Genomic DNA, 72,089 nt, shown 5'->3' with positions numbered 1-72,089 from the left:
CCGGGTCTAAAGTAGTCTGCGTTTAATATGGCTTTTGTGTTGTTAACATGTTTAATGTTATGTATTTTCTTCTATTTGATCTCAAAAATCTCCTAAAACAGTCAGTGATCACTGTTGACCTCCCTCGGCTTTTATTACCGCTAATCATTTATTTAAGCTCAGTTTTTAAAACCTTAGGATGTAACTACAGCCCAGCCCATGCAGCAGTATATGAATGACGAACCTCGTATTGTGGATGGATTATCTCAGTTGTTCTCCTGGCTGAAGTTTGGTCCTTTTACAGCATCCTGCCATGCGATTACATTTGTTCCTGACCACCAAGAACACTCACGTTAACTTTTATCGAGTGGAAAAAAAGTTAGCTTGTTTATATTATGCTAAAATAGCTGTGTCACTAGCGGTCACGTAGCACATCATTATATACCAGCTAGCCCAACTTCAGTAACCCTACAAACGTCACTGCTGTTTAGTTTTCTGTCTTCATTTATGCTGGAAGTGATAGCAGAGCTGTACGCTTTAATTTGTTTCCAAAACCCCGCAGTCAGGACATGCTATATTGTATTTAGATAGAAGCTAGCGAGCTAACTCCCTGCTAACTTCTAACTCCGTTAAATGTCATAAATTCCGTTTTCATGGATGCCTGGATGTTAAACTCAATTGTTTTACCTGGTAGAGCAGAACGCTGATCATTTTATTAAAGATGAAAGACTTTAGACAGTTTTTCAACTCTCAGTAATGCCATAGTGATCCCATACGGTAAAAAAATATATTTTAAAATACATTTTGAAATATATTTCAAAATATACAAAAAATGGCCAAAAAATATATGTGCTAAAATACATTTTAAAATATATTTATATATTTAAAATGTATTTTAGCACATATATTTTTTGGCCATTTTTTGGGTAATAGGGTAATAAATCTCTTCTGAAGCAATATAGTTCATTTTGGGTGAAAAACAAAACATTCCTCTAAAATATATATACTGACATCAGCAATCAACATCATGATTGTAATTATTTCCTTTTTAGTACATCTACTGCTGTTTGCATGTGTCAAGCACTACGACTGTATCTATGCATATAAATTCACCATATATATCCAGCAAAAGTGTTTTGTTATAGTCAAAAGGAAAACAAACAAAGGCATTCAATCAGAGGTGAGAAATTAATTGGGAATATGAATTATAGGTGAACTATTCTTTACCTACTAGCAATCAAGCTTCTTTAACCAAGAAGCTTGAAATATTTGAATGTAAAATAAAATAAATAAATAAATAATAATAAAAATAACATGATGTAATTAAAATGCACAACTTACATTAAGGAAATCTGCATTTGTATCCACAGGCTAAAAGTAAAACAGTAAATGTGTTAGTGATAGTACAGGTATTTGTAAAAAAAAAAAAAAAAAAAAAAAGAGGCAGTAACTGTGACGCTTCTAGTGGGATGCTAAATGCAGAGATTTATATTTACAGTATAATACTGCATGTACGGGTAACTGTGTTGTGAACTGTAACTGAATATTAGAGAATCTCAGAGAAATTAAATGTATTTATTTTTTGAATTTATCAATCATAAAACCGTCTGTTTTGAAGGCCTGTTACGATAGCGACTTTTTGTTGGTCGGTATATTGCCCCATAAACAATTGCGACAAGTTATGTCATTGTCATTTTAAGACCATTTTATGTCTTTGAATGTATAATCATAATATAACACCATAATAATGCAAGATCTACACACTTTCAATTGACAAACCAACATCTAATTCTTAAAGTATTTAGATCATTGAAATTAGGAATCAAAATATTAGATACCTTAAAAACTTGAATAAATAGTAAATTTTCTAACAAATAGAAAACAATGTTATTTAATGTTATTGTTTTGTTATCATTATATTTTATTTTTGTAAATATAATGGCGGATAAATTACATCATCAACAATTATTGAGGTCATGTACATGTATTGTGTGTTAAGTCGATATATCGATTATTGTGATAGGCCTACTGTTTTGGTATCATAACGAGCTTGTCAAACATGCATGACCACTAAACAATGTCTAAGCAGTAGTATTGGTCTGAATGACAACAAACATAACTAGTGTTTTGGAAAATCTGTTAGAAAACAGTTATTTCAATAATTATGATTAGCATGTGACACAGACACCGCATAAAAAAACTACAACAACAAATACTTACTTTAGGAGGATGGGGGAGGGCAGCATGAGGTTGAGACTTTGACATCTGTAAAAAACAAATTCATGTATTACAAACAAGTCACTTAAAAATACATTAATGTGGCAGACTGTTCCCTGTTCAGATGCAGTGTATAAGTACAATCAGGGCTGTCACAACAATGGGGTGGGGCCAAGTGGCTGCAACCCTAGGTACAATGTGCAGGTATATATAATTAAGTGTGCCTATGCGAAGGCACACTTATTACTATTGCTCGGATTTATTATTAAGTGTGCCTATGCGAAGGCACACTTATTACTATTGCTCGGATTTATTATTATTATTATTATTATTATTCTTTTTCCGCCTGAAATTTTGGACCTTAACTCCCCCCACAGTTTTGAGACAAGGTTCACATATGATATATCATTGTGTGCGGCTGGAGCTGGAATGAGTTGCTATGACTTTTGGTGTTTATTACTTCTATAGTTTTTTAAATATGAATATTTTAATGCAAGTTTTTTCCCATTGAAATGAATGGAGAACAAGAAATCTTCATTTGTGGTGTGCTGGCTCACTCTAGTGGTATGTCGGGAGTAATGCGAGGCGGCCGCTGTGTCCCTGTGGACGCTTTTATTTTGTATAACTACCGGAAGTAGTTCCTATGTACTGACGCTAGCTGGGTAGCTAGCGCCGCGTCGCTTAAAAAGCAGCCGGGCTTGTCTTAAACTTAAGAGGCTGACACTCGCTAAACCACCCGATCGCTCGCCAAGCGACTGTTTCACACTGGACTTATTTTTCGTTTATATGGGCCGATGATGCTGGTCGATGAGGAAAAACTAACTGAGTTGTTTGGTGGTGGCTAACGCGGAGCTAGCTAGCCACCGGTATGTGTCTCTTTCCCCTCATATGTGGGGAAAGAAACATGTGAGGCGGCCGCCGATCAACCGGTTTTCAGGTGAGAATGTAGGTGTGTAAACGTCAAATATCTGCTCGTTTTGTCAAAACATCCCATATTAGCAACAGATTTCTCACGATGTTGCTGCTAGCCGGCTAGCCAGTTTGGCCGGCCGGCTAGCCGGCTAGCTAGCTCGGCTAGCTAGCGCCGCTTCGCTCAAAAGCACCCAGGCTTGGCTTTCAGTGAGGCGTCTCTAACTCCTTTCACCCCCGATCGCTCCGCAAACAGTCTTTGTCTTAGCTGGACTTATTTTTCGTTTATATGGGCCGATGATGCTGGTCGATGTGGAAAAAATAACTGAGTTGTTCATATACCGGTGGCTAGCTAGCTCCGCGTTAGCCACCGGTATATGTCTCTTCCCCTCGTATGCGGGGAAAGAAACACCGATCGACCGGTGGTGGCTAACGCGGAGCTCAATCGTGGATAAGGGGAACCCAATGCAGGAGAAGCAGGCGGCTGGTGAACTGAATTTCAGGTAAGACGTTATTAACTGCACTCTATTTGGGTCAGATATAAACCGAGTTTAGGTGTAGTTTATTTTCGTTGTGCTGACAGTTACAATAACTGTACTGCGTGCTAGCTAGCACCACGGAGTTTCTATACAGCTGTGCGCGCTAAGTTACTGATGTTGAACTTTATGACAGCCTCCCCTATTTTCAGGCGATAATGTAGGGGTGTAAACTTAAAATATCTGCTCGTTTTATCAAGAAGTCCCATATTTTATCAAGAAGTCCCATATCTCTCACGATGTTACTGCTAGCGCCGCATGGCAGCTAGTCGGCTAGCTGGCTAGGGCGGCTTGGCTGACACCCAGGCCGGGCTGACTGATACCCAGGCCGGCTCACGCTCTCGTTTCACCGCCGCATGGCAGCTAGCCGGCTAGCTGGCTAGCGCGGCTTGGCTGCCACCCAGGTCGGGCTGGCTGACACCCAGGCTGGGCTGGCTGACACCCAGGCCCGCTCACGCTGTCGTGTCACCCCTAGTCTTTCGTGATGACTCTTGGTTGGCTGCTGGACTTATTTTTCATTTATATGGGCTGGTGATTCAGTATGAGTGTCCGGTGAACTGAATGTCAGGTAAGACGTTATGTATATGTAAGGTAGTGACTGGAATAAGTCACAAGGTGTCGCTGTTGAGCTGTATATATGTTGTAAATTTTAGCAATTTTGACCATTTGTCCTCTGCAGGACACCGTAGTTCAGATTTCTCGTTCGCGTGGGCGCCATCTTGGTTCAGTGTTTACTGTGATGTGCAAAGGTAAGCACTGTCAGTGGCGAACTGCATTGGTTTTGTTTAAAAATAAGTGTTCCACTGTGTAAAATAGCGGTTTGTCATTTAAGCTGAGCATATATTTTGTTTATTGAGAGGTTCATGTATTGTCTGATGAGAGTATGAGACAAAGATATACTTTTCTTTCTTACTCTCATATAAAATATTTAGCTTTTATTAAATAGTTATCTGAATCTTACAACCAAAGTTTGTATAATAATACACAAGATTGGCTGTAGACCATTGTTAATCATTCAGAACACTGTGTAAAAATAACAAAAAACAAAAAGTGAATGAAAAGTGCATAAATATTTATTTTAGGTGTTTGATGTGTGTGGCAGGGCGTGGTCTGCAGTGCCGCTGCAGGGGAGGTGGACCCACCTCAGCGGCATCTGCAATCACGCCTCTCAGGTGTAAAGTCTGTGCTCTCTCTGCTTTTTTTTTTTTTTTTTTTTTTGTGTATGTGTCGGGCTGTGAGATGAAAAGCTACAGCCGGCTGTGTGGGTACAGCAACTATGTGTGAAAAGTGGTCCATAACGTAATGCTTCAAAGTGTGTTCATGCAAACATTGTTGGGTCTGCTTATGAACCTCTGCGCACAGCGTCTACAAATTGGGGCTGTACGAAGTCACCTCATCTTTACACAAAACTGTAAGCTGTCATCTGTGAGGCACGAGCGGTGTTTGGTTTTACCATAGTTCATGGTGGAGAATGGCTGCTCTGCTGAGTTTTGCTCTCTGTAGCTGTTTGAATGGCAAACTATACTGATTAGCGGCGGCATAGGCACACTTAAAATTTCTTCAGAAATTTTCGCTTTCTAGTTATTATTATTCTTTTTCCGCCTGAAATTTTGGACCGTAACTCATCCCACAGTTTTGACACAAGCTTCATATATGTTATATCATTTTGTGCGGCTGGATCAGGAATGAGTTGCTATGCCTTTTGGTGTTTATTACTTCTATAGTTTTTTAAATATGAATATTTTAATGCAAGTTTTTGCCCATTGGAATGAATGGGAACGAACGAAAGTGAAACTTAACTTACTTTGTGGTGTGTTTGCTCACTCACTTAATTTGTGGTGTGTTGGCTCACTCTAGTGGTATGTCCCCGTATTTGGATTACCATAATGACGACAATATCAACGGCGCGCACAGCGTCGGTGCTTTCAGGAACCATTGGAATTCTTAAGGTTGCACGAAGCATTGAATAGTTACGGTAACGGCAAGGGTGTATGCTTGGTGGAAAACTGCATATCCCACAATTCAAAGCACGCCTCTACCAGTCAAACAATGGCGGCTGCCACTTGGTTTAATATATTCCTCTTATTTGTGTTTCTAGGTCACAAAGTAAACTTTTAAGATATTTTCAGGTGAGAATGTGGGTGTGTAAACGTCAAATATCTGCTCGTTTTGTCAAAACATCCCATATTGGCAACAGATTTTTCACGATGTTGCGCCGCTTCACTCAAAAGCACCCAGGCTTGGCTTTCAGTGAGGCGTCTCTAACTCCTTTCATCCCCGATAGCTCCGCAAACAGTCTTTGTCTTAGCTGGACTTATTTTTCGTTTATATGGGCCGATGATGCTGGTCGATGAGGAAAAACTAACTGAGTTGTTTGGTGGTGGCTAACGCGGAGCTAGCTAGCCACCGGTATGTGTCTCTTTCCCCTCATATGTGGGGAAAGAAACATGCGAGGCGGCCGCCGATCGACCGGTTTTCAGGTGAGAATGTAGGTGTGTAAACGTCAAATATCTGCTCGTTTTGTCAAAACATCCCATATTAGCAACAGATTTCTCACGATGTTGCTGCTAGCCGGCTAGCTAGTTCGGCCAGCCGGCTAGCCGGCTAGCTAGCTCGGCTAGCTAGCGCCGCTTCGCTCAAAAGCACCCAGGCTTGGCTTTCAGTGAGGCGTCTCTAACTCCTTTCACTCCCGATCGCTCCGCAAACAGTCTTTGTATTAGCTGGACTTATTTTTCGTTTATATGGGCCGATGATGCTGGTCGATGTGGAAAAAATAACTGAGTTGTTCATATACCGGTGGCTAGCTAGCTCCGCGTTAGCCACCGGTATATGTCTCTTCCCCTCGTATGCGGGGAAAGAAACATGCGAGGCGGCCACCGATCGACCGGTGGTGGCTAACGCGGAGCTCAATCGTGGATAAGGGGAACCCAATGCAGGAGAAGCAGGCGGCTGGTGAACTGAATTTCAGGTAAGACGTTATTAACTTCACTCTATTTGGGTCAGATATAAACCGAGTTTAGGTGTAGTTTATTTTCGTTGTGCTGACAGTTACAATAACTGTACTGCGTGCTAGCTAGCACCACGGAGTTTCTATACAGCTGTGCGCGCTAAGTTACTGATGTTGAACTTTATGACAGCCTCCCCTATTTTCAGGCGATAATGTAGGGGTGTAAACTTCAAATATCTGCTCGTTTTATCAAGAATTCCCATATTTTATCAAGAAGTCCCATATCTCTCACGATGTTACTGCTAGCGCCGCATGGCAGCTAGTCGGCTAGCTGGCTAGGGCGGCTTGGCTGACACCCAGGCCGGGCTGACTGATACCCAGGCCGGCTCACGCTCTCGTTTCACCGCCGCATGGCAGCTAGCCGGCTAGCTGGCTAGCGCGGCTTGGCTGCCACCCAGGTCGGGCTGGCTGACACCCAGGCTGGGCTGGCTGACACCCAGGCCCGCTCACGCTCTCCTGTCACCCCTAGTCTTTCGTGATGACTCTTGGTTGACTGCTGGACTTATTTTTCATTTATATGGGCTGGTGATTCGGTATGAGTGTCCGGTGAACTGAATGTCAGGTAAGACGTTATGTATATTTAAGGTAGTGACTGGAATAAGTCACAAGGTGTCGCTGTTGAGCTGCATATATGTTGTAAATTTTAGCAATTTTGACCATTTGTCCTCTGCAGGACACCGTAGTTCAGATTTCTCGTTCGCGTGGGCGCCATCTTGGTTCAGTGTTTACTGTGATGTGCAAAGGTAAGCACTGTCAGTGGCGAACTGCATTGGTTTTGTTTAATTATATGTAACTTTAAAAAAAGTTACATATAATATATGTGAATAAAGCAAGAATCTGTTTAGGTTAGTCACTGTGCTGACTGATGCTTGCTAGGTTTATATGATTGCAAACTGCACAAAAACAACAACAGCAACAACATTAATGACAATGACAAACAAAATTACTTACATTTATGTAAATCTCACATTAGGAAGATCTGCATTCGATTTCATGGGCTGAAATAAATAGGCAGAAACATTACTGCTAAAAAAATAAAAAACAAAAACTCTAAAAAGCCTAAAAATGACTTAAAAAGCAAGGAAATGTGGAACATTGTAATTAGCGAACATTAATAAAGCATAACTGTTCTTTGTTTCTAACCTTGGTAAGTACTCTGTAGCCAGAAGGAGAGGTAGGATTTCTGTGAAAGCCAAATTAAATGTGAATAGGCTTTGATAGTTATTGAGAAGGCAGAATAATAAGAAAAGGCAAAAGTACGTCACAATATAATTAATTAAGTTACATATTTTGATTACCAAATTATGGAAGCGTGGAGCTGCCACCCAGGCAAAAGAAAAATAGAGCTGTATCACGTTATGACGTGAAATGTTTATTGTTCTAACATTATGCTTTTCATGTTTGTATAATATAATATCACGTTATTATAATATACGTAATTGTCACGTTCGCACAATATTGTACGGACGTGATAATTATGTACATTTTTCGTACAATGTTGTTCAAACATGTTGTTCAAACATGATAGTATATTGTTAGAACGATAAACTTTTCACGTTATAACGTGATATACTTATATTTCTCTTTTGCCTGGGTGGCAGCTCTACGCTTCCGTTCCAAATACACGAGAATAAAGTAATATTATATGGGAAAAGGCACCTGCTAGCTTGATGATGGAGGCTTCTTAGACTGGCCACCCGCCTTGGCTTCTTGTCGCCACTCCACGAAATAAAGGTCCGTTTCCTCCATGCCGGCTAATTATTCATCCTCATTAAAATCTCGTATATGTTCAGTTGGCAGAATTGAGAATTTTACATCTTCCAACCACTTAATTAACGCGAACATAATCGGCTTGTTTCTTCCCGTCTCCTGTATCCGGCCGTTCCTCTCGCTGTCAGATTTCGCGCCTCAGAGACGTCGTTATTTTTCAAAAAAAAAAAAAAAAGAAGAAAGAAAGAAAGAAACAGTAACAACTACTAAAGAGAGTTTTTGCACGTTCATTGCACATTTGTGGGAATGTTTAAATATTTAATTTTTATTAATTACTTTTCATTATATCTTTATTTTTTAAACCACCGTGGCAATGCGCATGCGCATACACTCCTGCACGCAAAGGGCTTTGGAGTTGACGTAATGTCGCAATGCATTGTGGGAGCGCAGCACCATCTTGGCAGGTCACGAATCAAAACAAGATTGCTACGAACCATTCTGAAACGTAGCTCAAAAGAAAATGACGGTATAGAGACAGATTCTGTCCAGATGCAAAGAGACGGTACTTGATTGTTGAAATGTGGACCCGTATGAAATATAGCCGTGGAGTAGAAACCCTGAAGACCAAACCGCTATTGACTTAGCATGATCTACTCTCATACCTTGTCTGTGGAGTCAGAGCATACACGGCGCACCAATTTCGCAATTATAAATCTCTGGAGGCGCACATCCAATTCACCAAGGACTGGGTACAAGATTTGGCTATTTTTAAGCCTCCACGTTGTGAGTACGCCGTCATTCAAGCAAAGGTAAGTCAGCTTGAGTACTGCGAGTAAAATGCGTTTGATTCCCCCCAGCATTCAAATTAGTGCTAGCAAAAATTCATTCGTGAGGGGGAAATTACAGTGAGAACATGTAGAGGCTCTGTTAGAGGGATAACATAGTGAGTTCAGTGCATTGATGTGACATTGTCCTGAAGGATTTAGTTATTCTTTATGGTTAAAGAAATTGCCCTAATTAATTCATATTTATTATAAATAATCCTAATTACACATCTTGCTTCCTTGTTTGTGTCCTGTGTCACTAAAAATACATTCTGTTTTAGTTTTATACATTGATTAATGACCTGCAGAATCTGCTTGTCATATTAGGTGTCCATAGTTGTCACTTAAAGTCGAACTTTATGTTTTCTCCCTCTTGAAAGTGATTACATCCTTGCATTACATACTTTAGGTTCATTTTTTGCTGATAGGTTTCTAAAAAGAAACATGCAGATTTAGAATATAACATGCAGCGTTCTATAGATGGATACATAAAAACACTTTATTTGTTACATTTATGATAAATGGATTTGAAAGTAAATAAAACACACTTGTCTTTAAATGAACTTTGTCTGTGTGTGTTTTAGGTCCTGCACTCTTAAAGACTGAAGCATTGCAGCCACAGGTCATTGTGAGCATCACAGGGAAGGTTGAAGCCGCCCACTGCAGCTGTATGGCTAGAGTCGTGGAGACTTGCAGCCATGTCACTGCTCTTCTGTTTAATGTAGAAGCAACAGTGAGGATCTGTGGCACAAGGACTGTTACAGATGAACCTGCATACTGGGTTTTGCTGGGTAATATGACCAAGATACAGCCAGAGGTTGGCCATAAGATAGACTTCTCCTCTTCAGCTGCCCAAAAAAAAGGTTCTTGATCAAAACATAAACAGACCATTCGTTGTGACAGGTAAAAGAAGCCATCCTCAAAAAAGAAAGGTTCCACCTGCTACTGTGGAGGAGTTGGATCAACTGATGGGACAATATTTTTCCAAGCATAGTTCTGTTCTGAATAACCCATAATGTTTTAATTTAGGGGGCCATGTAAATACTTTGCATTTACTGAATATGTACTTACTAAATACCACTGTTCAAAAGTTGAATAAAGAAACAAAGAAATGTTTGCCTATTTTTAATTAAAAGCACTTTGTCGAACATCACATCAGTTACAATGTAGAAAAAATGTTATGTATAGTTTACAAATGACAAAATGTTCACATAAAATCATGACAGCATTTGTATAATATCACCCACTACTAGCATTCTGTAATTTACTGTCTCTTTTGAAAACTTATCACTACATAAACAGCACAAGACTTAAAAGTATTTAACAAGAGCATTTTTCCCTGGTTTTACTACCACACTGGGGCACATGTTCACCAAAACGCAGCAAACCTTTGCCATCTTATCCAGGAAGGTCACCTTTTTACCCTCACATGGAAGAAGTAATCTGATTGGCATGGTGGTATGTAGCATGTAGTTTGAAGCAGGGATTTCGTAGTGCCCCATGTGTAGTGTTGGAACCCAGTCAGGATTTGTTTCATTCATTTCATAGGCTGGTTTGTTGCAATAATGCCAAATAATTAGCAACTCTATAAATAGAAGGTAGTTTTGCATGTTTGTTCTAAGTTTGTGCTATTGAAAATAAAATTAACAGGCTATAAATAATAATATGAACTTATTTAGAACTTACCTGAATGAAAATACTGGAGCACACCAACAGATATCTGTGGCTGGTAGAGAACTGAATATCAGCTCGTCTCGCAGCTGCTATCCAGGCTAGACGCCTTCTTTTGGTAACATCCAACACATAAGCTCCCTCATGATGTTTCCAGGTGAGGAAACAATGAAAAGAGAGCCTGTTTTCAAGCTTATTCCTTTGTCGGTAGTGCAATCTAACATTACAACCGACCACACAGCAAGCATTTGTTTGGCCTGCTAATATGGCGCCTTGACCAAAAATCCTGGCTACGCCCCATCCCGTAAGATCACGCTCCAGAGCCCTATTAACGTACGGATCTAGAAAGAAGACGCTGCATTTTTAACTCTGAGGGAGATGGAGAATGAGCCTATTTCCAAAACAGTGGAGTGTGTTCCTTTAAGTACTAAATTGTATATATTGTCAAAAACTAAAGTGTACATAGCAGTTGTTGTATCTTGTTTACTGTATCACTGACAGATAATTTCAAAGTCAATGAACGCTACATTATAGTGAGATATTGTGTAATGTGAAATACTGTAAGCAAATGAATAAACAACCTAATTCGTGATAGACCTTTGACTCTGTTTTGTTTGAATCCAACTGTTTCTTGAAGTTGTGCATAAAACATGTTACTTTTAGTATTGTTATCATTATCATCATTATTGCACTAAATATATTTTAAATAAAGGATACTTTGATATACATTCTACTGTAAGGTTGGAAATGTATTTTCTTCACCCTAAAATATGTTTTGAAATGTATTTTGGTTTGAAAGAAATATATTTTCAATTTCAAAAATATATTTTTTTGGAGCATCACAAATACAAAATATATTTACCATATATTTGAAATATATTTTGGCCAGGAAAAATGTATTTTTTTACCGTATGGGGTTGCCTGTGTCCTTGTCTTTTGGGAAAATACTTTACACAAGTAGTGGCTCAAAGAGGATTCTTTTTTTTCCTTTTTTTTTTTAACTGTGCTGCAATTGTTTACTGGATTATTTGTGCCATTAATTAGTGTCAACTAATTTTTATTCAATCTCCACACAGGATATGCTTGTGAAGATGGAATATGGGGGAGAGCAGAAGTGCGTTGAAGTTCCACAAAGTGATGAATGAAGGACAAGCATATTGTATTGAAGAAATAAGTGATGAGAATGCTGTTATTTGCATTTACCATGTCAGACCTTTTGATAAACACAATTCTAATGAAAGTGAGAACATGTATACTGTTACATCTTTCAGAAAATGTTTTGAAATTGTTGTGCACAGTTCAGAATAAATGTTTTTCAAAAACCATTGCATCTTTTTAGTAAATGTTTATTTCCAAAAGAAATTTCTAGAAGTTCAGAACCGTAAAATTCCTGCTTTTTAGAATGAATTAGAAGATAACTCTTACGTAGTTAAACTAAAATACTCTTTGAGAGTTAATATATAAACTCTTAACACCAAGTGTTAAATTATCAACTCCAGACAGATTTGGTGTTTAACACTAAATCAGAGTTAACGTACCAACTCTCCAAAAAGAGTTAAATTAACACTCTCTGGTGTGGACCCATATGGACACTTTAATAGTGTTGAAATCAAATCCGACAGTGTTAATTTGGACATGCTAGATTTGCTGTGTAGGAGCCATTCTTGGGTTAATACCTTATGTGGTCACTAGAGGTCACCTTTTTCTGTTTTGATTATGTAATGTAAAGGTATTTAAGGTAGACGCACGTAATCGGCGTCAGGTGTTTCATTAAGAAGGCAAACAGTTTGTGACCGTTGCGCTGTTATGCTAAGTCGATACAGAATAAAGACCAAAAAGGACAAGATACATACTGCTGGATTTATTGGACTGTGAACTTAATTCATGCATACCAGTGACATCGCGTCGCCCCCCGTTAACGACCACCTCAGTGGCTTCAAGCGTAGGCTTAGCCTCTACAAATCTAATTTTAAAAATGTCACAGACCACGTGAATACATCATCTGACTTATTGTAGTTGCAATGAATGGTGGACTGCTTTATGATCTGAGTATTTTGCAAAATTGTTATTTATATACTTATTTGTACAACACTGTTAACATAATACTTGTGTTTCCTTGTTTTGTCTAATTCAGATTGGCTGTGACATTTGCCCACGGTGGTACCACAGGGGCTGTGCAAAGAAGCCCCGCAAGAGCAAAGAAAACAAGTTTGTCTGTGAAGCATGCTGGTCAGACAGTTAGGTTCTCTGGCAATTTTTCTGAGGCTTTGAAATGTGTGTGTTTTGTATCGTTGTCTCCAATAATATTAATTAGTTGTTTATTTATGTTTGTGTTGCTGTGTGTGCTTCTGTATTGTTAACAACATTAAAATTCAGCTTTGATTTGAATTAGTTTGTAGGATTATTCAATTATTTTTTGTTTCCTAACATGTTAACATTATAGGTACTGTGGGAAAAGAATTAATATATATGTTGTTTCATGGTTTACTGGTGTTCAGCTTCCGCTATACCCCCTGTTTCTGGTATATTTGTTACTTTATTTCAATTGGTGGTTTCTTCTTTAATTGGATGTTATTGTTATTGTTTTTTGCTTTCGTTTCAATTAATAAGTGCTGTATTGGAATGACATTTTTTTAACTTTTGTTTTCTCTTTCGTATTACTTATTGTTCTTAATTTGTTTATGCAGATCTCCTCCCAGCTGTTTCCATTTGGCCATTATCGTTTTTTTGGTGTTATATTTGAAATTTGACATTTTATGCGCTGTCCAATAAAGGCTTTATTTAAATTTTCAGCAGAATGTATGGGCAGAAATCTGTGGCATCAGAAACTGAAATTGAATAAGTTAAATTTGAATTTGAATTGCTTAGATTGAATCTGAATTGTAACTTGAATAAATGCTTTTGAAAACTGAATTTGAATTAGTCTAATTTGAAATTGAATTTATGGTTTGAAAATGATCATCACTAAATTGAAATTGAATTTTATATTTTGAAAATGAATTAATTTGCTTTGAAACGACATTTTATCCTTTAAAAATTCAGCTCTCGAATAATTTCAGTTTCACTTCTCACCATTCAGTTTCAGTTCTACAATTCAGTTTTTTGGAACTTTCATCCGGTTCTTGTGTAATCGTGCGCAGAGTAATCGAACTTCGTTTTACTAGCGGACCGCAAGTGGCAATCTACGACATCTTGAGCTGGAGCTGGAGTAATTCTTCTGAAGACATTCGTGATGTCAAATGACCAGTTGAGAAACTCTCAGGTTGGTAATAAATGTATTACATGTATAAGAACAAGCGTCATGTTAACAAATAATACCCGTACAGTAACGTTTATGCGTGTTGTAGCTGTTAGCTAAAAACGCTAATTTAGCGTAGATTGCCCTGGGTTCAGCGTTGACAAACAAATATGAAAGACTCCTTTCAATAGAATCCCAAAGTTGTCATCTTGTAGCCCTCCAGAGTCCTCCACACTTGCAGAGGCCCCTACAGTAGGAAAATGTGCAAAAGAATGTCAAAACCATTGCTATTTGGGTTTTCTTATGTCTCACACAGCATCCCAAGTCTTTAGCTTACTTAAAACCCTTAGCTACAGTGTATATTTAGTCTAACACTCATCAGTGTCTGGATCATTACTGATCTCTTCGGTGTGATATGATATATAACTTTTCTGTTACATAGTGTATGATTAAATACACAGTACTCTTAACATACTTAACATACTCCTCAATTCTTAACATACTCAATTGTCAGGTCAGCAAGACACCTGCTAAATTTACTAACTTCTACCACTGTTCAGCCCAGTGTTCAGACTCACCAAGAGCCTCCCAGGTTTTGTGAAGCTAGACACAAACAACACATGCACAGATTACCAAATGACTTTTGAATCATTTGACATGTGTTTTACTGTTGTATTATATTAATTAGTTAGCATAAAATGATGTGATGCATCTTCTGAATATTGTGTCATTCTAGCAGACAGGAAACGAGTCAGGAGAGAGGGAGAGATGGCCGACCAAGTATCCACACAGAAATGACTAGGTTCCTTGTTGTATTTGTTCCTTTGTCAGACTTGTTGTTCCTTATACTTACTCATTTAAGTTCTCAATACCCATAACTTGTTCAGATGTACAATTGTATTGTTTTATATCAACTTACAACATGTCTTCACAGGTCTTTTCCTGCTCTTTATGGAAACAAAGCAAAGCGCCGATGCTTTCGAGGGCCTGCCAACCAATTCACACCAGTTAAAGAGATACAACTTAATTTTTATCTCTTACCCAAGCTTGTTCAGTCTACTCCAAAAGGCAGTGAAGAATTTGTCCATCTGCAAGCTGGTTTGGGACGTAGGTCTACACTGATACCTGACAGCTACAGTCATGATGAGGTAAGGTACTGCTCCACATTGACAGGAAAATATATTTGTTGTAAGTTAACGAGCAAAAAGTGTTTGTCTTTATTCAGAGTCAATTAATTTGGTGGCCGATGGTTTATTTCAAAGGTATGTTCAAGACTCAAAGATCTGTATCCAAAACTGGAAAGTGTTTCTGGGGGCTGGCTGATTTACAAAGGAGCAGGTAGAAAAAACCTCTTAATGGCCATTCCAACTTTTGAATTGATAGTTATAGAAGAATTTTGATGATATCATGACCATGAATGCACTGCAATGTGTACTGCCACATTTTAAATAGTACTGAGTCACTCACTTTTCTCGACAGGTGGATGGGGTTCTCGGAAACTAAATATGGTGCCTCCTGAGGACAGTGGATATACTGGGTCACTGCTAAAAAAATGCAAGTGCTGGGGGAATGACCGTCCTTTACATTGCTCCAATCCAGGAAGAGCTAGACACTCAGCCGCTGCCTCCTGACTCTAGCTCCTTTTCCAATATGCCAAAAGCGATGTGCCACTCATGTCAAACCAGCTACCCACTTCAACTCTTAGCAATGCATGTTGAAACATGTCAGCCTTCAGATACTAATGCAGAGTGGTGTGTACAGTCCCGTTGCATGGATGAGTCTGGGAGATCACATTACACGTAGCTTTGTCCTATAAAACTACGTAATGACTGAAACATGTTTTGAAAATGTTTTTATCAGTCAGGAGCTTCATGTTCAATGGATGTCACTACACTTGCTTGTGTTTCTGTAGGTAATTTATTAAGTTTGTACTTGCTATTCTCCTTTATCAGACTTGTAATGAAGACATAGAGGACACACCACATCCCATACCACATACAGAAGACGATCAACTTAACTCACATCTAAAGGTGAAGTTTTGTACCCCTTTAACCTTTATCTATTTGACTGTGCATGACAAAGACGGGAACATAAATATGATGCCTTACATTGAATGGGGAGAAAATTGAGTTTGATTAAAGTGTCCTACAATAGCCAAGTTGAAGAGGTTCATTATTAGAGGTTGGATTTATTCCTTATATCTAAAGTGGGTAGCCCATGTAAGCTGTATTTGTAATGAAAGTTGACAGATAAGCAACAATCAGATGTATGCAATCACATCACAATTCCATTCTTTTAAAGTTGCTGGTTTTTTCCCCTTTCTTTGCTTGTCTTGACAGGATGTGGAGGAAGATGTCATTATTTTGTCCTCAACTGCAAAGGTAATGTTGAGTGCAACGTGTTGAATGTCTGTCTTTGAGGCATTATTGATTCTATCGTTGATATTGTTTCCTGTTACAGATTGTGTGCCCTGTCTGCGGTGAGACATTTCCTCAGAATGAGGTGGAGGCACATGCAAGCGAGTGTTGTGAGAGGTAATGCAGTCTTTTAATATGGCTTCCAACGTATGTTTGAGAATTTTCCTACAAGCCTTTTGCTTTCCACCTATTAATTTATATTTTGATAGACAGCATTTTATGCTTTGTTAGTGATTGTGCCATGTATGTTATACTTTGGTTTTGATCCTTATAAAAAAAAATTTTTTTGCATTAGGTTTTGTCATTGTTGCCATAACATTTTTAATTGTTTAAGTCTTACAGAAGTTATTACAACACGGTTGAAGAAGTTCTCTTAAGTTTTAAAGGTATTGTTTTATTTGTTGCTTTTGTACAGTACATGTTTGAGGTCAAGTGATGTGGTTTTTACTCTGGCATTTTTTCATTACAGCAATGCAAACCTACCTTCACAACAAAGGATGGGCATTTCTAGGTTTGTACACATCAGTAGTCTTTCTTCAATGCTCTGTACAGTGGTTTTCAAACAATTTCTGCCAAGTACCCTTTGTGTAAAGGAATCCAGCTACCTAAAGGCTTAGCCTGCCTACTGCATTTTCTTCTTCTGTTAGGTCAAAGTCACATACTGCTAGTGGTGACACAATTCAGTTTGAAAACCTAAAAGACATTACAGATTACGCGTTACTGTAATCTGATTACTTTTTTCGAGTAACGAGTAAAGTAAGGGATTACTATTGCAAAATCGGTAATTAGATTACCGTTACTTTCCCGTAGGAACACTGCGTTACTAAAACCGTGATTTTTTGCGAGAATGTCTCACGACAGTGACGTAAGCGAGTGCGCCGTTAGTGACAACAGCTGTGTGCAGATCAACAATGGATCACATATCGAGTGCGGGAGAGAGTATGAGCATGCAGCGTTTAAAGCGTGGAAGTACTGACCTTACTTTGAGTTTGATTCCATAAAAAGTGACAAAAACATTAGCGTCCATCGTGCGTGGGAAGAAAACTTCTTTTTACAGCGAAAAAAACCCCTAAACTTCCAAGGAAGCACCAAGAGCGCAACGACGTAATGGGAAACTCACAGAGACACTGCCGTATCCTTCCACTGACCGCTGCACACCTGCACCAGGGTAAACCTCCGCCTACTGCAGTCCTGCTTTACAGGTGAAAATAGAGCAACAGGACCACTGAGTCTTTGACTTTATTTATGTTCTGCTGTGTTTTACTTGCATCTATTTGAAAGAGTGAGTGTAAACACAAAAAATTATTTTATTTTATGTGCTGGAATGTGCAGAAAATAGGTTTAAATGTTAAACTCATTTATTCAACTCAGAGAATGTTGCATATAATTAAATTTTTGCTTCATGCATAAAGTTAAAAGAAAAAGTAGAATTGGGCTAAAAGATCTATCGCTTTATCACCTCTTCAGGTTGTAAATCGTGTTTTTAAAAAGTAACTAAGTAACTAAGTAATTAATTACTTTTGAAAATAAGTAATCAGTAAAGTAACGGGATTACTTTTTTGGGGAAGTAATCAGTAATTAGTTACTGATTACTTTTTTCAAGTAACTTGACCAACACTGTTAACGAATACACATGAATACACACAACATGGTTTCCAGTATCATGTTTGTAATTGCGAGTTTTTCTCCATTAGCCTGGATGAAATCCTGCAGGCCATAAGTACTGCTGTGAATACAGAGGAAGAATTCCGTATCACTGTCTCAAGATCCAATATGGTGGAGCGGGGACTTGCAGAGTGGAAGAGGCAAAAAAAGGCATTGCCTACAAATCAGCTGAGGGTCACATTCATCGGAGAGGCAGGAATTGATACAGGGGCATTACGGAAAGAATTCCTCACAGGTACTCATATTTAAAATGTGATCCAAATTGATAGGAGTGAAAATGGCTACTTAACCGGACTAACTATTTGTGTTAAAAGAAATGGTTGCAGGCTTGGAGCAACGGCTATTTGAGGGTGACCAGACTGGGAAGGCTCCCAAATATTCATTGCTGGATCTCGATCTAGGAAACTTCCGGTAGGCCTTTCTCACATGCATTGGGGTCTGCAGTTGTGTGTACACACACAAGCATTGGAAATTACCTGATTGATGTTATTTATCTCTTCTCCTCTCACAGTAGTGCTGGTGAAATTTGGGCAGTTAGTCTGGCGCAAGGTGGGCCACCACCCTGCTGCCTCAAAGATTGGTGTTACCAGTACTTGTGCAGTGGAGAGCTGCAGATTGAGAACATTAGGAAAGAGGATGTCTGTGATGTTCATTATACTTCTGTTATCTCCCAGGTATGAAGTCTTAAAGGTTTCACTGCTCTACAGTGTTTTGAATTACATGTTTAGCACAGATTTTACCATCCCTTATGTTATTTGCAAATTATAGGACTCTGGAATTGGTCATGTTAATGTGTATGTTTGTGTCCTTTAAGGTTGATTCGGCCACAGAAGATAAAATGACAGAACTCACTGATGAAATTTTGAGTTGTGGCTATCATGGACCTGTTAATGTCGAAAAGAAAGAAGAAATTGTTCGGTAAAACTGTTTTACTGTTTCCCCCCCCCAAAAAAAGTTGTTTTTTTTTTCATTTAGCAGCATGCTACTTTTTCTTCCTTTCTGCATTTCAGTGCTGTTGTCAGAGGTGTGGACTCGAGTCACATGACTTGGACTCGAGTCAGACTCGAGTCATTAATTTTATGACTTTAGACTTGACTTGAAAAAATGTTCTAAGACTTGTGACTTGACTTGGACTTTTACACCAATGACCTGGGACTTGAATTGGACTTGAACCGGTTTACTTGAAAAGACTTGATATTTCACCCCAAATATAAAATTTAACATGCATATAGAGATTGAAAATGTGACGTCATTCAGGGGTAAACCGCAAAGGATTCTGGGAACTCGTGGCAAGAGGTACTAGCGCACGCAGGCTTTCAATTGAAATCAGTCACACAGCGATAAAAAGAAACACAAAAATGTCAAGAAGCCGTTGTATTATTAACTGCAATAGCCGGTCGCATGACAGCCACGGGAAGCCGACGGGTAAAGAGATCGGTTGTTATCGGATTACGTCGTTGAAGAGAAATTGTTCAAGCCATGTTTCCGAAGTAACAAAGACGCGACGGATGGCCTGGATTGCAGCCATTCAAAGACCAAATATAACGTCCCAGAACACTCCAGCTCAGGTTAGTCTGCTCCAAGCATTTACACGAAGGTCAGTGTTTTTTAGTAGTTAATACGTCATTTTCATAACATAATTTGTGATATAGGTTACAAGCAAGTCTGGCACTGAGCAGAAATTGTCGCGCTATGCTCCTTTATTTATTGTGCATAAATAGTGAATTGTCCTGACACAATATTGCGTTTCGCCTCTGTTATTATGGTACATTGACAAAAACATATACTTTTATTCACAGGATAAAACAGGTTTTTTGTATCACTAATTGCCCAGTACGATTACAGCATACAGTATTATTGTCACTGCTACATTTCTGTAACGCGTACCAGAAATTATTTCCACTACTAATTAATTACCGTTGAGCTCAAAGGTTATATTAATAAACGGTTAAGGAATGTGTATTTATGAAGACAATTTGTGAGACTGGTAAACTTATGATAGGTACGATGGTCTTTCGTTCTACACGGTGCATTTCAAGGTCCTGTACCCATCCGTCGGTAAACTGTACCTGGGCTTGTTGCAGTGACCGGAAGTTACTAAACTTCACGAGTGTATGCACTCACTCCAAGAACCGTATAATTATAAATATGCATATAAATATGCTACAATGAGATAGCTGACTTCATCTAACTAGCAAATGTTGTCCAGGCTACGTTGGTGATACAGTTTTTTTTAATGTGTATGATATTTTTGTCATTCGATTTTAAAGCCGGTCCTACAACCGCATCCAAGAATAACATGCAGCTTATCTCAGAACTGTCGGTGAAAATTATTCTTGGAGCTAGGTTTAATTGAGCTGCATTTTAAAGAGGTGCAATTTCACAATTTGTGTATATTTTCTAAGTTCACTATTTTGTCATGTGTTGAGAAAAACACAGATTTTAAAATTACATGGTCTAATATTTACATTTAGCATAACTGCAACATTATTTTTTCTTTTTTTTTTTTAAAGACTCGAAAGGACTTGAAATTCAAAGTTTCAGACTTGTGACTTGACTCGTTCTTTTACACCAGTGACTTGAGACTCGACTCTGACTTGCCTGACATTACTTGAGACTTGACTTGAGACTTGAGGATAAAGACTTGAGACTTACTTGAGACTTGCAAAACAATGACTTGGTCCCACCTCTGGCTGTTGTTCTTCACGCCACACTTCGGTTGGTGCCTCTCCTCTCCCAGCTACGTGATGGTCTCAACCTTTATGGTCTTACTGATCTACTGAAGCAGTACCCAAACATCTGCCAATCGCTGTTTGTACCAGGGGTGGAAGTTAAGGTGAGTAAATGTTGACTTTAGTAGGGATAACCCTTGTAATTGTGAATAGCAGTTCAAAGTGCTCTTTACCTTTACTTTATAGTATATACTTTAAGTCCTATAGTAGAGAATGTAATTAATGGTGGCACTGGAAAAAGAATATTCAAAATTGTCTTAAGTTGCTTAATATTCCTGAACCGTTTAGAGCAAAAACAAGGCATCAGGAACAATGAAAAAATCCCTTTTAACAAGGAGTATTTACATGTAACCTACAGAGTTATAAAGAGACTTGATCTATACAAAGTTATAAGATTAAATGAGAAGAACTAGCAAGCAGCATGAGACAGACGTTTAAGTCCCTGTCTTTATGTGTGACAAAAGAATACAATTACTTAGAATAAAGACAAAATAATAGGTCCTTGATCTTGATTCAGATAAAGTCACAATTTTCTTTGTCTTTCTTACCAGGCTGATGCTGACTTTGTTTTTGCAACATGCCATCCTGAGTTCAGCGAGAAGGGCTCCAACAAAGAACGGGTGGAAATGAGGATTATGAACCATCTACAGGAATTCTTGCAAGAGCTGGAATCACGTAAGTGCACATGTAGTTTACTGTCAATGTATTTTGTCTTTCTGTGTTAAACTTGGAATCATAATTTTATGTAAGGAATGGCTAAACTTTTAGAGAACGGCCAGTCTTGGTTTTCATGGAGTTTGCCGCTTTAGTGTTTTTAGATCTTTTTGTCCGACGTTTCTGGAGTACAAAAAGATATAAAAAAACAAAAGCAGCAAAATGTGTGAAAACAGTTCTTATTCTGTAAACCTTTGGCCACAGCTGTAGATTACACTATGAGTGCTTGTTCACTCTTTGTCAGTAATTAAATTTTTAAGTTGTGTTTGTGAAGTTACAGGTAAACAGTATCTAATATTTTATCTAAATGACTGCTTTGTCTTTTTTTTTTTTTAAAAAAGGTGAAGAGCCTGAGACCAGTGACCGTCCAGTCATCCTTTCCCCAAGTTCATTCTTACAGTGGCTCACAGGACAAGGCCACATTCCTGTCCTGCCAGATGAGAAGATGAACTTCAAAGTCTCTGTGCAGTTCAACCACTCATGCCATATTCAGTATGGCACTCATGAAGTTTGCTACCCAACCATTACAGCATGTAGTAATACAGTCAAGCTACCTGTTCAGCATATGCAAACTTATGAAGAGTTCAAGCATGTGATGACAAACGCGTTCCACTATGGTCAGGCATTTCTTCATATTTAGGAGCATGATCAGCCAGCCAGACATCTTGATTGTTCCATGAAATGTTAGTAAAACAAAGAAATCGACATGTGTTTGTGGCGGAGGCGTGGCCCCGGGCGCAGCTGCAGGGGAGGAGTGGAGCGGAAGGCTCATCAGGGCGGCGCTGCGAGGCCGGTAAGAACAGCTGATGTTGTTTATGGACTGATGATGGTTCCCCTCCCCTGTGTTATAGTGAGACGGAGAGGAGCGGGAGGGGGGAAAGAGAGACACACATCAGCTGGGATGCACAGCTGTCATTCTGTGCGATAGTATCAGTGTGTGAAAGTGTAAATAAATGTGGAACTTGGCGATAAAGACCTGTGTGTGCGTGTACCTGTGCCTAGTATATTCCACAAGTGGTGCCGAAACCCAGGAAAGTGCCGGTGGGGAAATGTCCGACCCACAGGCCGCGCCACCCGCCCAGCCTCTGCAATTCTTGGCGCAGATGCTGGCGGAGATGGCGACGATGAGCCGGGATCAGGCGGCCGACCAGCGTGCCCACCTGGCCGCGCTGCGGGAGCAGACGGACCGGCAGACGCAAGTTCTGGAGCGGCTGGTCGGGGCCGCTGCCACGCCGAAGCCCTCGCCACTGTCGGTGGCGGTGCCCCGGATGGGGGACGGGGACGACCCACAGGTTTTTTTGGAGACCTTCCGTGCCACGGCGGAGGCTTGCCAATGGCCGCGGGAGGAGTGGGCTCCGCGGCTGCTCCCCCTGCTGTCCGGGGAGGCACAAACAGCGGCCCTGAGTCTGCCTCCGGCGTCGAGGAGCAGCTTCGCGGACGTGAGCCGGGCGGTGGTGGACAGGCTAGGGCTCACCGCCGAAGACCACCGCCGGCGGTTCCGGGCCTGTCGGCTGGCTACAACGGACCGACCATTCGCCTGGGCCCGGCAGCTGCGCGACGCGGCGGTACGCTGGCTGCAACCGGGAACATCGGAGGGGGAGACGAAGCTGGTGGACAAGGTGGTGCTGGAGCAGTTCACGGAGGGATTGCCAGCGGAGACGGCGAGATGGGTCCGGTGCCACCGGCCCGCAAGCTTGGAGGTAGCGGTGACGCTGGCGGAGGACCACCTTGCCGCTGGAGCAGGGGAACCCGGGGACGCCGGACGGAGGCCGAACAAACAGGCCCCGGTGCCGGCCCCGAGGCGCCGTGTGCCGGCACCAGGGCAGGCAGAGCGGCTGCCGGCGCTGAGCCCCACTAACCCTTTCGCGGCGTTGGTGCCGTCCAGGGCAGCCGAGCCAAGTGGAGCCGCCCCCGAGCCACGGAGAGCAGCACAGACGCCGGGGCCGGAGTGTTGGAAGTGCGGGCAGCCGGGGCACCTGAGGAGGGATTGTCCGCTTATGGAAGTGGGGCAGGTGTTTCGTGTTGCTGGCGCCCCAGCACCCTCCCCCGGTCCAGGAGGGACATACAGTATTCCGGTAAGGACTCGAGGGGGTATACGCCAGGCGTTGGTGGACACGGGCTGCACGCAGACCCTCGTACACCAAAGCTTGGTTCGCCCCGGGGCATTGCTGGAGGCAGAATGGGTGGAGGTGAGGTGTGTGCATGGTGACGTTCACAGGTATCCCATAGTGCCGCTGTTATTAAAGTATAAGGGCAAAACGCATAGAGTAACGGCGGCGGTTAGCCCGCGCCTGTCGCACCCCCTGATTCTGGGTACCAATTGGCCGGGGTTTCATCAGCTACTGGGGCAGTACGCGGGGGTGCGATCACGACCGGAAGCGGGGTGTAGCGTGTGCGCGGCGTTCAGCGGTGACACGGGGTCGTCCGACACTGACTCCGGGGGGGAGGAGCCGGCGGGTCCCTCACGGGACGTCCCGCCGGCCCCGGAAGTGTCCCCCATGGGTGATTTCCCACTGGAGCAGTCTCGTGACGGCACCCTACGCTCAGCCTTTGACCAAGTGATGGCTATTGATGGTCACGTGGTGCGCCCTGAGGCCGCGCAGACCTACCCGCGTTTCGTCTTATTAAACGACCGATTATATCGAGTGAGTCGTGACACTCAGACAGAGGAAACACACACCCAGTTGTTGGTGCCGCAGGGCCGCCGGGAAACGCTTTTCCAGGCGGCCCACTATAACCCCATGGCAGGGCATATGGGCTATGAGAAAACTCTGGAGCGAATAACGGCCCGATTTTATTGGCCGGGCATCCGAGCGGATGTGCGCCGCTGGTGCGCGTCCTGCCCGGACTGCCAACTTGTTAACCAGCCGGCCATACCGAAGGCGCCGCTGCGCCCTCTCCCCCTCATTGAGGTCCCGTTTGAGCGCATCGGCATGGACCTCATCGGGCCGTTTCACCGGAGTGCACGCGGCTACCGCTTTGTGTTAGTCTTGGTGGATTACGCAACGCGGTACCCGGAAGCAGTTCCGCTGCGCACCATCTCTGCAAAGAGTGTGGCGCAGGCACTGTTTCAGGTCATCTCCCGAGTCGGAATCCCGAAAGAGATACTGACTGACCAGGGCACGTCGTTTATGTCTCGTACACTGCGGGAACTGTACGAATTACTGGGCATTAAATCTATTCGGACCAGCGTCTACCACCCTCAGACTGACGGGCTGGTGGAGCGGCTGAATAAGACTTTAAAGTCCATGATTCGGAAGTTCATTAACGAGGATGAACGCAATTGGGATCACTGGCTAGACCCTCTGTTATTCGCAGTGCGGGAGGTGCCCCAGGCCTCCACGGGATTTTCTCCCTTTGAACTGCTGTTCGGCAGGAGGCCACGTGGGGTGCTCGACCTGATTAAAGAAAGCTGGGAGGACGGTCCGAGCCCCGCCAAAAATGAGATTCAGTACGTGTTGGACCTGAGAGCAAAACTCCACACTTTGGGGAGGTTGTCACGGGAGAATTTGCTCCAGACTCAGCAGCGTCAGCAACGCCTGTATGACAGAGGGGCTAGGCTCAGGCAATTTTCACCGGGAGATAAAGTGCTTGTGTTACTCCCTACTTCCAGCTCGAAGTTGCTCGCCAAGTGGCAAGGACCCTTTGTGGTCACACGGCGAGTCGGGGACGTGGACTATGAGGTCGCTCGGTCGGACAGGGGAGGAGCCACGCAGATTTATCACCTCAATCTCCTCAAACTGTGGCGAGAGGTTGAAACCGCTTCTCTGGTGAGCTTGGTGAAGGAGAGAGATGAGTTGGGGCCTGAGGTGCCAAATTCTATCATTCCCGCCTCCCTCCCTTGTGATGACCATCTCACACAGGCCCAGAGGGCGGATGTTGTCGCGTTGCAACAGCGTTTTGCGGACGTGTTCTCCCCCCTGCCCGGCCGGACGTCCCTCATCGAGCACCATTTCGTGACGCAGCCTGGCGTGACGGTGCGTTCACGGCCCTACAGGCTCCCGGAGCACAAGCGAAAAATCGTGCAGAGGGAATTGGCGGAAATGCTGAGGATGGGAGTAATAGAAGAGTCGCACAGCGCCTGGTGTAGCCCCATCGTTCTGGTGGCGAAGAAGGATGGGTCTATACGGTTCTGTGTCGACTATCGCAGGGTGAACGAAGTGTCACGCTTTGATGCCTACCCCATGCCTCGGGTCGACGAGCTCCTGGACCGGTTAGGCACGGCCCGCTTTTTCACGACACTGGACTTAACCAAGGGCTATTGGCAGATTCCCTTGTCTGCCGAGGTCAGGGAGAAAACGGCCTTCTCCACTCCGTACGGTTTGTACCAGTTCGTGACACTTCCGTTTGGCCTGTTCGGGGCCCCGGCCACTTTCCAGCGTCTCATGGACCGGGTACTGCGTCCGCACGCAGCGTATGCTGCCGCCTACCTGGATGACGTGATCATCCACAGCGACACCTGGGCGGAGCATGTGCTGCGGGTGGCCGCGGTCCTGGAGTCCCTGAGGGGGGCGGGGCTCACGGCCAATCCGAAGAAGTGCGCGGTTGGACGGAGGGAGGTGCAGTATCTGGGGTACCACCTGGGGGGCGGGCAGGTGCGTCCACAGGTGGAGAAGACGGCGGCTATCGCATCCTGCCCGCGCCCCAGGACGAAAAAGGAGGTGAGACGGTTCTTGGGGTTGGCGGGTTACTATCGTCGCTTTGTGCCGAGGTTTGCGCAGCTAACCAGCCCCCTGACCGATCTCACTCGAAAAGGTGCCCCGGATCTGGTCCAGTGGACGGGGCCGTGCCAGGCGGCGTTTGTGCAGGTGAAAAAGGCTCTCTGTGGGGAGCCGCTGCTTCACACTCCTAACTTTTCCCTCCCTTTTGTTCTGCAGACTGACGCCTCGGACAGAGGGCTGGGAGCCGTTTTGTCCCAGCAGGTAAGGGGGGCCGACCGCCCTGTCCTATACATCAGCCGGAAGCTAGCAGAGCGCGAGCGCCGGTACAGCACCGTGGAGAAGGAGTGCCTGGCCATCCGGTGGGCGGTCGGCTCCCTGCGCTATTACCTCCTGGGACGCTCATTCACCCTCTGTTCGGACCACGCCCCGCTGCAGTGGCTCCACCGCATGAAGGATGCCAACGCCCGGATCACCCGGTGGTATCTGGCGTTGCAGCCCTTTAAGTTCAAGGTGATCCATAGGCCGGGGGCGCAGATGGCAGTGGCCGATTTCCTCTCTCGCTCGCGGGGGGGGGGGGGAGTTGGCTCGGCCGGACGGCTCCCCGGCCTCGAACGGGCGGTGGGGGTGTGTGGCGGAGGCGTGGCCCCGGGCGCAGCTGCAGGGGAGGAGTGGAGCGGAAGGCTCATCAGGGCGGCGCTGCGAGGCCGGTAAGAACAGCTGATGTTGTTTATGGACTGATGATGGTTCCCCTCCCCTGTGTTATAGTGAGACGGAGAGGAGCGGGAGGGGGGAAAGAGAGACACACATCAGCTGGGATGCACAGCTGTCATTCTGTGCGATAGTATCAGTGTGTGAAAGTGTAAATAAATGTGGAACTTGGCGATAAAGACCTGTGTGTGCGTGTACCTGTGCCTAGTATATTCCACAGTGTTGCTTGATGGTTTTTTTTTTATTATTGTTTTACAGTTTAAGCATTCTGTTTATTGCCATTGAAATTATTATAAAAAATGTTTTTGTCAATATAGTCCTTGCTGATCTCATTCCCTCCTCCATTTAACTGTGTCAGCTTGTGAGTATCGATTTGGGTTCATGAGTGTAACAGAAAGTAAGTTTGTAAAATAACGTGTTCTTATAATTTTACTCTCTGATGGGCCAAGCTGCAACTTTCATGGATTCATGTAGGTGAAGACCATGGTGTGGTCAGGTAAATGTCTCTTCCAAAACTACATGAAGGCACAAGAGGATCTATGGAAAGGCGTAGAGATTCAATATCTTCAGCATTCAGTGGACATTCCATTTCTGGCACCAAAACACCTGGGTTGTTATGATGGGATAGCCCTGCACTCTCCCAATCAATGCTCTCAATTTGGACTTCCTGAAATAAAGCAGCATATGTAAATGATTTTAAAAATCTACATATAGCACTCAATAAAACCAAAACATTGCCATTATTACTCAACTGCCAAATTTTCTTCATATCTCTGTGGCTCTCTGATGGGGTGCTGCAGCATCCCAAGTTCCCACAGCTGGTTTGGTGAAAGGCTATGCTCTGTCCTGATGGAATGATCATTCCAGCCAGCAGAAAACTTGGCCAAATCCCCCTTGAGTCTTGGGAGGAAGGTGTAATGGGCACAGAAGAGATGAAGACTATCTGAGATGTTAAGAAATCCATCTTCCTCCAAGCTGTGTAGCACATCATAATAAATGTGTGTCACCCCTGTCCAAACATCCCTCCATAGGCGCTCAATTCTACATTTGAAAAAAAAAAAAATACAGAAAAGGTCTGAAAGGTCAATCAAAAACTAACAAAGGACAGCCAAACAGCAATTCAGCTGGAGTCATTCATGATGAAATAACAATGTTATGCCATTTAGATCTTACAAGCATTACCTCTGGTTGTGCACGCTTTTTCCTCTTATGAAGCTTCCACATCCTGTGCCTCTCACAGTGAACATCATTTCAGCAATCTTGACATTTTCAACTCCTTGGTCAGCTCTCACTCTGTACCATATAAGATTTTGAAATAAGTATTGAAACAACAAAATACACAAAAAAATTATTCAAATACATGATTGACACACTTGCAAATTTATATACAGAACTGAAATCCTGATCATTTCATGGTTAAACATGGCAAACACAAATCATGAGACAAACTCCAGAATAAATTTTACGAAGAATTACTCACTTGTAAGGCCATCCAAATCTTCTCACTCCGTCCAGAAAAAAATCAAGTGCAGTGCTGGCTGTGTTGTTGCATGCAGCATTAAGGTACATAATCTAAAGTGGGGGAAAATTGATTAACACCACCACATTAAAAATTCATACATATATACAAAATGTTTATAGGAGGACATGTGACAAGAGTGTGCAAACTGTCATAATACACAATATGATCAAAATATGTGAGCTGTATAATTACATAAGCGGAGAGAGAAAAGATAACAAGATGTGAGAAAGTCTTTGTGGATTTAATAATATGTGCTGTATTTGGGTACGCAATTTACTTTCCTAGAGTAGCCATCTATGCCGCCAAATATCACTATGTTGTATTTGGTGAAAAAAAGACAAGCAAAGCATAAAGCATCTGATGGATAAAATTATTCAGAATTATGTTAGTCATTTAATTTTCTATGGCAAGGCAAGGCAAATTTATTTGTATAGCACAATTCAACAACAAGGTGATTCAAAGTGCTTTACAGAGACATTAGAAACAAATAAAAAGCATGATTTAAAATTGATTCAAACAAACAAACAAACTAATTAACAAACAAAAAAAACAGTATATAAAATCAAAACAGATAAAATCAGAACAATAGATAAAATCAGTAGTTAAATGCAGGTTTTGAAATTTAAGCTTAAGTGTGGATTTGGTGCTTTATTCAAATGCAGCTGAGAATAGGTGAGTCTTCAACCTGGATTTAAATAAACTGAGTGTTTCAGCTGATCTGAGGCTTTCTGGGAGTTTGTTCCAGATATAAGGAGCATAAAAGCTGAATGCAGCTTCTCCGTGTCTGGTTCTGACTCTGGGAACTGATAAAAGACCGGATCCAGATGACCTGAGGGATCTGGAAGGTTCATACTGGGTCAGGAGGTCACTGATGTATTATGGTCCTAAACCATTCAGAGCTTTATAGACCAGTATTAGAACTTTAAAGTCTATCCTCTGACGGACAGGCAGCCAGTGTAAAGACCTCAGAGCTGGACTGATGTGGTCCACTTTTTTGGTCTTAGTGAGGACTCGAGCAGCAGAGTTCTGAATGAGCTGTAGTTGTCTGACTGATTTTTTAGGTAGACCTGTAAAGATGCTGTTACAGTAATCAAGCCTACTAAAGATGAATGCATGGACTAGTTTTTCCAGGTCCTGTTGAGACATCAGATCTTTTATCCTTGAAATATTCTTGAGGTGATAGTAAGCTGACTTTGTTATTGTCTTAATGTGTTTTTCTAAGTTTAGGTCTGCATCCATCACTACACCCAAATTTCTCGCCTGGTCTGTGGTTTTTAGGTGTATAGATTGAAGTTCTCTGGTGACCTGTAATCGTTTTTCTTTGGCGCCAAAGACTATTACCTCAGTTTTGTTTTTGTTTAGCTGGAGAAAATTGTGGCACAGCCAGTCATTAATTTCCCCAATGCATTTACCAAGAGCCTGTACAGGGCCTTGGTCTCCTGGTGACATTGTAATATATATTTGTGTGTCATCTGCATAGCTGTGGTAGTTTATTTTGTTGTTTTTTATAATCTGCCAGTGGGAGCATGTAAATGTTAAACAGAAGGGGTCCCAAGATGGAACCTTGGGGAACTCCACATGTGATACTTGTCTGCTCAGATGTGAAGTTACCTATTGATACAAAGTATTTCCTGTTTTCTAAGTATGTTTTGAACCAGTTTAGTACAGTTCCTGAAAGACCTGCCCAGTTCTCCAGTCGTTTGAGTAATATGTTGTGGTCAACTGTATCAAATGCTGCACTGAGATCCAGTAAAACTAAGACTGACATTTTTCCACTGTCTGTATTCAGACATATGTCATGCCAAAACAAACCTAATTAATTTATGATTGGTGTCAATGTGCTGTAGGAAATGTGGGCCTTGAACAGAGTACTTTCGCCGAACCACACAGCCCAAAGTTGACATTCTTGTTAAGATGCCCTCTGTATCAACTCTGTGCATTGATGCCTTTAGTCTGTTCCACTGTACACGGTGGCCCGCAGCTTGAAGGCAACCCTTGACAATCTGATATCCAGCATGAGGTAGTCTGGATTTAACGTCTCTCACTTTGGCATCAAGAGCGTCATTAGATATGGTAGAGTAAAGACTCCTAACTGACATGTTGTACTCCTGCATTCTCCTGTACATGGTACGTCTTGAGACACCAAGAAGGTCTGCTACACATGTGGCAGGTAGACCAAGCTGAAGAAGACTTTGGAGGTGATTCTCTGTGACCTGAAGCCTAAAACGCCCATAAGGACCAATAATCTGTACCACAGAGTTGAAGGGGGGAGGGTTGTTTCGCTGGTGTAACAAGTTGCTCAGTTCTTCTATAGCTTCGCAGACATCAGCAGGAAGGTCAGCATTCTCCAGTGCATTCATGAAAGTCCTCTCTTGGGTCACAATGTACTCCAGAAAATCAAGGTCAAGAGGGTCGTTGTTGAGGACATACTCCAGCCTTTGCCTAAATCTGGACAAGCACTCCTGCACGAATATATTCTGAAAAAGGAAATGCAATACAATGTCATTTAGTATTAAGATAACTGTTAATAATAAGTGTCACTTAAGGCCATTACAAACCATCAGCGTTGCCTTCACATTTTAAATCCACAAGAATTTAACAATAATAACAGTTTCATGGATTTCAAGCACTTTAATTAATTAATGGTGCTTTTCAGGAAACCTGCAATTTCCTCACACCTGAAACTAGCCTGTAAATTTTCCTTCATCCTACTGTAGGGGCCTGTCTGCTAGAATGACACAATATTCAGAAGATGCATCACATCATTTTATGCTAACTAATTAATATAATACAACAGTAAAACACATGTCAAATGATTCAAAAGTCATTTGGTAATCTGTGCATGTGTTGTTTGTGTCTAGCTTCACAAAACCTGGGAGGCTCTTGGTGAGTCTGAACACTGGGCTGAACAGTGGTAGAAGTTAGTAAATTTAGCAGGTGTCTTGCTGACCTGACAATTGAGTATGTTAAGAATTGAGGAGTATGTTAAGTATGTTAAGAGTACTGTGTATTTAATCATACACTATGTAACAGAAAAGTTATATATCATATCACACCGAAGTGATCAGTAATGATCCAGACACTGATGAGTGTTAGACTAAATATACACTGTAGCTAAGGGTTTTAAGTAAGCTAAAGACTTGGGATGCTGTGTGAGACATAAGAAAACCCAAATAGCAATGGTTTTGACATTCTTTTGCACATTTTCCTACTGTAGGGGCCTCTGCAAGTGTGGAGGACTCTGGAGGGCTACAAGATGACAACTTTGGGATTCTATTGAAAGGAGTCTTTCATATTTGTTTGTCAACGCTGAACCCAGGGCAATCTACGCTAAATTAGCGTTTTTAGCTAACAGCTACAACACGCATAAACGTTACTGTACGGGTATTATTTGTTAACATGACGCTTGTTCTTATACATGTAATACATTTATTACCAACCTGAGAGTTTCTCAACTGGTCATTTGACATCACGAATGTCTTCAGAAGAATTACTCCAGCTCAAGATGTCGTAGATTGCCACTTGCGGTCTGCTAGTAAAACGAAGTTCGATTACTCTGCGCACGATTACGCAAGAACCGGAACCGGATGCAAGTTCCAAAAAACTGAATTGTAGAACTGAAACTGAATGGTGAGAAGTGAAACTGAAATTATTCGAGAGCTGAATTTTTAAAGGATAAAATGCCGTTTCAAAGCAAATGAATTCAATTTCAAAATATAAAATTCAATTTCAATTTAGTGATGATCATTTTCAAACCATAAATTCAATTTCAAATTAGACTAATTCAAATTCAGTTTTCAAAAGCATTTATTCAAGTTACAATTCAGATTCAATCTATGCAATTCAAATTCAAATTTAACTTATTCAATTTCAGTTTCTGATGGCACAGATTTCTGCCCATAAGAATGGGTCACATATGATCCTTCTGAATGATATCAGTCAAGTTTGAAGTAGAAATATTGTTTCAGTAACAAGTTATAGTCCACAATCACTTTTTGGCAGGTCAAAAATGGCATATTATGGGTATTAATGTTCCCCTAAAGGTTATTCAGCACTTCTAAGTGACTGATGGAGATAGAATATGTCACATATGACCCTTCTGAATGACTTCCAGCAAGTTTGATGCAGAAATATTGTTTCAGTGACAAGTTATAGTCCACAATCACTTTTTGGCAGGTTGGAAATTGCATATTATCAGTTTTATTGTTCCCTTAAAGGTTATTCAGCAGTTCTAAGCAGTGTTGGGACTAACACGTTATTAAGTAACGCGTTACAATAACTATGTTATTATTGTGGTAACGAGCACGGTAACTAGTTATTATGCCAAAATCAGGAACGCGTTACTCGTTACAGGGATTTAGATAGGCTCGTTATTCATTACTTCGTGTGGTGGCTATCACGAAGCTTCCACAGATTCAGTAACATTAGCAAGTGGTGTCGCGTTAAACAACAGCAGCACGTTTTATCAGCTGTTGTTAGAATTTATTTAATATTACTTTCTAGTATCAGCTGATGTTTGCTGGAGCCACAGCTGTAAAAGCTGCTGGTCATGATATGGTTTGGTTATCTGGTGAGAGGGAAACATGAAGATGAAACCAGGAGATGTCCTTACTGAATCATCAGAGCTGGACAGGTGATGGAGAAACAGGTTTGCCTTTTAGGTGACATTAATGAGTTGAAGAGAAGTTATGAACTGTTTCTGAGAGAAACAGCTGACAGCTGGTAACTGTGCAGGGGCGGGTCTGGCTAGTAATGTAACTAAGTTACTAAGTTAAAGTAACTTACCCAACACTGGTTCTAAGGGACTGTTTGAGATATAATATGTCACATATGACCCTTCAGAATGACATGCAGCAAGTTTGGAGCAGAAAAATTGTTTCAGTGACAAGATATAGGCGGCAATCGCTTTTTGGCAGGCTCAAAATGGCATATTATTGGTATTAATGTTATTTTAAAAGTTTTTCAGCAGTTCTAAGGGACTGTTTGGGCTCCTGTGTGTCACATTCAACCCTTCTTGATGATACTCAACAAGTTTGAAGAAGAAATATTCTTTCAGTCACAAGATATAGTCCACAATCACTTTTTGGCAGGCTGAAAATAGCATTTTATCAATGTTAATGTTCCTTTAAAGGTTATCCAGCAGTTCTAAGGGACTGTTTGAGATGTAATATTTGACATATGACCCTTCTGAATGACAGCCGCCCAGTTTGAAGTGGAGATAGTATTTCAGTGACAAGTTATAGACTACAATCACTTTTTGGCAGGTTGGAAATTGCATATTATCAGTTTTATTGTTCCTGTACAAGTTATTCAGCAGTTCTTGGAGAGTTATTGGGATAAAATATATCACATGTAACCCTTCTGGAATATATCCAACAAGTCTGAAGCCGAAATATTGTGGAGACAGGAGGCTGAACGGGCCCCTCGGACCCTCCAGCGGAGACGAGGAGGCTGAACGGGCCCCTCGGACCCTCCAGCGGAGACGAGGAGGTGCTGGCCGGCCTGACCAGAGCCGCCAGCGGAGACGAGGTGGTGCTGGCCGGGCTGACCAGAACCCCCAGTGGACGAGGCGGGTGGCGGCGCGGGAGCCGCGGAGTGCTGGATGGACTCATCCGAGCTTCCAGCAGGGGCTGATGTAGAGCTAGAGGGTATTGGGACCCCTGGCTGAATATTAAGCTGACCAGAAGACTGTACTGCTACCGGGGACTGGGCCAATGGTTCAGGTGCGAGCTGAGCTACCGGAAACACGGGGAGTGTAGTGATGGTTGTGGTGGAAGTATGGATGATGGAGCTAAGGGCAACTGAGTGGCAGACCAAACTGAGGGAGACTGAAGTGCTACGGGGAACTGAACTGGTGGCAATGCAGGAGACTGAGCTCGAAACTTAATAGGCACATGAGCAAAGGACTGAACGGGTAATTGAGCTATGGATTGCACAAGTGGCCGATAGCAGCAGACTGGGCTAAAGGCAACGTAGGAGGCTGGAGTGATAGCTGAGGTGAGAATGGAGCTAGCAGGGACACAGGAGATGAAGCTTCAGGAGGCTGGGCAGCTAAGTGAGCTTCAGGCTGGACAGTTTTTGGAAAAACAGTCTCTGAATTAATAGTCTCTGATTGAACACCCTCTGAGCTAGCAGACACAGAGTTAATTAGTCCAGGCTCAAACAGAACAGAATTACCACAGTTCTTTGCGTTGTTATGGCTAGGAGGAGCATGAGAAGAACAGTCTTTTAGGTTGCCTAAATGGAAAATATTGGTCTCAGAGGAAACAGTCTTTTTCTTCTCAGCCACAACATAAGCAGACCTTGGGCCTTCAGACCCAGTAAACTGTACAGTTCCACTTACACATGCCCAGGCGTTTGCACTGGTGAAGTCCTGGGTTCCGGCGGTGGCACTTTTCGTTGCCTGTGCTGCCGGTGTTCCAGATCAACTGGCGTTTAGATCAACTGGCGTTGGTCGAACAGATGTGTGGCAGTCTTGCGTTTCAGTAGCTCCTACCGACAAACCAGCAAAAAAACGCCAAATGTGTCATCTGTGACACTTGTGAGGTTATCTCAAACACACTCCGTCAGTCTTGATGCTGTTGAACAACAAAATGTTTAAAAATGTGGCGAGTTTACCTGGTGATATCCTCATGCGCGACGCGATCGCGAAAACAGCAAACAAGTAACACCACGCCGTTGTTGTTCACAGGACAGCAAGAGTAAACGATCGGGAGACCCTTGTCGTCGTTATCGTTCCACTCGCACGGTTTATTTCACCGAATTCAGCGTTTTTGCTCCACAACTAAAGCGAGCAGTTTACTTTGTGCACTAACATGGAGTCGAGTCAACCAGCGCCACCTCTGGCCAAGTGCCACAGCCTACAGCCAGATCAACTGGTGACACACATCTGCAGCACGTTTGAATTCGTGTCATGCACATTTGTACCTTTCAATTGTGTGTTTGTGCGTCATGCAAATAAACCATTGAAATGAATGAAATGATATCATGTATTTATTATCAGCCTACATTTGTACAAAATGCCAAATGACATACACATAGTCATAAGAATCACCATCCTGATATCAACACTTTTGCCCATAAGAAAAATGTCGTGAACAAATATATGACACACCAATATTTCACCAGTGTTGTAACTCACATGTCGCCAGCATAGTCTGCCTGTGTCTCCCCTCTGCAAACGAACATTTCAGAGTTGGATGTGATATACAGTCTGCATAAGTGTGGTCAATCTCATAACGATTCGTAAGGGGATGGCAGCTACGCTGAATGTACAGCAGTCACACAGTGATCAGCAATAAACAGTCCCCAAAACTTGCATATAATCCCCAATGTGGAGCCCATCTACTGACTACCACATAGCAGCTGGACCAGTCCCCAATGCAGGTCAGTCCACTGCTGCCACCTGTGGCCAAGTACCATAGCCTACCACTAGATTAACTTGTGACACACATCTGCACCTGCTGCTATGATCACATTGAGTAAAGGCTGAGTGGCTGCACTCACACGTGGTGCATCTAAATCTACCCACAAATATGTTGAAACATGCAATGCCAGCAATGTGGATTGTCAACACTACAAACAATCAGTAAGCAAAGACTACACGGGTCAATTCCTTCTGTCCATCATCCAGCCAGATATACGTATGACACACATCTGCAGCTGGTCCCATCACCACGTTTGAATATGTTACCTGCACAACACATTTGTAATTGTCAATGTTGTCTTTGCTGTCCCATAAACCATGCAACCACATGAAAAACAATTGTGTATCCATTTAAATCCCATCATATACATGAAGTTGTAGACATCACAACTCCTTCTGTTTATGTTATTACCCAACAACAATATGCACTCCACACATAGATCACATAGAAATGTGTCATCAGTGTGCTCACAACACACCTTGTCAGAATAGGCTGCCTATGTCTCTACTGTGATTCTGTATATTTCAATTGTGCAACTGGAGTCACATGAGGCAATCGTGTGGTGTTTGCCAGGAACACTGGTAGCCAATATAGGTGATTAAGCAGCACAGCTGGAAAGAATTGGTAGTCATATGCAGTCTATATAAGCCCAGTGAGTACAACCAACATCTGTGGGTTTCGTGAGGTGGTAGCAGTCAGTGAATTTAAGATAAGATAGATAAGATAACCTTTATTAGTCCCACACGTGGGAAATTTGTTTTGTCACAGCAGGAAGTGGACAGTGCAAAAGTTATGACGCAAAAATTAGAATACAATAAGAATAAATACAGTACACAGCTGTACAGAATAGAATAAAATAATATTGTCATGGTCCTGCGACCATGACTCAGTGACTTTATGTTTATGTACTTATTGTTATTACTTTCATTATTATTCATGGCTGTTTTGGGATGGTTTGTGTTTGGGATTTTAGACACTGGGTTCTGGGTTTGTGCTCCCTCTGTTGGTCCCTGGTGTTAGTGTTCCCCTGTCTCGTCAGGTTAATCAGGTCCAGCTGTTTCCCCCATCTGTGTGTGATTTCCCAGTGTCTCTTTGTGTATTTATACCGTGTGATTTCCTCTGCTCCTCGTCGCGTCGTCTGTGTTCCTACCTGTGTTCATCCTCTGTGTTACCCTGCGTACTCTGCATCTACCCTGTGAAATCCTCTGCGTGCTCTCCCTGCTGTTCTCCCTTCGTGTTCAGGTTTGCCACTCCTTTGTGTAGTTTCACCCAGTTTAGTTCATCCGTAGTTCTGTTTTGCCATCTCCTCTTTATGTTTGTTATTATCAATAAATCACCCTCACACCTGAATAAGTGCTGCGCTTTGAGTCCTCCTTCCACTCTCCACATGGCCGCTGCCCCGGACCGTGACAGTACGACGCGACCACAACATGGACCCAGCAGCGCTTAATCCATCCAGGGAACTACGGGAAAATCTCATCGATGCCACACAGGAGCTGATCGACCTGTGGCTGGAAAGCCCGGGTGGCACGTCCCAGCGCGCTGTAGAGAGGCGGCTACAGCGTCTGGTGACCGGTCTCCCATGGCTTCTGGGCTCGCTTTGTTCGTGGGAGCGGGAGTTCCTCCTTCTGGACCTCGGTCTTCACCCCCCGTCTGCTTTTACTTCCGAGCAGTCCGAGGCGGTGAGCGAGCGACATGTTCTGGCTTCCCCAGATTCCGAGACTCTGTTTTCTGGGGCTATCCAGAGCGGGATGGGAGACTGTTCGGATCGCTTACCCACCTTCGTGGTAACGGACCCTTCGCAAGTGGGCGTGTACAGACCCTCTGTGAAACCGAGAGACTGTTTCTCTGCCGCTCCTTCTGAGCCAGGACTCTATCACCATTCTCCGGCTCAGTTCTGTGTCCAGCCACAAGCTTCCCAGTCTGTAGCTCAACCATTAGCCTCCCTTAAGCCACAATTTTCACACTGTTTTTCCACCGCCGTTTCTGAGTAGGGAGACAAACTGTTACATTACGGACCTGTTCCTCAACAGCTGGCAACATTAGTGACTGTTACTCACTCCGGGGCTTCCCCAGAGGCGGGGTTGCTACCCTTAGCTTACTCTGGACCCCTGGTGGCCAAGATGCCAGCTGTGAACTGCACCGGGCTGTCACTGCCTGAGCAGGGTCAGTGCTCTGCGCAGCTGCAGCCCTCCGTATGTGTGCCAGAGGCCCACGTGCCTACTGGTTTTGTTTCACATGTGCCAGAGGCCCACGTGCCTACTGGTTTTGTTTCATGTGTGCCAGAGGCCCACGTGCCTGCTGGTTTTGTTTCATGTGTGCCAGAGGCCCACGTGCCTACTGGCTTTGTTTCATGTGTGCCGGGGGCCCCGGTGCCCACTGGTTCTGCGGCTGTTTTCGCTGGGGGGCCCGAGGAGCCCGTCCAGTCTCCCGCTTCGCCTGCTGGGGGGCCCGAGGAGCCCGTCCAGCCTCCTGCTTCGCCTGCTGGGGGGCCCGAGGAGCTCGTCCAGCCTCATGCCACACTGACTGCCACGTCGGCTGGGGGGCCCGAGGAGCCCGTCCGGCCTCCTGCTTCTTCGGCTGGGGGGCCCGAGGAGCTCGTCCAGCCTCATGCCACACCTGCTGCCACGTCGGCTGGGGGGCCCGAGGATCCCGTCCGGCCACCTGTGGCTGCTTCTCCACCTGTGGCTGCAGCGCCGCCTCCTGCAGTACCATCACCTGCAGCGCTACCACCTGCTACTGCCACGCCTCAGCCTGAAGCTTCAGCCTCGCCTGGTTCTGGTCCAGCTTCATCCTCACCTGGCCCAGCTTCAGCGTCTGCTTCGCCTAGCCCAGCTTCAGCTACAGCTTCATCCACGCCTGGCCCGGCTTCATCCTCGCCTGATTCTGGTCCAGCTTCATCCTCACCTGGCCCAGCTTCAGCTACAGCTTCATCCACGCCTGGCCCGGCTTCATCCTCGCCTGATTCTGGTCCAGCTTCATCCTCACCTGGCCCAGCTTCAGCTACAGCGTCAGCTTCGCCTGGCCCAGCTTCAGCTGCAGCTTCTTCATCGCCTGGCCCGGTTTCATCCTCGCCTGGCCCGGCTTCATCTTCAGCATCGTCTGGTCCGGCTTCATCTTCAGCATCGTCTGGTCCAGCCTCCGCATCACCTGCAGTGGCCTCCTCTTCAGCTTCCTTATCAGCTGCTTTGCCTGGTCCGGCTTCAGCTTCCTCATCAGCTGCTTTGCCTGGTCCGGCTTCAGCATCCTCATCAGCTGCTTTGCCTGGTCCGGCCTCCGCTTCTGCTTCAGCCTCGTCTGGTCCGGCCTCTGCATCCCCGTCTGGTCCGGCCTCTGCATCCCCGTCTGGTCCGGCCTCTGCATCCCCGTCTGGTCCTGCCTCGACTGGTCCTGTGCCCACCAGGCCATGGCCAGCACCCCTGGGACTGGAGGGCCGCCGCTGCCTTCCGCGCGGTCGGCCCCCTGAACTACTCCGTCGTCTCCTTCGGGACCGCCATCGCCTGAGTGGCCGCCGTTGCCTTCCGCACGGCCGGCCCCCGGACCGCCATCGCCTGTGTGGCCGCCGCTGCCTTCCGCACGGCCGGCCTCCTGAACTCTTTACGCGCCGCTGTTGCCTTCCGCACGGCCGGCCTCCTGAACTCTTTACGCGCCGCCGCTGCCTTCTTCGTGGACGGCCTCCTGAACTGTGCTTTGGACTCTGCTCCCCTGTGAGTTTTTTGTTCATCTTTGTTTTGGGACTCTGGGGCCTCCGTCCGTGGTCGTGGTCCGGTCCCTCCGTCCTGGGCCCCCTGCCGCCCGCCCGGATCTGGTGGTGTGTTTCTGTGGCTGTCGGGGGCCAGCCCTTGAGGGGGGGGTACTGTCATGGTCCTGCGACCATGACTCAGTGACTTTATGTTTATGTACTTATTGTTATTACTTTCATTATTATTCATGGCTGTTTTGGGATGGTTTGTGTTTGGGATTTTAGACACTGGGTTCTGGGTTTGTGCTCCCTCTGTTGGTCCCTGGTGTTAGTGTTCCCCTGTCTCGTCAGGTTAATCAGGTCCAGCTGTTTCCCCCATCTGTGTGTGATTTCCCAGTGTCTCTTTGTGTATTTATACCGTGTGATTTCCTCTGCTCCTCGTCGCGTCGTCTGTGTTCCTACCTGTGTTCATCCTCTGTGTTACCCTGCGTACTCTGCATCTACCCTGTGAAATCCTCTGCGTGCTCTCCCTGCTGTTCTCCCTTCGTGTTCAGGTTTGCCACTCCTTTGTGTAGTTTCACCCAGTTTAGTTCATCCGTAGTTCTGTTTTGCCATCTCCTCTTTATGTTTGTTATTATCAATAAATCACCCTCACACCTGAATAAGTGCTGCGCTTTGAGTCCTCCTTCCACTCTCCACACGGCCGCTGCCCCGGACCGTGACAAATATACTATATACAGTAGAATAAAATAGAATAAAAATATACAATAAGATAAAAATAGAATACGAATGCTATATACAACTGAGTAAAAATACAACGATGCCAGAAAAGATTATTGCACTTAGTGTTATTGCACATGTGTGGATGTGCAGTTAGATAGTGTTAGACAGCAGTTAGATAGTGATTAGAAGGCAACTATAGCCAGTGTGGTTGGGAAGAGCTTGTGAGAGAGTGGACTCCTGAAAGTGAGTGACTGAGGTGTGCTAGTTGGTTTGTGTGGTGTGTCTGTTAGTCTGTGTGTTTGTGGTACAGTGGAGTAGGTAGATAGGTGGACAGGTGTAGGTGAGGGAAATGGATCCCAGAATTGTGAGGGAGCTTCTGGAGTTCAAGCTCCACGATCGCTATCCTGAAGGATCAACCAGCAGGGAAAGATATACAATCAAAAGAAGAGCTGAGACCTTCAGGATAAATGGTGAGTACAATGGATAATGTCATGTAAACCATCAGAGTGTAGTATTGTGCGTTAATGTGAACATTCCCTCTTGTCTGTTTGTTCTTGTCTCGCCCCACATGCCCAATGGAGATGGAGACCTGTACTATGTATGCAGGCAGAAGAAGAACAGAACGGAGAACCTGGCAAAAGTGGTCTGCACTGCCAAAGAGGCAAATGACATTTTTGAGGAATTTCATTCCAGCCACTTTGGTGGACACTGTGGATGGGAGAAGACCCGCTGCGCCATCATGGTACGCTATTACTGGCCTGGCATGGAGGGTGACATTAAAAAATGGGTGAGCACATTCTGTATGAATGAGCCTCAAACGCATTGTGGAAACCCAAGAACCCCCCTTTGTTTTTTTTTACATTTGTTTGTTTCTCTGTTGTTCGTATGTCTTGTGTTCGTACCCTGTTGCTCCTAACTAACCCATATAACCTACAGCTCCAAGGCACTTTGCTGATCATTAACATGCAATGTTACTTAATTTGGCAATAGGTTGCTCAGTGCCCACAATGCCAGTGTAAGCGGGCCAATATTAAGGAAAAGAAAGGATACATTCCAATCGAGGTACAGTAACACAGACAGCATATTTGTTACTGTCCAAATACATCAAATGTGACATGTTCTTCTTTACCCCCCTCACAGGTCACAGAGCCCTTTGAGCTCGTTGGAATGGATCTTGTGGGTAAACTGACCTTAACGGATGGTGGTAATCAGTACATTTGTGTGATGGTTGACTATTTCACCAAATGGGCAGAGGCCTACCCACTGCAAAACAAAACTGCAGATGAGGTCACCAGTTGTATTCTGGATTTTTTCTACAAATTTAGTGCACCTAAAAGACTGCTAACAGACCAGGGCTCAGAGTTCTGCAACAAGGTGGGGTATTAGTAGCTCAAGCACATATGTAATGTCAGCTTGGATGACCAATGTGATCACCTTTTCAAGGTCAACTATGGCCTGTGTAAAACCCTGGGCATCCGAAGAAGCCTCTGCTCACCATACCATCCCCAAACCAATGGCTTGGTGGAGAGATTAAATGGCACAATCCAGAGGTACAATACTGTCATTTATATATTGTGCTGTAACTATGTCACAACGATGGCTATTTAGTATATTGTATTCATGCATTGACATTTCAGATCCCTCAATAAACTGGTGAGTGACGAGCCCAAGAACTGGGACAAATTCCTGCAGTCAACCATGTTTGGACTGAGGACATAAAAGCAGCTGACAACAAAATACAGCCCATATTACCTCATGTTCGGCAGAGAGGCAAGGTATCCATCGGAGATCCCAAAGGCATACAAGGTAAAATGGTGTAATGTACAAGAGAGAAGATGTCTCAATCCTAATCCAGTTACTCAGTCATTGTATTTTGGCAGGTTACAGAAGGCATGGTCACTAAACTCATTTCGAATGAAGACGTGTGTGAGGGCCTAAAATCCCAGGAGGTGGTTTACGCTGACGTAACCAAAAATGTCAAAACCACCCAAGACAAGATCCGCAGGGGGAAGGCAGAAAGGGGAGAGGAGGATGGCTTCCAGGTGGGAGACATGGTTTTGCGCAAAAATGTGAGGCAGGAACAGAGAAAAGGTGGCAAACTGGATGCTGATATGCTGGGACCCTTGAGGATTGTGAAGCTGGAAGGCAAAAGTGCTGACTTGGTGTCAGGGAAGGGCAAGCGGACTGTGAAGGTCAACGTTGACCAACTGACGCACTACTTCCAGCCTGAGGAGAGGGTCCCAGCAAAGCTGAAGAACCTGTCACCGCCACCCTGCCAGGGGCCATCAGCACCCCCACTGTCACCGCCACCCTGCCAGGGGCCATCAGCACCCCCACTGTCACCGCCACCCTGCCAGGGGCCATCAGCACCCCTACTGTCACCGCCACCCTGCCAGGGGCCAGCACTGGTGCAGTCTCGCTGTGACCCCGAAAATGGTGAGTAAGCAGACAATGTACAAATGATATGTCTGACAAGTTCCTGACAATGTTGTCTTCACAGTAATAACCAGAATCTGGGCTGGTGAAAGGTGCTGTGGTCCAGAATTGGGCCTTACAAGCTATTTGCGGAGAACATTGCAGATTTGGCCCCTGGGAAAGAGTTGGAAAGTGAGGTATGTAGATGTTTTCCACATGAGTGGTCACCTCATTGGACGGGAATGACAATGTACCGTGTGTGCCCCTAGATCATAAATGCATATTTGACACTGGTGGGGAGCCAACACGCTGTATTGATTATGGACTCCTATTTCATGACATCAGTTTGGCAGGGGTCCATGAAAGGTTTCAGGAAGGTGAGTTGGCTTTGACATGTAACCATCCTCATTTACGACTATTCATGATGTAATGCCACGATCTTCACTTTGTAGCTGGATCTGCTGAATTATGACGTGGCAGCTGGGGCAGTCTGTGACAACAGACACTGGACACTCATTGTAAGACGCCACACAACCATCAGAATTTGACGTGAACCTACTAGGTTTAACATGATCTCCATTTGTTTTTCAAGATAATGTATCTGAAAGAAATGCGGGCTGTCTTTGTTGACCCATTTGGGGCAACACAAGCACAACTCGATAGGTGCAGGGATGTGACAAGGTACGCACAACAGGCTAATGTTAACCACAGCAGTCAGATTTCTAACTTGTACATGTGGATCACATAAGGCTGCTGCACTGGATGACATTCAGTACCTGTTCCTTTTCTTGTTTTTTGTACTCATCTGTTTTTTCTTTTTTTTAACATTTGAAAGAGCTCTGGTTAGACGGAAATGTCCAGCCATCGGCAAATGGACATGCTCAACTGTTGCCCATCCAAAACAGCAGGACCTAACATCCTGTGGCGTCTTTGTATGCAAGGTTAGTACAATGCTCATTGTGTATTGTACCTAAATGGACAGATTCTGATGAGTAGACAATGTTCAGCTTGCAGAACAAATACTGTCGGGGACCAATATATCTTTCCCTGTTGACGAGGAGGGGGTTGCCAGGCTCAGACTGGAGCTAGCGCTCTCTCTGCTCCAAAACTCAGGTATACCCGGGAAACGGCATTTGGACCTCCATTTGTGACAGTTATGTGTGTATCCACATTGTGACATATGTATTTATAGATGACATTTCCCAGCTATGTCGTGCCTGTGGTGAGGCAAGCTCAGGTGCAGAAACCGATGACTGGGTAAGATGACAGAATCAATACCTAAGATGGACGCACCTTGACTGGGTTACTTCAACATCACTGGGTGACATGTCACTTTGATGTACCAACAGTGGAATTCTAGTTCAGGTGACCTGCATGCCTCTGCACTTCAAAGACACTAGAGCACCTACAGGACGCATGGAAACAGCAAGTGATGCACAGATGAGACTGTTGCACAGAAATATGCAGTATCTGTACACTGTAACATGTTTAGTTGCTTTACTCAAGAGCCTGACTCCAGCTGAATGACACTGACAATCTACTTTTCCTTGCAGATTGAATGCACCTTCTGTGGGAAGTGGTACCACACAGTGTGTGTCGACTTCCCCTCTGCAGTAGGCGACTACAAATGTAGCGGGTGTTGAATGAACACAGAAGGAATTGACCCATGTAGTCTTTGCTTACTGATTGTTTGTAGTGTTGACAATCCACATTGCTGGCATTGCATGTTTCAACATATTTGTGGGTAGATTTAGATGCACCACGTGTGAGTGCAGCCACTCAGCCTTTACTCAATGTGATCATAGCAGCAGGTGCAGATGTGTGTCACAAGTTAATCTAGTGGTAGGCTATGGTACTTGGCCACAGGTGGCAGCAGTGGACTGACCTGCATTGGGGACTGGTCCAGCTGCTATGTGGTAGTCAGTAGATGGGCTCCACATTGGGGATTATATGCAAGTTTTGGGGACTGTTTATTGCTGATCACTGTGTGACTGCTGTGCATTCAGCGTAGCTGCCATCCCCTTACGGATCGTTATGAGATTGACCACACTTATGCAGACTGTATATCACATCCAACTCTGAAATGTTCGTTTGCAGAGGGGAGACACAGGCAGACTATGCTGGCGACATGTGAGTTACAACACTGGTGAAATATTGGTGTGTCATATATTTGTTCACGACATTTTTCTTATGGGCAAAAGTGTTGATATCAGGATGGTGATTCTTATGACTATGTGTATGTCATTTGGCATTTTGTACAAATGTAGGCTGATAATAAATACATGATATCATTTCATTCATTTCAATGGTTTATTTGCATGACGCACAAACACACAATTGAAAGGTACAAATGTGCATGACACGAATTCAAACGTGCTGCAGATGTGTGTCACCAGTTGATCTGGCTGTAGGCTGTGGCACTTGGCCAGAGGTGGCGCTGGTTGACTCGACTCCATGTTAGTGCACAAAGTAAACTGCTCGCTTTAGTTGTGGAGCAAAAACGCTGAATTCGGTGAAATAAACCGTGCGAGTGGAACGATAACGACGACAAGGGTCTCCCGATCGTTTACTCTTGCTGTCCTGTGAACAACAACGGCGTGGTGTTACTTGTTTGCTGTTTTCGCGATCGCGTCGCGCATGAGGATATCACCAGGTAAACTCGCCACATTTTTAAACATTTTGTTGTTCAACAGCATCAAGACTGACGGAGTGTGTTTGAGATAACCTCACAAGTGTCACAGATGACACATTTGGCGTTTTTTTGCTGGTTTGTCGGTAGGAGCTACTGAAACGCAAGACTGCCACACATCTGTTCGACCAACGCCAGTTGATCTAAACGCCAGTTGATCTGGAACACCGCCGCTTCCCCCTGGAAATGGGAGCGGAGGTAGTGGTGGTTGCCGGTAATGGCAGAGAGGGTGAATCTGACTCCTCCTCCTCTGACCACATCGCTGCGAGGAAAGAGGCAGGTGAGCGGTGGTCAGAGCTAGATGTGGAGGGTGAAGAATTCCGCGGCAGTGGCGTGGAAACCCCCTTCCGCTTTAATGGCCACTGCTGCGTTGCAGAGAGCTCCACCTGATGCTGCAGTGGTGGTGGTTTCGGCACTGAATACCGGGAGCGGGCGAGAATGGCTAACTCTCGGGCTTGCGGTACCTCCCGGGCCTCGCGTATCATATGTATCGAGTCCATAAATCCTCTGAGTTGACCAAAGTGGGGGTTCCTCTTGAGGATGGCTTCAATGGCTTTGATTCCCACGGTTACGGCCCGAACATCATCAGTGTGGGAAATCCACTCTACCAGACCTTGGATGCGGGCCAAATCAATTTCCCGGGCGGAGCCTGCTGAGTCCATGTCTGGTTGCGTCGTTCTGTCATGAAACGCTGTGTGGCAGGCAGGAGATGAGGACTCAAAGTGCAGGACTCAGACTCAGGGGATGAACTCAAAACCACAGCTTTATTTGCTTGTCACAGAAAAACGAGCATACAAAGTAAACTAAGCTAAACTGGGAAACAATGAACTAACACACACAGGGAGATCCACACAGCATGAGGGACGACGCGACACTGACTCAAAGAAACACAGGGTTTAAATACAATGGGAAGTAACGAGGGGAATGAGACACAGAAGGAGAGCACAGCTGGGAGAAATCAGAACTGACGAGACAAGGGAGCAAAGTAGGATACACTCACATGAGACACAGACCTTCAAAGTAAAACAGGAATTAGCACAGATGCAAACTAGACTAGGGGAGACAGAGCAACTAAGAAACACAGAGGGCAGCTACTAAATACTCAGAGAACTAAACAGAATACAAGAAAACCAAACTAAGACACTACACTAAAGAATAAGCAGGGACAACAAAGAGAACTAAGAACATAATACAGAAAACTCAGAGGCACAAGAAACTCAAAACACTGGGTCACTGACCCAGGACCGTGACAGTTTCAGTGACAAGTTATAGGCCACAATCACTTTTTGGTAGCGCTAAAATGCCATGTTCTCAGTCGTTATTCTGAACAAACAAGAAAGAGTCATGGTGATACTGGCACAATAGGTCTTTATTGTTTTAACTACAATTTGACAGTCTTATTACTAGAGATGGGTATCGTTTAGGTTTTATCCGATACCGGTGCCAAACCGGTACTTTTGAAACGTGCCGGTGCTTAAACGGTGCTCAAACCGGTGCTTAAAGAATGGAAAACACAAAAATTGGTCCAAAAACCCCTCATATTCATCTGTTTTTTGGTAAAAAGATAACAATGTTAGCCTTTTCTGCAGCTATGGGCATATATGGTATCACAGGGCTACGGGCCAGGACTCTCCTCTTCGTGTTTTTGGGGGATGTTGCATAACAGGCACCACACCCGCAGTAGATGTGCCCGGTGTGAGGTCTCACAGCAAGCTATCAAATACGGTGCATTTCTCGGCTTTTAAAAGAAACTATGCGTCGCCAGGTGTTTCATCAGATTTGAGGTGTTACCTCCTTTGCACAGTATCACCTTAAAACACTTGTTGCAGGCTGCTGAGTTTGCATCTTTTGCTGTGAAGTACAGCCAGACTTTTGACTGCTTCGCCTTGGGCATTTTTAATCTGTAGCTCTGCTCTAAAAGTACGTACGTACCTGGGCCCGCCTACTATCCTCAGAAACGTGAAATGATTGGCTAGAATCTAACGTGTATCACAGCTCAGGAAAAAAAAAAGCACCGAAATAAAGCACCAAAATGTGCGCTGCTTTTCGGTCTGGTTACTACCGTTTATGTCAGAACCGGATACCGGTACCCATCCCTACTTATAACAAATATGAACAACGAGAGTAGACATACTAAACCTGTAGGCATTAATTATTCCATCATGATGCGTGTAGTCATTCGTGACAGCGCTACACAATGAAAGCAAACTTCTGATAAACGTCATAATTCAGTTACAAACGTTCAAATTCCATAAATGCATACCTTTGCCTAATAACAAAGGCATAAATGTGTTTGGGGATTTTTTCCCCCCCCACGTTATATCAGTTGCACGGAAGTAGCTGGCAACATAGCTGGCAACGCAAGAAATCCGGGCGCTGCAGCTTTAAGCAGCTGCACGCGCTCCCGCGGACGGCAATCACTTTCTGGCACAACACCGGTGCTTGCAGAAACACATATACACACAAACAGGGAGAAGAGGGACAGCAACACCAAATATACATACAATAATAATATAATTCATAACGGCTCAGGGCCCTGACAGTTTTCGAAACTCGCTAGACAGTTTTCCACCAGCGATAAAGATGTTTCTTCTAAAAAACTGTTCCACTATTTTATATTCAGGAAAACAAGTGCAGAACGACTTCTCCATCACATGCGGTCAACGTGCATTTTCTTAACATGTATGGTACTGATTTAATTTGTAATGATGCTATGGTGTGTCGTTTTGTCAACAACATACAGTTGCTGTATGCAGCGATTATGCATGCGTGCGACGTGGATACTGATATTGTCATGTTTCGGCTGTGTGCAGGCAAGAGAAGGACCCAAACGCAAAACTCACCACGCAGGAATAAAACTCAAAAAGCTGCTTTATTGCAGAATGGCACAAAAATATAACAAAACTAAACTGGGGCATGGATAAACTGACACACAGCCATGAGGGAGACTACGACACTGACAAAGAGAAACACAGGGCTTAAATACACAGAGGGACAACGAGGGAATGAGAAACAGAAGGAGAGCACAGCTGGGAGTAATTAGGCTGGACGAGACAAGGGAAGCAAAACTAAAAACACTCACATGAGACATGGACCTTCAAAGTAAAACAGGAAACACACTGACTGAACTCTAGACATGCAAACTTAACAGCAACTGAGAAGACAGAACATAGGGACCAGAAACATGGTACAAAAAGGTCCCAGTAGACACAACATTGAACACAGGGAAGCCATATTACAAAGCCAAAGAACTAAACCTATGATAACCATTACTGTTGTACTGTTTCTTGTTTCCCTAGATTTCAAAGGACTCAAAACATAATCCATAATATAAAAGCACAAGATCTCTTCAAAATAAAATAGGAAACATAATGAGACGCAGACATGACAACCAGAACTTGGATGTCTGGAGTTTTGATCTCCTCCATACCTGCTTCATGCCCTGGAGGACGGGGCTGTGGCCCCCCCACACCCTCTAGCAGATCATTACATGAAGGAACCTTTAAAAAAAAAACAAGCGCGTCCATGCTCACAGGTGTACACACGGGTGATCACACCCACAAACTACACCCTTTTTGGCTCCTACCTCAAAGCACACTGTTCTGTCGATCTTACGTGCTGCACAATAATGTTTAACATTTAGTATTTACTGTCATATTCCCATATATCATTGTGATGCTGTTTATTCTATTACTCTTGTTCTCTTCTGCTTGTTTTCTTTTTTCTTTCTCAGCAGGTGATCCAGGTGATTGATATATGCATTTTTTATTTCTTTTTTTTTCTGCTCATTCTGTTGGTTTTTGTTTTTTGCCCTTCTCCCCCGTCCCTCTTCTCAGCTGTTTCTCTTTCCCTCTTTCTTTCTCCCCTTCTTTCCCCCAGTCAAGTCTGTCCCGTATTCAGTAAGTGAAAATAAAATAAACAATAAAAGGTGAATCAAATGGACCATTACGGCAAGGCTGGGATGGTCAATTTGGTAAAGTAAATCCGTTGGGCATCTTTCTTTGCCTTTAGACAACAATTCTGAAATTCTGATGGCAAAAGAGCCAAACGGGACAGCCAAAAAAAAAAAAAAAAAAAAAAAAGATTTCTAACACTTGGCGCTTGTCACCCTTGCTCCTCAGAATTAACCTGGACTCTGTTCAGTCAGAAGCCAGTGCGTTACTCAAACGGCTGAATGAGACAGCCAAGAAAGTCTCCAACTCTGCTGCGGAGGTGAAGGAGCAATATGCAAAAGTTCTCGAGGCAAATCTGGAGTTGTTCGGAGAATTAAACGAGAGATTCGCCACGATTGAGACGAAAAAGGGTGAACTGGCTGTCTATTTATGTGAAGATGCCAATCAGCTGTCACTGGAGGAACTCTTCGGTACCATCAGGACTTTCCGAGGACTCTTCATCAAGGCGCTGAAGGAAAACAAAACTCGGACAGAACAGGCGGCCAAGGCTAAGAAGAGAAAGAAGCAGCTGGCAGAGGAAGACTCCAAGAGACAGAAAGGAGAGAATGGGAAAATAATCAAAGGTTTTGTGCCGCAGAACGACGGCTGCATCATAGAAAACCTCCTGGCGGACATCAGAAAAGGTTTCAGCCTCAGAAAGACCCGGCCAAGGTGCGCTTCGGAAAGCCTCCCTTCTAGTGAAATGCGTAGGGATACCTGCCCACATGGATCAAGTGCGAAGTCTGTAGGCGAAGAAGCCGTCGACATGGCCACCATTTCCGCTCCTACCACGTCTAGGACAGAGGGTCGCCACAACAGCACGGGCGAGTTGAACGGCTTTATAAGCCCGTCAGAAGAGACTCTGCCGGCTCCTCAGCTGAATGCAGTGCACGACGGCACAGCCGCACCTCCAAGCACACTCCCAGGAAAGACAGCTCCAGCGGCACTCCTGGGAAGACTTACATCTCTGCAGCCAGAGAAAGATGCAGCATCACCCATAGATGTGACTCAAGCTCAGTCTCAGGTTAAAGGGGACCACCAACCATGCCTCCCCACAAATGGCTTTTCACTAGATTCAGCAGAGACCAGCGTCATCAGTCCTTCATCCCCCTCAGACTCTGACCTGCTGGAGGCTACGTTTGACGACACACCCAGCCCGGCCCCCGAGCAGCCAACGGATCTTAGCGTAAACGTTCATGTCAAAGAAATTCCAAGTACGGACACAAAGCGGAGCATGGAAAGCGATATTATGGGAGAGGGGAAAGGAGAAACTACTAATAAACCAAGCCATTTACCAGAGACTGTAGGGCAAGAGAAGTGGCACAAGGAGACCACGTACACGGGGGCGAAAACGTCTGGCCAAGACGAGGTCGATAGACCCCAAAAAGAGCCCGATTACGCTCGATGAAGGCATCGTGTTGTTTTTATTCCATTTAACGTTTTTATTCCATTTAACATTTTATCTTATGTATGTTTATCTTTTAAATTAAACAGTATGAATGCAGCGTGCAGCATTTGTCTTGAAGATTGAATACTGAATGGATTTTTTTAAAACCTGTGGTCCCTTTTAAAACCCCCAAACACTATACAAACATAGTGTTTGTATTTACAAACACTTGCTGCAGACCAGCAAACTGCCAAAACTTCTGCTGTTTGTGTTGTTGTTAGCCAGAAATGCGGTTTTGTGTTGTTTTTGTTGGGAAAACAAATATGCTTTACATTTCAGACTCAAAAAAAAAAAAAAAAAAAAAAAAAAAAGACAACCAGAACTTGACAATGTAAGACACAGACATGAAACACATGAAGGGGAAGGGAGACTTGACATGGGTGGAAGATACAAGTGGAATCTAATAAAGAACTAGAACAGCCTAGGCATGATAAAAAAATGAACTTAGAAAACCTGAAGGGCTTAAACATAAACTAAAACTCAAAACACTGGGTCAAAAGACCCAGGATTGTGACAGATATGTACTAGTGAGAACAATAACAACAACATGAGAGCATGATTTAATCGAGTCAATGGTATTTATTATCAATTTTCAAATATATTATAGATTCACATTATACTTTGTTTTAACAGTAATAAATTGAATTGAATTGAATTGAATGAATGCTTTATTGGCCATATGCAGGTTGCCCCGCAGAGGAATAGGACCCCCCCGACTTACACACACAACAAAGACCTCACATGGGAATACAGTCGGAGATCGGCAGCGTTGCAGAGAAAACACTGAAAAATTACACAACAATGGGGAAAAAGTACAAGAGGAAAAAAAGAGACCTCTTCTCACGCTGGGCACCTATGGGAGGACAGCATGAGAACAGGAAACAAAAAAAAAAAACTCCTCTGCACAGAGAGCACATTAATGTCCACATCACAACATTAGAGCACGTGACTAGCCACAGGGGTGGATAGGGGGGTGGGGGGTAATCCGAAGGAACACAGCAGTCGTCCTACACAGCGCTACCATTTCAGCGCGGCACGCAGACCTGAATTCGGTACCTGTGTTCGGCCGATGTGTTTGCTGCAGTAGGAGCGGAAGATGGCCAGCTTTTCCTTATAATCCGCTGGAAGTTGCTGCGCTACCGTAGTCCTGGTCCGGATGGAAAAATGGCACCGTTTCATAAAACGAAAGCACCAAGACGGACCTCCTTGGAAATGTTCAATGTTCATCTCTTCAGCTAGTGAAACTGCTTTTAGCCGAATAGTGACCGTCGAAACGCTTCTCCCGCTCGTTCTTTGCTCGATGATCCACCGCTCGAGTCTTTCCTCCAACTCGGGCCACCTCGCCTTATGTCCGCGGAAACTCAGCTGTGTTTTCTTGACCTGCCGGAGCTTGTTTTCCAGCTTCCTCCATTTGCGAACCATCGATTCGTTAATCTTAAATTCTCTCGCCGCTGCTCGATTTCCATGTTCCTCCGCGTAGCTGATGGCCTTCAGTTTAAACTGTGCTTCGTAAGCGTGTCTCTTTGCCATTTTCAGGGTTGTTAAAACAACGATGTCCTGCACTTCACCCTTTAACGTTCTCATGGTGTTCTCTACTACGTCCTCCTTACAACACATAGGGCGCACCGCGCTATAGGGCGCGCCGCACTTTTTGAAGAAAATCTAAGACTTTTAAGTGCGCCTTATGGTCGTGAAAATACGGTAAGTCGAAGATTAATTCCTGTCTGCGTACAGTGGTCTTCCCACGCGTGTATTCATTAAAATCAATTGTTTGACCAGGATCTTCTGGACCTGGTTGTTTGTACTCTCCTTCCTCAATTATGTGAACCTTAACAATGATAAACAGGTGCACAGCCTAAAAAGCCCATATCTGACTCTGCAACACTTATGTCCTGCAAAAGGTAGAAAATGATAAATATACACCTACAGAGGAAAAGGGTTGGGCACAGGGTAAAAGAACAGGGTGCATGAGATATACACTGGGCTGGGTGATAAGAACTACACCCAACGCTCATCTGCACGACAGCACACAAGAATGACAAATTCTCTCGCTGGAAGAAGAGCCAGCACTTAAAAGTTTACCTTCTACACTGTGGTCGAATGGACCAACTGATGTGGGATTAATAAAAAACGCAGACTCAGTAACAGTACAGACTGTTTCATCCCGCAGGCCCATTAAACCACAATACCCCTTATCTAAGGAAGCAACAGAAGGGATTAAACCAGTGATATGAAAAGATATGGAAAAAGCAGGAATTCTAATAAAAACTAATTCTGCTACCTGCAATACTCCAATCTTCCCAGTCAAGAAAGCTAATACTGGAAAGTATCGTTTGGTACATGATCTGCGAGCAATAAATGAAATTACTGAAATGACACCACCAGTAGTAGCAAATCCTCACACTATACTGAATCAAGTCACTCCAAAAGAACAATGGTTCTCAGTGATAGATTTATCAAATGCCTTTTTCTCAGTGCCTTTACATCCTAACTCACAATATCTGTTCGGCTTCACATTTGAGGGACAGAGATACACCTATACTAGGTTACCTCAGGGATTTCAAAACAGCCCCACTCTCTATGCTGAAGCTTTAAAGAAATCAATGATGTCCTGCCTCCTGCCAGCAGAAGGACAGTTTCTACTTTACGTAGATGATATTTTAGTGACTGGCCACACAGAGGAAGGGTGTAAACAGAATACTATGGCTGTTCTACGTCACCTGGCTGAGCAAGGCCACAAAGTGTTTCTGAATAAACTCCAATTATGGAGACCTGAAGCAACATACTTAGGCCACACCCTCTCAGGTGAAGGAAGAAAACTACTAGACAAAAGAAAAGTGGCCATACAAAATGCACCACAGCCACAAACTAAGCAACAGATGATGAGTTTTCTCGGGCTATGTAACTTCTGCAGGGCGTGGATTCCAGAATATGCAGCACAGGTACAACCACTGCAAAACCTAATCTATGGAAAAGATCTTGCTTTAAAAGATAAAATACAGTGGACACCAGAAGCAGAAGGAGCATTTACTAAACTAAAAATCATGCTCCAAACTAACGTTGTGCTTGCATTACCAGATTATGGCAAACCATTCTACTTAAATGTAGACGGAACACAGAGACACATGAAAGCAGTATTGACACAATCATTTGGAGAAAAACAAAGGCCACTAGCTTTCTATTCAAACAAACTCTATTCATTCCTGGCCTCAGGAATGCCCACCTGTGTACAAGCATGTGCAGCAGCTTCAGAGGCAGTGCAACAAATCTGCTGACATAGTTTTAGGACACTTTCTTAACACATGCTAGACAACTCTCCTATGTTGGCACACTGCTTTCGCAATCCCACATCAACATAGTGAGATGTGGACCTTTATATCCTGGCACATTGTTGCCAACACCCACGGAGGGAAAAGCACATTGCTGCGTGGAAAAATTAGAAGAGGAAACTAAACCACGTGCTGACATTTACAGTACACCACAAGGTCTCACTGACATCTTTGTTGACGGTTCAGCATCAAAAAATGCACTAGGGCGTAACTGTGTAGAATATGCAGTAACCACAACAGACACTATAGTGGAAGCAAGAGCCTTGGCACACACGCATTCAGCTCAGAGTGCAGAACTGACTGCAGTAATCAGAGCATGTGAAATACATGAAAGAAAGGATATTAATATCCACACAGACAGCCAGTATGTATTTGCAGCAGTTCACCACTTTGCAAAAATATGGGATAACAGAGGAATGGTTACCTCCTCTGGAAACCCAGTTCAGTATGCAGATTTGCTGAAGCAACTGTTACAAACAGTACAACTGCCGCGACATTTAGCAATTTGCAAATGTGTAGCACAGGACGAACAAAAAGCAGCACCATCAAAAGAACAAAAGCAATGGCTAAAACAAGGAGCAGTACTAGACACTGATGACATAATGAAAATAGCAGGAAAACCCATTCTTCCCAAATCATTACACAAAACAGCCGCTCTAGTGAGCCATGGTTTAAGCCATGTCTCATCAGGAGAGATGATCTTTATAATAAACCAACAATTCTATACTATAAAAGGATATGAGAACATGTATGACCTGCCAAAAACACAATACCCAAGATAACTTAAGACCAAAAAGAGGACATTTTCCTACACCACCTCACCCAATTCATTAATTCACATGGACTTCATTGAACTGAATGAGTGTCAGGGCTCAAAATACGCTCTAGTAATTATAGATTTTCTCAAAATGGCCAGAAATCTACCCAGCGAAAAAAGCAGACGCAATCTCAGTTGCAAAGTGTCTATGCAACCATTTCATTCCAACATATGGAATTCCTACTCTGATGAGATCAGATAATGGAACCCATTTTGTAAATGACGTGATCAGTAAAGTATCTGAAGCACTAGATTTCAGTTTGAAACACCATTGTGCCTACCATCCACAGAGTGCAGGATTAGTGGAGAGGACAAATGGCACTATAAAGCAAAGGCTCAGGAAAACAATGCAAGAAACTGACAGACCATGGCCAGAATGTGTAGGCCTGGTCAAAATGTGGATGAGAATAACATAAGGAAGCAACAAACTAACAAACTGTCTCCATTTGAAATTATACATGGGCAACCTTTTCCACTACCAGTTACTAGCGGGTCACTAGATAAATCAATCCGTGAAACCACTCTGGCGGATGGATGACTCGATTGTTGATAAACAGAGAAGTTAATTTGAACAATAAACTGCCGCAAGACTCTTTTTCACCTATTTCTTGCAGGTTGAAGCCAGGTGATTGGATCTCGCCACGGTAGGAGGGTCCATACCAAGTGCTTCTGACCACTCCAACTGGGAAGTGCTGATTGAGCATTGCTTGCACTTCAACCTGCAGCCATTGGCCAACTCTAGGGTAACCAAGTAGTAGGGTGTGACGGACCTGTACGCAGTCATGGGAAGGTGGACCCTCCTGGTTACCTTGACTACGACGCTCACCCTTACAGGACCCCAGCTGATGCCGGAAACCGTTGAACCACGAAGCAGACAGAAAAGATGGACACACAATAACTCCCACCTAAGAGACATGGCACAAGACCACATCCACCCGTGGATGAACAATGCCTGGTACCATTATATCCACGACAGGACAAGGGCAGAATCGTCAAATACAGACTGTTATTTCTGTTCTCATATTCCCAGCACGTCGACACACCCCACACTATATGGTGAATATATGAACAACACTCAAGCAAAGTGTGCAGCTAGTTTTGCTGGCAATGGATTCCAACACAGCCAAACCACCACCAACGATACAATCTCACATGCTGTTGGACTTAGTAATGGAACATGTGATCAACTCTTCTGGGTCGATTTCAATGTGACAAACCGGAATACATCCATCCACTTCCCAGTGTTCCTGGACCAACTCCCAGGGAAGAACCACTCCATGTGTTATCAACAAGAAAAAGGTAACGGACCCCTTGGAAACACCACAAACTGTGTCCAAACTGCAGGTCACGGAGAGGGCGCCCCTCTGAATATGAGTGGACCTTCTAACGGCACGTACTGGGTGCAACGAATGGCCTGGCTATGTGGAAACGGGCATATTTCATACTGCCCCCAGGCTGGACAGGAACATGTGCTCCTATATTCCTGTCAGACCACACTTTCAGGATGACCACAGTAAACACCACTTCTATAGCATGCCGGAAAAGAAGATCAACGTTCCCTAAACTTCAACCACATGACCCGATATGGGGAAGCGACGTACTGAAGGAATTAAAATTATGGACTACCGGACAGAAAGTACTTCATTCATTGTTCCCCTTGGAGAGAAATGGAAAAAAAACATGCTGAGGATTGAAAATCTGGACTACCGTTTAAGACTCTCCTTGAACGCTTCATGTAAGATCAACGAACAGCAGAATCAGGAAATCGATGCATTACACATTGCAGTGATGCAACATCGAGTAGCTCTGGACATGATACTAGCAGAGAAAGGGGGACTTTGTGTCCTCTTCAACAACACCTGCTGCACTTACATACCAGACATTGTACACTCATCAAACATGACTGACGCCCTGAATGCCTTGAGAGAGATCCAGCAGGCCCGAATTCAGGACTATTTAAGTGATACAAGTGACTGGTTTTCTTGGCTTTACACTGGCTCCTGGTGCTAAAAAGACTACTCATTGGAGTTGGAACATTTTTACTTTTATTTTGTGTCTTTGTAACATGTATCCTGCCATGTCTAAAAGTCATGATTAACCGCATAATATTTTCCACTGTTGCTGCATACATAGCCGTGACAAATGATAATGATGACTCTGACCTGTTGGAACATGAAGACTTTGTGTGATTAATGACGATGTGACAGAAAATGTACAAGATTTAGCTACTGATCTCTCACTTAAAAGTTATTACGTGACAAACAAGAGGGAATGTCAATAGAAAATTGTACTTAGTAGTCAGTATAATCTTTTAATAATATAAGTTTGCATATGGTAGAATACTGCATGTTGACCTTTTGATGACTTAGGCTGTTGTTCACTACAAGACTTCTTCCCACAGCTGGACACTTATCTTCACTTCATACCAGGCAGAGGAAGTCTGTCCTTTGTCACACGCATACACATCCACATTTCAATGTAAGGAACAAACACCCACTGATGTATATAAATAAAGACCAGGGCAGTGGCAGAGCGCGAGTCCCTAAGCCCTCACTCTGTGACTGCCCTTGCTGCAAGTAAAACTGTATTTCTCCTCTCTGATTCGCAGCTGAAGAAGTGTCTTAGAATACATCTCTTGACACCATTTTGCTCTATACAGTTTCCTTGAGCACCCTTAAAGGCACGTTTAATGTGTAATAACAATAACAATAAGTTGGAGTAGTGTAAGGCACCCTGCTGTTTACTTAATGTTTATTAAGGAATTTTATACAGTACTTCATATCTTTGCTTAAGATTTTGCCTCTCATAAAATAGTCATTACATAGATTATTACAAAATATTTTGAAAAAAAATTTGTGCGTTAAAGGCATATAGAAATGTCCGTCTAATGGATACGTTTTAATTACTTTGTATTTGTACATATTTGTGATTCGTTATAACGATGAAGACATTGGAGCATCAACAAAGTCTCCACACTCTGAAGATAAAGGTACCTTTACCTTCAAAAAAAAAAGAAAAAAAAAAAGGGTAATTAGTTTAATTTAATCTTACATTGTGATTCTTTCTGGCTGCCTCTGCCTCAATTTTATCCCACAACTTAGACATTCACATTACTCACACTCTCATTACACATACATATAGGATCTTGGGGGTGGGCACGATACATGGAATCAAAATCACCATCAGGGTGTACACCCCACCCCTGGCGTCGTTGCCCACCTCTCAATTTTGAATACACGTAGACATTGAGGGCTAGCAGGAGGGACTATGCACTTACCTGCTGCTCTCTGGCAGGTAGCTCCATGCCCACCTGGGTTTTAATTGCACCTTAGAACACACATGCATCAACACTACAATGAGCGGGTGGAGGGAGGTTTGGAGTCTTCTCTCACCCCTGTTCTCTGCGACCTGCTGGAGCGGGGGGGCTAGGAGGAGGAGTTGGCCGTCCGACTGCGGTCTGGAGTGTGGGGCCTCCCTGCTGCTGCGGAGTCGGGGCGGTCTGCCTCTCCCCACCGCAGGGAAAAGGGTAACACCACCTGGGTCTGGGTGCAGTTCCCCCCTCCAGGGGCAAGGGTACCTAGACCCGGTTCGTAGAGTACGCTTGGGGAGTGTGATCGTGTGTACAGTGTCTATTTATTATTTATGTCTGTCTCCGCGTTGGTTGAGTGTGGAGTAAGTGCATATGAGAGCATGAGGGTGGGAATGGATGTTTATATCTGTGTGTGCCTGTATGTCTGTGTCTATATGTCAGGTTGGGTATCAGACGCCACCTCTCTGGGGACACCTCAGGCCCTCCAAGGTTTGGAGGCCTATCTCCACCCACCACCACTTTCCCTGCCAGTGGCGGACTCCCTCAGGTGTCGGTGCGTTGGTGGTTCTTTGTGTCTGGGGGTGGGCGTCCGGGTACACCAGCTCACTCCTTGGCGGCCGCTTATCAGGGCCTGGAGCCTGGGGCTCGCTCGGGCCACTTCGGAGGTGGGGTGCCCCCGGCCTCTCGGCCTGGGGCTCGGTCACTCAGGCACGGCTGGCTGCCGGCGGAGCTCACGGGCGCGTCACTGCAACTCCCCCTGGCTTCTGCTCCGCGGCTGCTGAGTGAGCCCTTATCTGGGACTCTCCTCAGCTCTTACTGGGACAGTGGCGCGGCTGCCCCTCTGTTGGTCTTCCTTGGTCTCTTGTGTTCTGGGGGCCTCTGGATGTCTGGAGTTTTGATCTCCTCCATACCTGCTTCATACCCTGGAGGACGGGGCTGTGGCTCCCCACACTCCCTAGCAGATCATTACATGGAGAAACCTTTGGAATGCAAGCATGCTGATCCACACAGGTATGCACACAGGTGTACACACGGGTATTCACATACGCGGACTACAGCTTTCTTGGCTGCTGCCTCAAAGCACATTGTGCGCTGTCTATCTTGCGTGCTGCACAATATCGTTTATTACTTAGTATCTACTGATATCTACTGCTAGCTAGTTTATTGTGATGGTGCCGGTTTTTTTTATGCTGCTCTTTGTTGTTTGCTTTCTCTTCTGTTTTTTTTCTCCATACAGGTGACCCAGGTGTTTTTTTTGTTGTTGTTTTTTTTTTTTTTCTTTCTTCCCCCCTTTCTCACCGTCTCTTCTCCCCTTTGGTTTTCTTTCTCTCCCTCTCTTTCTTTCATTCTTTCTCCCTGTCCTATCCCCCAGTCATGTCTGTCCCGTTTGTAGGAACTGAAAATAAAATAAATTCATAATTATAATAAAGGTCAATCAAATGGACCAATATGGCAAGGCCATGATGATCCACTTGGTAAAATAAATCCGCTTGGCATCTTTCTTGGCCTTAAGACAACAATTCTGATGCTAAAGATCCAAACGGGACACAAAAAAAAAGGAAAAACATTTGTAACCGAAATGACAACCCTTTCTCTACTACTAGAAAAACTGCAGAGAGTGGCATCCATACACCTGACACACAACACCTCGAGAGGGACTCTAAACCTTCATCTTCAAATGCAAATACTAAGGTAATTTAATAATTTTCTGTGTTTTTAATAAACAACACAGGAAGAAAACATAGGCTTTAACAAACGTCTAAACTCAATCAGCATGTAATTATTAGATTAAACATTTCTGGTCTTTTGAACTGGAATTAAAAGTAAAGGTTTCAATTGTAATCTTGTTGGGATGATCTTTCAAGGTAAAATACATATTTCTTAGTCATTTTCACTTACTAAGACAAATTTGCCAAGATAATGTGAAACTTGTACTCTGACTTCATTAGTGAAATTGTAATGTAACTATCCGATGCCGCTCTATTTTAATAGTGACACTCTTTTGATAAACATTGAAAGTATTTAGATTTTTTTAGAATCTATATGTTGCAGGGGAATGAATCGGATGAATTCGCTAAGGTCCACACTGACAGTAGCAGCTCAGAAGAAAGATTTTTCACGTGTAGTTTCCGACAGCAGAAAACTTTTTTCATAAATGAAAAAAGGAGTTACGATTTCAGGACTCACCTGTCATTGTGGGTGTGGTAGTTTGTGACGAAGAGAAACTGAAAGCAGAAGTCGTTTTAAAAGGAAGTGAGGTCTGCCATAAAGAGCTGAAAAGGCGACCCGTGGTTGCATAAAAAAGGAGGTCCTGCAGAAGATTCTAGTGCATGCAAAAGCTAGAATGCTATGGTTAAAAACAGCGATGCAAAGAAGACATTGTGTACTTTGATGCCACTGGAATTATAGAAAGAAAAGGAGTGTTGGAATGAAAGGTCATCAGAAACCCATCCAAAGGTGCATCTCTTCCTGTTGCCACACATGTTACGCATGACCACACGCCCCTAAGACATTCTTGCAGGCCTTTCATACTGATGTGGTAAGAGTAGTGATGTGACGTTCTGTATCGAGGCTTTGAAGCTTGTGTCAAGTAATGGAGAGGGCGTTTCCGCGATGCGCATATCAAGGCTTGCTTCATTTATGGGAGGAGTTGAAAATGATGACGTCTGAAGCCTCGCTGCCCGGCTGTACCATGTGACTGGTTCATGAAGTGGTTTGAACTTTGCCGCGAGCTATGACAGAGATATAAACAATGTTCAGACTTCATTCAAAATGTGGGTGTTTGATGGAGAGTTGCAGTTAGTGAGAGTTTGGAGACAGGTTTATGAGAGAAAGTCAAGAGAGAATGGAGGATGTCCTCCCTTGTGTGGAAGCATTTTGATCTTATTCCTCCTAACAAGGTATGTAAATTTCTACAGAAGATGTATTTTCATAATACTGATGGTGCAATACAATTTATGTTAAGCGGCTTTACTTTTGTACAAGGTGAAGTGTTTGCTATGTGCCAGGGAGCTGGGATATAACAACAACACCTCATCCATGCTTAGGCACTACAGAGCTTTGCATGAGAATAAGGGGAACACCGATTGTGGAGCAAGACCAGGTGAGCCATCAAATGTCATGATAATACAGCATGCAGTAATGTTACTAAATGATATAACAATATTATACAGCTGTAATAAGTTACATGTGTGATATTTATATTTGTGCTTTGTCTTTATTGTCTTTCCCCAGCAGAACAATCTCAAATAAATGAAGACCCGGGCCCTATTTCAGGAAGCCGGTTTAGTGGAAAAACTGAGTAAGTATACCCTGAGTTAACGAAAACTCTGGGTTTTCGGTTTCACAAAGCGAGTTCAGATGAAGCCTCAGTGAGTCACTATGACGACACACTCCGTGAAGCTAACCTGCCCCCTAGCAGGTTTACTACAACTAACCCTGACTGTCCCCGTCTCTTTGTCGGAAACCTGACTGTAGGAAGTGTCAGACATGGCGTGCCACTTCCTTGAAGAGCCAGTAGATCTTGAAGCCCAAATTCTCCGCAGAGCTCTCCGCCGGGAGAGCGTGATTAGAGCGCGTATGGACATTTTATCATTACCTGATGATTTCCTGTGCGAACGTTACCGTTTCTCAGCACAATCAACAAGTTATTTGGATAGCATCCTCAGGCCATATATTGCGCATGTGACACATCGCGGGCATGCGCTCAGTCCATTACATATTCTTTGTACCGCACTCCGTTTCTTTGCAAACGGGAGCTTTCTGTACAATATTGGTGACGCTGAGCACGTTTCCAAGGCTACCGTCTGTCGGGCAGTCAGGAATGTCACAGTAGCACTGAAACGTCTCCTGTACTCGTTTGTGGTGTTCCCCGGTCACAGACCCACAAGATTCATCAAAGAGGGATTCCACAAAATTGCAGGTATCAGGATGAACAAAACTCAATGCATGATGTGGTGATACTTGAACTACCACTCAAATGGTACATAAATTTCCAGGGTTCCCAGGCGTGATTGGCTGCATAGATGGCACCCACATTCCAATCATTGCACCCTCAGCAAATGAAGGAGACTATGTGAACAGGAAGTCCTTCCACAGCATCAATGTACAGGTACATAATTCCCTGTAGCATTTCACACCAACAAGTGATGGCATCATGGTAATGGATGCTAATATGTGTACTCTGCACTGTGTAGATCATATGTGATGCTGCCAACATCATCACAAATGTGGAAGCCAAGTGGCCAGGCTCTGTACATGACTCACGAATCTTCCGGGAATGTACACTGAGCACCAAATTTGGACATGGTGGGTCGAAGTTACTGTGAAATATACAGAGACCAATTGCCACAGGGACGTTTGCACTGACATGTATTCTTCTGTCCTAGGAGACTTCACTGGCCACCTGCTCGGTGATAGGGGGTACCCATGTCTACCCTATTTGCTCACCCCTTACCCTGACCCTGAACCGGGCCCACAGCAGCGTTATAATCTGGCCCATTGCAGGACACGGGCCAGAGTTGAAATGACCATTGGAATGCTCAAGGCCCGGCTCCAGTGCCTTCGTAGACTCAGGGTCACCCCAGAAAGGGCATGTGACATTATTGTGGCATGTGTGATTCTTCACAACATTGCCACGATTAGAGGTGAACACTGTCCAGCTGAACCAGACATCAGCAGTGATCCACACGATGAACATCCTGACCCACCCACGAACGTACAGGATGGAAGAGCAGTCAGAGACACCATATGCCACAACCATTTCCTGTGACCCGTCACCCCAACATGTTACATGACAAATACACAGATACTGTGGTCAACTGGCTTTATTGGTCACCCTGTATGTCCTGTACACAAAGTATAAATGCGTATATTAGTATGTTGTACAAACACTGACATGATTCATCCATCTATGATCACTCCACCCACCCTTAACTGTTGTTCCAGCAGTACAATCTCCAGCTTCGACTTCTGGATCTGCAGCTTGAGGTGTACCATTTCCATGTCGCACTTCTGTATCTTCCTGGCCAGATATGTCTTATACAGCTGCTTTACAGGGAGCTATTGCAACAAGGGACATAGCATTGGCATCCATAGTACATGCCTACTTAGGTTGGTTGTAAATCAGTGCTGAACAACCCACTGTGGACAGGTTTGTTGTAGGAGTGGCTGGACCCTCTTCCTCTTCATTTCCAGCATCACTCTGCCAGGGACATAGTAAGTCCATGGTGTTACCATAGTACCACATCGTAGTCAGTTGTTATATTTTCCACTGTACACTGTATACCTCATAGTGTGGCTCTGTTGCGGCCTCCTCTGTAGCAGCTGTCACTGTGTCGTCATCATGTGCCTGTGGTGGAGACATTTAACAACATTGCTGTTCTACTGTTGACACATGTAGTCTGTGGAGTATTACGAGTACTCACGACTGCATGTCAGTCTGGCTCAACAGGGGGCTGCACCAGATGCAGTACACCATCACCATCAACTGGGGGAATATGGGGTTCATACAGGTCACTCATGACTTATGTGGGTGCAAATGGCAATTACCAGACATACCAATCACCATACACCTCATTGTCAGTATGCTCTCAGAGACAACCGACACTGAGGGAAGGCACAATCAGTAGGTGTCAGGGTGGAAACGCTTTTATGAGTTTTATGTTGCATTACAGTATATGTTCATATGTTACTCTTATTGGGAAAAGTACGAAATGTACTACTCGCTCTGTCTCTGGGAACAGGGAGCTCACCCCTGTGAGAGGTTAACACACACACACACACACACACACACACACACACACACACACACACACACACACACACACACACACACACACACACGCAGAATTAAAGGACACTGCTGTGCTCTTAATAAAGACGTACCACTGCAGCTCGGTGTGTGTGAGTCTCTCCCTGGGCCCTCACCCGTGCAGCACGTTAACAGTCTCCAAGTGTCTCAGTGTTGTTTATTCACCTAACTGTTTGATGACTGTCATTCTCTGTCAGTAGGACAGTAACTTCACTACGACATAGTTCATTTTGGTCATGGTGACTGTGAAGAATGGATGTATGCACGCCATGTATTGTTTTGGATTTACCCCTTATGTAGGCACTTGTGCCCTGTGGGGTTATTGCCACAGAGGATGTCCCCGCAGAGATGCCTTCAGCCACAGGGCGCCCACTGTTTTGGCTGAGGGCCAACTGCTCAGCCTCTGTGAGTGGTGGTGGTGGAGGACCCCCACCTGTTTTTCGGGCCTCCGCTTTTTTTCTGTTGGCTGTGACGGCACACATTTGGGCATACAGAGTAGGCAAATGTGTACTTGTAATGTGCTCAGATAATTTCAATAAGTGCTCACAGAAAGGAAATTAATGTAGCCTCTAACTGCAATTGATTTACATGGGACAAACAGACCAAGCACTATGGCTCATGATACAATTACACCTTACCTGTTTGGACTATATTTTTATACTTCATTTTTACTTGCTGCCAGGAACGTTTGGGGCCTGTTGGGTTGCACCTGCGCTCACATCACATCACAACATAAAATGTATGACATAGGCAATGACATGACATATACTGAGATGACGTGTTAAATGGGTGGAAATCCCTAGATCAATGTTTAGATTAACACTCACGCATTGACTCTGTCGGTTATGTTTTGCCATGCATGCTCCCTTTCTTTTGCAGCTGCAGCTGTGTTACTTTTTTTTCTGCATGATGTGCATGCTGTCGGCATATGCTGCCATCAGAATTTCCGCCTTAAGCGCTGTGAAATACGTCGACCGCGCCTTCTTTCCCTCCGTCTCCATGGTGACTCGCTTAATCTGTGCTCCACTAATCGAGGCTTTATGTATCCTCGTCCGCGCGCTTCACTTGGGGTTGTAGCAACTCCGCGTTGATTGAACTAATTGTTATCAGCCTTTCTGGAACGGAATATTCCGAGTTGGACAGTTCGGGGTTACTCAACCCTGAGTATCGTTTTTCACTCTGAGTTTTCTAAACCGGCTTCCTGAAATAGGGCCCCGGTTAGCATGGTGATCGAGGACTCCCAGCCATTTAGCATTGTGGAGGACAAAGGATTTAAAAGGTTTGTTAAATCATTAAATCCTAGCTATGTTCTCCCCACTAAAAAGGCCAGAAAAGCAATGAAAATTTGGTTTTTACAGAATAAAATGTGAACAGGCAGGACTGTAGCTGTCCATACCTCAACGTTACAAAAGCACAACTACTGTCCATACCCCAACCACACCTCACCTCACAGTAAATGATCATTTCCATTTTAAGCATTTCCAAATAATCATTTTCCATACTGCCAGTATAAATATACACAGTATACTGCATCACTACAATATAGATGTTTTACACACTCCTTTTGTTGTTGACATTTACAGGCTGTGTGCAAAAGGCCACACTCTTCAAATTCACGCCAACTAATATTTTTACGTCCAGTAGGTGTCCTACTAGAGCACATGAAGCTTCAAGACGCTTTGCGCTGGGGTGAACCAATTGGCTTCATCTGCCCATCACTAGGTAAGAGCTTTTGGAGATCGGGCCTACAACAGGCCTGTCATGTTCAAGTGTGGTGGATCACTAGTACTCCTCCGATCTATTTCCCTAATATTCTGCAGAACAAGTCTTGAGGATCTGCTGCATAAGTTATTCACTGGCCAGCATTCATCACAGACATTTAACATTCCCTTTCTTCATTGATGTTTGAGCCATGTCATGAAAAATACCAAGGACCTTTGTTAAAAAACAAAAACAAAACAAAAAAACAAAAAAACAAAAAATCTTTTCAGACCATTAGAAGAATAACAAACACTTTGATGGCAAAAGATTTAAGGTCAAAATGACCCCGGGACAACACAAAGACAACCTGACTTTCAGTGCTTTAAGCTCACAATTATTCATTCAAAAATTGTATCTGTTATAGTAAAGAGAGTCCATTGTTTCCTGTAAAAACCTTTGAACAGCTCAAACAACATGATATTGTTCAAAAGCTCTCTTTTTAATATCTACATTTATGTGTCGTGTGTTGTTGTCATACATGACTGAGAATTGACACGTCTGCCTTTGAAGGATGAGAGCCAGGAACAAGTAGCTGATAGTCAGAAAATTGCAACATACATGGCTAATAAAGTGTCAGTCACAGTATGGAAAGGAGATTTATGTGCCTTCAAAGTAGATGCAATTGTGAATGCAGCTAATGAAAGTCCACATGGGAAGACTTGCAGAGGCACCGTCTGCCACTGGAGGACGTAATATCCAAGCAGAGAGTGGGGTCTTCATTGCCAAAAATGGCAAAAGACAGGACAAGTAGCAGTCACCACAGCAGGGAAACTACCTTGCATGAAGCCTATTCATTTGGTAGGCCCATGTCTGCAGAATGACCCAACAGTGCACATGATATCCATTGCAAAGAAACTTTTAAGAAAAGGAATTTTAAACATTATGAAATGTGCAAAAGAGCTCAAATTTGGTTCTGTTTAGAGATGGTAAATTCGATTCTTATTACTGAATCGAGTTTGAATGAGTCACTCACCAAAATGAATAGTTTTTTTAAGTCACTGCGTCAGTTGCCCAGAGTGCAAAAAGATTTACATTTTCACTCAAACTTAATTTGTTTCTCTTTTCATGTATATCCTACTGCTAAGATGAGTGATGAAAAAGAACAACAACTATTTTTATAGAGCAAAAAAAAATAAGATTTCTAAAGGGAACATTTATTTTATTTATTTTTATTTTATTAGTATTTTCCTCAAATGTCCATCCATCCATTCGCTACCGCTTATCCTTTTCAGGGTCGCGGGGGGTGCTGGAGCCAATCCCAGCTGTCATAGGGCGAGAGGCGGGGTACACCCTGGACAGGTCGCCAGTCTGTCGCAGGGCCAACACACAGGGACAGACAACCATTCATACTCACATTCACTCACACATTCACACCTAGTGGCAATTTGGATTATCCAATTAACCTATCCCCACAAACTGCATGTCTTTGGACGGTGGGAGGAAGCCGGAGTACCCGGAGAGAACCCACGCAAACACGGGGAGAACATGCAAACTCCACACAGAAAGACCCCGGCCTGATGGTGGAATTGAACTCAGGACCTTCTTGCTGTGCGGCAACAGTGCTAACCACCGTGCCACCGCGGAGCACACCATTTTCTTTGAGATCATCAACACTAACATCGTTCTTTATAACATGGACATCGTAAACGGCAAGTAAAACAAAACCTATTATAGTATTTTCAAAGGTGTTATGTTAACATATTATAGGATATTTAAACTATTCTATTCTTCCTAAAACAAAAGCTTAATTTTTAGGAGTTCGGGAGAACGGCACAGGACCAGTTTCTTTAGAAACGGGCGCTTTTACAGCTGGAACGAGTTCTCTAACAGGCACAAGGTGTGTACAGAATTACGGGTTTTTTAAACGTACGATTGTTTTAAATTATGTAATAACAGCGTTTTTCTTTGATTTGTTACAGGCTTAACAAATTGAGCAGGAAAACATTCAGACACCGCGAACACAGAGCCCAACCTTACATCAGGCGTGTATAGTTGTGTATTTAAAAAAAAAAAAAAGTTTTAAACAATTACAAATGTTCTAAGACCGACAGTTTTACACATACAGAACCACGCCAGAGAACCGTGTGTCGAGAAGCAGGACTGTCCAGAATAACGCACATAAATTAGATAAAAAGAGAGAGAGGGAGACACGTTTATTCTGTTTGAAATGGGTAAATGTATGAATGTTTTAACATATGTCTATCTTCACAGACTGCAGAACAGTACCCCTCCTCACAATGATCAGGACGATCCCTGACGTTTTTGGAACGTTTAAGCAATATCGATCTCCCAGAACAACAAAAACCTGGAGATTTGTGCAACAGTGGAGAATCACAACTGATCTTCATCAGCGGACCTGCAACTAGTGATGTGCGGATCGATTCTGAAATATCGATTCCTCCGATACCAGTCATTTATGTTCTAGAATCGATTCTCACATTAAAATATGGATATTTTAGTAATCTAGGGTAAATTTGTAGTTTATCATTAACAGAAACACAGTGGAAAGAAACTATAACATTCAGATTTTCTACATTCAAAGGAACTACTTCCTCTCCCGCCTTTCATAGTCATGTGCGAAATACGGCTGTATAAATGTCTTGCAGCCCCTTGGCGTGCGCACTCAGAACAATGGCTGAGCGTAATTGTGCGGACGTATTTTACCTCCACAAACAGCTGAGATGTGGTTTGCGATACATTTGGCAAAAAAGTGAGGGTTTTGTGGCCATACTTGCCAACCTTGAGACCTCAGAATTAGGAAGACATTCAAAAGGGCTGTTGGGGGGGATAAATAAATTTTACAGTGTTTATTTATCGGAGAAAATACGTTAAATGTCACCATTATTATTGGCCGGCCCGGAAACAGCGGGGGTGTCCAAATTCAGAGGATGCTTCCACCTGAGGACCCGGCCTTCGTGGTCTAAAGAAAGCCGTCACGAGCTCCCTCGGTGGAGTGAAACTCTGCCATCTGCTCCTTGCTATCTAAAATATAACCGGGCGCTGGCGTAAACTCTCGACCGTCTCACACTTTGTTTAGTTAGTTTTCTGTTTAACGTTTATTCAGCTGTGTGGGAGGGATTAATAAAGTTAAATTTAATTTAATCTAATAACTTTAATTTCAGCCAAACCGATTTACTCACGAACAAATAAAACACTGAAAAAGCCAAACAATAGCATTTTTAAGTTCTCAATGACTTATATATCATGTTTAACCCGAGTAGCGAAAGACAAGTGGGTTTGAAAATGATATGTCGCTCGGCTCAGATATTTAAAGTTTACACAGCTACATTCTGAAACCTGAAGATATTTTAAAAGTTTTTTTGCGACCCAGAAAGAGAAATAAGAGTAATATTAAAACTAAGTAGCTGCCGCCATTGTTGGAAACTGGAATTGGCTGGGCCGCGCTATAAATTCTACATATGGTTTTTCAATTTTGTTGCCTGGGTGGAAAATCGGGAGAAATTCGGGATTCTCCCAGAAAAATCAGGAGGGTTGGCATGTATGGTTGTGGCAACATCATTAACCTTGTCAAACACCTCAAGTAAATCATATCACAGAATATGACGAGCATATGTTGAGATGAACTGAAGAGGAAGACAGGGACAGGTGACGTCTCTCACGGAGTCCTTTAGTGCTGCAGGCAGGCAAGGTGTTCAAATAGCCACAACTTCAGTTTTTTTTTTTTATTTCTATATGATGAACTCTACATTATTAAGTGCTAAGAACAAGAAATCTGATGACCTGTAATCATTATGAGATATTTGAGATACAATAAATAAAATGAGTTTTTGTACAAAGTATCGGATCAGTATTGTCGATACCACCCTGAATATTACTTTGTATTGGATCGGAAGGGAAATCAGTGGTATCGCACATCACTACCTGCAACACCCCCGAGTGAGTGGCTGCCTCCTGATTTCTCTGATGTTTTTGAGTACAGTATATCAGATTTCGATCTAGTTCATATACCCACCACCCCAGAATGTGTCAGAAATGGCCATGATTCACACATAGATTTTGAAGAAAACTGTATAACAGACTCAAATATCTGCGGCGTATGATGCTTACATGAACGTTGCAGACGCTCAGCCTGCTGAACAGACCCATTCTGCTTCAAAAGACGATATACTGTCTTTGATCGATGCTAAACTCAGTCAACATCAACAAGCAGTACAGGAGGGCTTACAAGAAATAGCAGCTAAACTCAACCAACATCAAGAAGCAGCACAGGGCGACTTGCAAGAAATAGCAGGTGCTCTAACTAGTACCCGGCCGGTGATAAACAATACCTGGGGTTTATTAGATCATTAGTACCAGCTGACTTTTAAAATCCACACCATGGACCCACCCCGTAAATTATTCAAACACAATGATGGTACCTCCACTCGAGCTAAATTGTTTGACTTTGAGGCTTATAACCAGTGGGCTGCGCAAATAGTAAACAAATGCCAAGTTTTGCATGCAAGACTTAGTAGTGCAGCTGCATCATCCTCACCTGATACACGTCCTAGTCAGACTGTTCCTATGCCTGCTATTGCTGCTAGGGCTATTGTCGTTAATAATGCTGATTGTACACCCATTGTTGCACGGGCTGCGGTTGTTACTGATGCTAACCGTACTGCGGCTGCTGCTGGTGATTTTGCGTCTGATGCACAATCTAGCTGGGTTACCTCTGCTGCTGCAGTTGCTATTGAGTATTTTACCGCTTCTACTAATACTTCAGCCACACACACACACACACACACACACACTGCTGCTGCAACACCACACACCCCCTCAATCATTGCAAATTTCTCACAAACAGATACTGCAGTAATCGAGCCCGTTGTGCAGTCTGGGTCTGGCAGTCGCTCTTACCCACACATTAGAGCGATACCTAATTTTAATGCTCGCGAATTGCGTGAGCGCCTTGATTTTAAGGGTGTAAGTCTCGATCATCCAGAACAAGTACCTGCGCAAGTGCTTAGCCAATGTGGTAGACAGAGCTGTGGCTGGATCTCAACAGGGCAGCGTTCTAAACGTGGTCCTGCGTGGCCCCTCGCTGGCTTCAGATGTTCAGGCTGTTTTAAACGCTGATGATCAGTATGATCCGGATCTGTTCCTCGAATCAAATTGCACAAGTTATGCAGAGTAATGATAAATCTATCAGTGATGATGAATTAGAGTTTATTGTCACGGTAGCTCAGAACAGTAGTTGTGGGGCTCACTTAAGACTGGCACAAATCCCTTATGATGAGATTCTCTCAAAGAAAGGCAGACATTTATACACACCAAACAACACACACAACAATTTGTGCTTCTCCTCATGCATAGCACATTCATTAAACTCATCAGCCTCTGAGCGAGAAAAACTTGCTACAGCCATGCGACACACAGCAAGTATCATTCTCTGATGTCGGCAAATTTGAGAACCACTTCAACATTAAGATTGTAATCTATTACCACACAGAAGGGCGTAAACGCCTGGAATGTTTTTTCACACATGAAGAGCCAAACACAAACACGTTGATGATGTATCTCCATAATCAACATTACCACCTGATTTTAAACCCGGCCGCTTTTCTTGGGGCATCCTATGTGTGTAATTTCTGTTACAGTACATATAATACCCCATTACAGCACAGCTGTAAACATAGATGTAACACATGTTACACACTCTGCCAACACCACACGGGTCCCACAGTGAAATGCAGTGACTGTAAACGCATCTGCAAATCACAACACTGTTACCAGCAACACAAAATACCAGAATTAAAACACAACATGATCCCCTGTGATAATATGAAACATTGCATGCACTGCGGCACCACATATAGAGAATCCAAGAAATTGCCACACAAATGTGTGCAGCCTAGATGCGAGCACTGCCGCGAGCCTAAATTAGCCGGAGACTCCGATCATCAGTGTTCATACAGCCTGTTGAAAAACAGAAGCCTAGCGATAAATATATTTTATATGATTTTGACACGAGAAACCACAACGGTAAACATGAGGCTAAGTTTGTGTGCGCGTCTGATCTGAAGGGCAATAAGTTCACATTTAATACATTAAAGTGTGTGGAGGCGTTCGTGCAGCATTAGAGAGGCCCAAGGTTTTGTGGGTACACTTTCATAGCACATAATGAATCTGGCTTTGATAACTACATACTCCTGGAGTACTTTGTCAGACAGAGCATAACACGTAGTGTCATAATGAGCGGCAGCCGTGTGATTTTGATGACCTGGACTATGACCAG

The 72,089-nt window shown here is 43.8% G+C and overlaps 1 protein-coding gene and 2 long non-coding RNA genes across 3 annotated transcripts; all 3 read left to right on the top strand.

The window, feature by feature from the left end:
- Positions 1-7,466: 7,466 nt before the first annotated feature.
- Positions 7,467-11,449, top strand: LOC145428375 (uncharacterized). The gene is made up of 2 exons (XR_013908662.1): positions 7,467-9,167; positions 9,767-11,449. It is a non-coding gene; the product is annotated as an uncharacterized LOC145428375 (long non-coding RNA).
- A 7,747-nt stretch (positions 11,450-19,196) lies between these two features.
- LOC145428376 (uncharacterized) lies at positions 19,197-22,324 on the top strand. Its single transcript, XR_013908663.1, has 2 exons — positions 19,197-21,580; positions 21,961-22,324. It is a non-coding gene; the product is annotated as an uncharacterized LOC145428376 (long non-coding RNA).
- Positions 22,325-45,663: 23,339 nt separating this feature from the next.
- Positions 45,664-50,876, top strand: LOC113019943 (uncharacterized). Its single transcript, XM_026163610.2, has 3 exons — positions 45,664-45,726; positions 45,823-45,906; positions 49,530-50,876. The coding sequence occupies exons 1-3, from the start codon at positions 45,664-45,666 to the stop codon at positions 50,784-50,786; spliced, it is 1,404 nt and encodes a 467-aa protein (XP_026019395.1). The 3' UTR covers positions 50,787-50,876.
- Positions 50,877-72,089: the final 21,213 nt, after the last annotated feature.

The sequence above is a fragment of the Astatotilapia calliptera genome, chromosome 4 (assembly GCF_964374335.1).
Source record: "Astatotilapia calliptera chromosome 4, fAstCal68.1, whole genome shotgun sequence".
Lineage (NCBI taxonomy): Eukaryota > Metazoa > Chordata > Actinopteri > Cichliformes > Cichlidae > Astatotilapia > Astatotilapia calliptera.
This window is presented reverse-complemented; position numbering and strand designations above follow the sequence as displayed.

What these genes read in the sequence shown, in the direction of transcription:
- LOC113019943 (XM_026163610.2), top strand. Translation starts at nt 45,664, where the DNA reads ATGGCAGAGAGGGTGAATCTGACTCCTCCTCCTCTGACCACATCGCTG. An exon ending in CGCTGCGAGGAAAGAGGCAG is followed by an intron (nt 45,727 to 45,822) that starts GTGAGCGGTGGT and finishes GCTGCGTTGCAG; the next exon opens with AGAGCTCCACCTGATGCTGC. An exon ending in GGCTAACTCTCGGGCTTGCG is followed by an intron (nt 45,907 to 49,529) that starts GTACCTCCCGGG and finishes AAAAAAAAAAAG; the next exon opens with ATTTCTAACACTTGGCGCTT.